Below are 72,089 nucleotides of genomic sequence, written 5' to 3' on the forward strand. Positions count from 1 at the left end.
CCTTTCATACTTCTCTTCTTCTAATTGATGCTGGCGTGCTTGATCTTTTAACCAACACTGATAATCCTTTTCCTTCTGCTGCTGCCATTTATTCAATAGAATCTGAGATGTGACCCGCGGCTTTAATGTCTTTGCTTTCGACATCTTCCCCTGCTCGTATCGGCTCTTTTGTTCGACACGGCGTCTTCTAATCTCTCTGTACTCATCAGCCGATATTTGTATTTTGGGATCGACTGTTCTAGCTTCTCTCGATTTGGTCGATGTTAGGACCTTGGTTTTTCCTTTGAACAGCCCAGCATCAACCATGTTCTGATCTCTTGGGAAAGGATTATCATCGACTTTTATCTTCCAAGGTGTATCGAATTTGAGCCTCCCTTGCCGAATAGCTCTCTGTATATGCTGCCTGAAGATTTTGCATTCATTCGTGGAATGAGAAGTAGCGTTATGGAATTTGTAGAACTTCTTGTTCTTCAACTGATCAGGGGCAACATGACATGACCATCAGGCAACTTGATTTGCCCCTTCTCAAGCAAGAAATCGAAGAGCTTGTCTAATTTGGTAACATCAAAGTCATAACTCTCCTCAACTGCTCTTCCCTAAGGATTTAGCACCATCACTGTCTTCTTACCCCAATTCCATTCAGCTACAGCAACCTCTTCTTCTTCATCTTCATAGCCGTCATCGACTGAATATGGATCGTAAGCTTCGACCACTGAAGTACTCTTCTAGAATCGGGTATCTCTGCATATGCTCTGGAATTGGCTATTAAGTGCTGCCACTCATTGAGCCAATTGACCCAAGTTGTCAAATTCCTATCCCAGCAGTTTCTCTTTCCACATCGGCAGCATTCCTTGGATGGCTAAAGTAGCTAACTGATCATCGGCCAAGCTCAACGAGAAACATAGATTCTTAGTCTCTCGGAATCTCTGAAGAAACTCAGTGCCTGATTCATTAGTCCTCTGTCTTATGGTTGTCAAATCGGTTATTTTCTTCTCTCCAGTCCTAGTGTAAAAATATGTATGAAACTTCTTCTCCAGGTCAGCCCAATTGGCAATGGAGTTGACTGGTAGTGACAAGAACCAAGTGAAGGCTGGCCCTAACAGGGACAAGGAGAAGAAACAAACTTGATGGGCATCCTCAACTGATGCTTTGCCCAATTGTGTAAGATACCTACTGACATGTTCTATTGTGCTTGTACCGTCTTGACTAGTGAACTTGGCGAATTCTGGGAGCCTGTAATTCGTAGGGAGGGCGACCAAATCATACCATTCTGGATATGGGCGTTTGTACGAAAAAGTCATTCCTTTTGGCTTTAGACCGAATTGATTCTTCATCATCTCGGTTATCTTGAGCAGCAACTCGTCAGCTTGCGAATTCTGATTTCTCGGTACTTGCTGACCCATCTGTGGATTGAAATCCCGTGTGCCTTGATATCCTAGATTTGGTATCATGTGGAGGGTGTTATAATCTATGCCATAATGATAGCCTTGTGGAATCTCAATCTGTTGGGTCCTTTGCTGGCTTGCTACTTGAAGTCTTTGATTATAGACATAAGGATCTATATCTCTATGGATCCTCTAAACGGATGGTGCTATCTTCTGAGTCGACAATGGTATGTGGCCTGATGTGCCAAAATTGATCATCTGGTTTTGACTTTGCCCTGCTGGCTGCTGCACACGCTGTACTGATGGTCTAGGATTATACTGTATCTAATTTGTAGCAGTACCTGGAGTTTGTTCAGATGAACCTTGAAGTGACTGGACTTCACCATTACTAGCTGGTGCTGCTTCTTGATGGCTAGTGCTGACTTAATTAGTCCCTTGGGTCAATGAATCTAGAATATTGTAACAAGTCGATCCAATCTGACTAACTGGAATTCCATGAATCACCTATTTCATGGCGTTGTGAAATGCGTAAATGAAAGCTTCATTGCGGCTTGATAGGGCATCACGAACAGATTTGTCTATGGCTTCTGCAAAGAAACGCCTGTCTTCAGCTTCAACTGTATCTGTCTGTCCGTGTAGTAGAACTCTTGGTAGTGGAAATTTCTGAATAACTATGCTATCATGTGTTTTGGTGTAGGACAACAAACACTTCTTCTGAAATTCTTCCATAGGTTTGTTGATGGTATACCTATCTTCGTCAGGTAGGTCTTCATAATGTACCATAAGGATGTCATCATTGTTGTAAACTGCCATGACGATTGTGGTGTCCCATTGGGCATGCTAGAAGACGTGTGTCGACACAGAATTTCATTCCATGCTGAGGACACACGCAGCAAGCTGAAAGGGTCTACTCGAGGGAGTAGATCCACCTAGCTTCAGCACAAGGGTGGTCGATCCTATGTGTGGGGGTATTAACCCCTATACCCTTGCGGCTAGGATTGGGCCGACTCAGACTAGGGGGTCTGGCCCACTAGAAGACGACGCACGACCCAGCCGATCTGCTCAGAGTCTCACGCAAGGAATCAAGGCAGACTTGGAGATCAAGCAAGATCCTAGTCGGTTAGAATAGGAATCCTTATTCGGCCGCCTATGACAATTATAACTGGTTAGGATTAGTTTCCAGATTTGTAACCCTACCCCCCAGACTATATAAGGTGGGCAGGGGACCCCTCTCAAAAATCATCTCATATACATACAACAATATAATCAGACGTAGGACATAGGTATTATGCCTTCACGGCGGCTGAACCTGGATAAAACCTCGTGTCTATCTTGTGTCACCATCTCGTTCGTAGCTTGCGCACCTATCTACCGATAATCTACTACCTTGGGCATAACCTAGGTAGACTGCCGACCATATTTCATCGACAATGGCACGCCAGGTGGGGGGTGTGCGTACTGCTCCCCAGACGAACAAGATGGTCATCATCTCTAGATCCATGGCTATGCCGAACGGCCTCACGTTCACCATCGGCCAGATCACCTAGACCACTGGCTCCGACAACTTCATCGCCATGACCACGGAGGAGGTGCAGATTCAATCTATGTTGACCACCGCTTCACCAGCATTAGCTATGGCTCCGACCACGTTGGATCTGGCTCCGGCCACACCAGCATCGTCTTCAGCCATGCCGACAACCCGTCATTCGCTTCCTCGCTACAAAGGGAGGCGGATCGACAACACCGACCTGCTTGACTCCATCGATCAGGTCAGCACCAAGCTTGCTGAAACCCTAGCTCTGGTAGATTCGATTCAAAATCAACCTACCGAGCAGGTAACCACTACCCACAATAGATCTACCCGACCAGCTCAGGCCAGTCATCCTGCATGACTTGATACTGATCTCGTGGTCACGTCTACTTCTGAAGGGCGCTCCGTTCATCGCCGATCGGCCCCCGCAACGGGTCTCCGGCTCTCCGAGTGCGAAGCCTTGATGGAGAATTGCCAGGCTCAGTCCCATGGCCTATGAAACACTGCTTCTAACTACCCGTACAATATACAACGCTACTCGGATCTGTGTTTTATACATCGACCTTAGCCAAAGCCATGCAACTTCATCAACATGGTTCGGATTGAGGAGTATCAAGAAGGATCGGTTCACATAGTTCAAGAGGGTGGCTCAAGCTCCCTGTCCAGCATCGCATCTAATGGCTCCGTCCACACTGAGCTCTAGCATTGTGGCAATGAAGAAGTTGAATACGATATGGATATCCCGGACCACTCCTCAAGGTTCCCATGATTCCCATCCTTCCCACCAAGGCGAGGAGACTTGATCAATGTCGTCAGTAATGATGAACCACCGGCAGTTGGTGAAATAGAACAAGAAAGGCTAGCACGCAAAGCACGCAATATTGACCAGTTTAATCATAGACAAGCCGGAGCCGAGGCAGAAGAGGAGGCACGACGCATAAGGTTCTAGCCATGCGATCTCAACAATGCCTTTGACAGGGTAGGGGAAAAGTAGGTCTTTAGGACTCCAAGCGCCAACGTAGCTGTTGCTATGGCAACAATGCAACGACTACCCAATACCCCGGAAATCCAGGCAATTCGTGATGATGTACAAGCCTACCTGACGGCTGCTATAGCCCAGACCGCAGAGATTGCAAACCAAGCCCGGGCTCCGTCCATCTTAGTCGAATCAAGTCGTAGTCGCCAGTACTCAAGTCGCCCACAGTCACCCAACCAACATGGCTCGCACAACAATGACCCACCAGACAACCGTCAAGGCGGAAATGGTGGTCATGATGGTGGTCGGGATGACAACCACCGCAACAACTGGGACGATAATCGATGAGACAACCGCGATAATCGTCGTGATAACCACGGTCGCAGGGTCAACCAGGGTGGCAATTAGGATCGCCATGATGGCAATAACGATCTCCGCCATTCCCTCGGAGAACGCGATCTGCGCGATCGCATTAACCAAAGAGCCAATGATCGTGCATCCCACGAAAGCTATCGCCGTATGGAATATGATACTACCCACGGCCCTCTAGGTTTGAAGCAGTTTACTCCTCACCTTCGCCAAGTCATATGGCCCAAAAACTTCAATCTCGAAAAACTCTAGAAGTACGATGGCAAGGAGAACCCCGAGTTATGGGTCATGCTCTATGAAACTGCATGCAGATCAGCCATGGCTGACGAGCACGTCATGTCTAATTACTTCCCAGTCCCCATCAGCCATGTAGGCCACCAATGGCTGGTCAGCTTGTCAGCGAACTACTTTGATTCTTGGCAAGAGATCAAGTAAGCATTCATCGACAACTTCATTGCTACTTGCGAACAACCCGGCAACAAATATGATCTATAGTGGATTCGAGATCACAAAGATGAGCCACTGTGTGAGTATATCTGACGCTTCTTAGAGATGCGCATCAAGGTCCTATCAATCTCCAATAATGAGGCAATCGAAGCTTTCATCACTGGTCTCTGCTTCCACGATGCCCTAAGGGACAAGCTCCTCCGCAAAAGACCTGAATCGGTCATAGCGCTCCTAGCCACTGCTAAAAATATGCGGATGCCAATGATGCTAAAAAGATAATCATCGATGAAGCGGCAAGGGTTTCACGCTCCGACCACCCCCACACCACGACGACTACCGCGGCAACCATGGTCAAAACGACAATTTTGATCACCGCAACCAGCGCAACAATTCCCGCGACCACCACGACCAGCATAATCAGCGACATAATCACCATGACGATTATAGGGGCAAGCGTGCTTAGGAAGATGACAGCGAAGTCAACACTGTTAAAAAAGGTGGCGGACATCGCAACTACGAAGAAGACTATGCCAAAGCATTGAAAGGACCCTGCCAGCTCCATTCCAAGTTAAACCATACCATGGAGAATTATCATGTTCTCAAATCCATCTACATGCGCCAATAGGCTCTGTATAAATCCAACAAGCCTAATGACGTAGGGGAGCAGTGTAACGAGGACAACGATGATGAAGACACAGATCCCCGTCACAAGTACGTCAAGCCAACCGACCACGTCCACACCATCGTTGGGGGTAGAGTGTCCATTGAGACCAAATAAGAATGCAAGCTGCTCGCCCGCGCTTGCTTGAACGTGGCCAATGCTGACAACCTCATCGCCGATCCATGGCTCCCTCCTTGGTCTCACCACGAGATCTCCTTCAGCAGAAAGGACCAATGGGCTGCAATACCTGAGCCAGGGTGTTTTCCTCTATTTCTCGATCCTTGTATCAACAAGGTTCAGTTCGATAGAGTGCTGATTGACGACGGCAGTTCCATCGATATACTGTTCAAGAATAGTTTGCCAGCCCTAAAGATAACCTAGGCTAATCTCAAGCCATATGAGGCACAGTTTTGGGGTATTCTCCCTGGATAGAGCTCCACACCTCTCGGGCAGATCACGCTACCTGTGCAATTTGGTACCCTAGACCACTTCCGCACCGACTACATCAACTTCGTGGTCGCTGACTTCGAAGGCACCTACCATGCTATCCTTGGCCGACCAGCGCTCACCAAGTTCATGGCCATACCTCACTACAGGTATTTGGTGCTCAAGATGCCTACCAAGAAGGGGTTTCTAACTCTCAGGGGCAACGTATATGCAGCTTACACCTATGAGGATGATAGCTTCAAAATAGCAGAGGCTCATGACCTCTCTATTCGCATGGCCGAGACCATGCTTGATGCCAAGCAGACCCTAGCCAACCACCTAGAGATCCTAGAGCTCAAGGTCCCACGCAAGAACATCAAGTCCAAAGAGCACAAAGCGATCCAGTTGGTCGACGATGATCCTAGCAAAATGGCCCTTATCAGGGCCAACCTGGATCCTAAATAGGAAGACGCGCTCATCAGGTTATTGAGGAGCAACGTGAGTGTGTTCGCATGGAAACTCGCTGACATGCTCGGTGTACCTTAGAACTTGATTGAGCACTCCTTAAATGTCGATGGCAAGGCCAAACCCATCAAGCAGAAGCTATGACGGTTCGCTCGCGACAAAAATGAGGCTATTAGGGTCGAAGTTACATGGCTTTTAGCAACCAGATTTATCAAAGAAGTGTATCATCTGAAGTAGTTAGCCAACCCAGTTCTGGCAAAAAGAATAATGAATGGAGAATGTGTGTTGATTACACTGATCTCAACAAACACTGCCCTAAAGACCCCTTTGGCTTACCTCGCATAGACGAGGTCATAGATTCAACTGCCGGTTGCGAGCTGCTTTCCTTTCTCGATTGCTACTCTGGTTATCACCAGATTGCTCTAAAAAGGACGACCAGATCAAGACATCCTTCATCATGCCCTTCGGCGCCTACTGCTACATGACCATGTCATTTGGGCTCAAGAACACTGGGGCTACCTACCAACGCACCATATAGGCCTGCCTCAAAGACGAGATAAAAGATGACCTCGTCGAGGCTTATGTTGATGATGTAGTTGTTAAAACCAAGGAAGCATACACCCTTGTTGACAACCTAGAACATACCTTTGCAGCCCTTAACACATTCCAATGGAAATTAAACCCAAAGAAGTGTATCTTTGGTGTTCCATCTGGTATACTGCTCGGCAACGTCGTCAGTCACGACGACATACGCCCTAACCTAGAGAAAGTAAAAGCTGTCCTAGACATGAAGCCGCCCAAAAAGGTGAGGATGTTCAGAAGCTTACCGGATGCATGGCTGCCCTTAGTCGTTTCATATCAAGATTAGACGAAAAAGGACTACCGTTTTTCTAGCTACTCAAAGCATCCGAGAAGTTTGAGTGGTCGGAGGAAGCAGACGTTGCCTTTACACAGCTGAAACAATTCCTTATATCACCTCCGGTCCTCACTGCTCCCAGAGAAGACAAAACCCTCCTGATTTACATCGCGGCAACTAATCGAGTGGTCTCCACTGCCATGGTGGTCAAGCGTGACGAGCCTGACCACGTCTACAAGGTACAGCGACCAATTTATTTCATCAGTGAGGTGCTTAATGAATCCAAGACCAGGTACCCACAGATTCAAAAACTGATCTACGCCATACTAATCACATCCCGAAAGTTGAAACACTACTTCGACGGATATCATGTAGTGGTCATGACTGAGTACCCTTTGGGAGACATCATTCGCAACAAGGATGCAAACAGGCGCATCGTCAAATGGGCAATGGAGCTATGCTCTTTCTCCTTGGAATTTGTAAGCCGTACTACAATCAAGTCTCAGGCACTTGTCGATTTCATCATCGAGTGGACAAACTTAAGCACACCTGCCTCTCAGGGGCTTGTCGAGTATTGGAAGATGTACTTCGATGGCTCTCTCAACATCAATGGCGTAGGAGCAGGAGTCCTTTTCGTATCACCATCCAAGGAGCAGCTCCGATATGTCCTCAGGATTTATTTCCCAGCGTCTAATAGCACCGCCGAGTACGAAGCATGCCTACATGGTCTGTGCATTGTGGTCGAGCTCGGTGTCAAACGTCTCTATGTCTATGGAGACTTGGCTCTGGTCATCAACCAACTCAACAAAGACTGGGATACGACCAGCGAAAAGATGGACGCATACTGAAAGCGATCAGAAAGCTAGAAGGCAAGTTTTATGGCATCGAGTACACAATGTGGTCTGGGATAAAAATCAAGCAGCAGATGCGCTATCAAAGTTAGGATCATCCTGAGCCAAAGTCCCACATGGCATATTCGTTCAAGACCTGCTCACGCCCTCAATCAAAGAAGATCCTGCGGTCGACAAGCCTCCAGACTAGCTATTGGTGGCTACGGTTCTAGCATCAAACACCACCAAACCACCTCCGACCACTAAGGAGCCCAACTAGAGAGTACCTTTCATCAAATACCTGCCAGATGGTAGCAGTTACATCGATCGGACAGAAAATGAACGCATGATGCGTCGCAGTAAGTAGTATCTGCTTGTCGATGGCAAATTGTGGTGCAAGAACACGAAGGAGGAAATCTTGATGAAGTGTATAACCCAGGAGGATGGTGAACATCTCCTAGACAAAATCCACTCTGGCTCCTGTGGCAACCACGTGGCCTCGAGAACACTGGTCGGTAAGGCTTTTTGAGCAGGGTTCTATTGGCCGTCAGCCATAGCCGATGCAGAGAAGCTAGTCCGCCATTGTGAAGGTTGTCAGTTTTTTGCCAAGAGAATCCATGTACCAGCACATGAGATTCAGACTATACCAACCTCTTGGCCCTTCACATGCTGGGGACTGGATATGATCGGGCCTTTCAAACCAGCTCCTGGAAAATTTACATGCGTCTTTGTGCTAATCAACAAATTCTCCAAGTGGATAGAGTACATGCCCCTGGTCAAGGCATCTTTAGAAAAGGCTGTCGCATTCCTCGACCAGGTCATCCACCATTTCGGCATACCCAATAGCATCATCACTGATCTGGGTACTCAGTTCACTAGGAACATTTTTTGGGACTTTTGCGATGAAAGGAGCATAGTAGTAAAATACATCTCGGTGGCACACCCTAGAGCTAATGGACAGGTCGAGCGGGCAAATGGTATGATCCTGGATGCACTTAAGAAGAGGATGTACATAGAGAATGACAAAGCTCCTAGAAGATGGCTACAAGAGTTACCAGCCGTGGTCTGGGGTCTCATAACGTAGCCCAGTCGCAATACCGGCGTATCATCATACTTTATGGTTTATGGCGCTGAGGCAGTGCTCCTAGCAGATATAGCCTTCAGATCAGCACGGGTAGAGAACTTCGATGAAGACAAGGCCAATGAAGTACAGGAGCTAGAAGTGAATAGTGTAGAAGAGAAGTGGCTCAATTCTTGCATACGTACAGCCAAATACCTTGCTGTTTTGTGTAGGTACTACAACAAGAACGTCAATGAGCAGTTCTTCGTGGTTGGGGACCTGGTCCTGAAGTGGAAGATGAATCAGGCTAGTGTCCACAAACTCGCAACCCCATGGGAAGGGCCCTTCATGATCAAGGAGGTTACATGCCCTACATCTTACAGGTTAGCTCGCCTAGATGGAACGGACGTACCCAATTCCTGGCACATCGACAAGCTTAGGCGTTTCTATGCTTAGCTATTAAGATATGTACCCCTCTTGTACTTTTGATTTATTTCAATAAAGCTATTATGATTTCTCTGACCACTCTAATGTGTCACTTCGAAGTCTATTGTTATTCTAACTCTACCAGTTAAAACCGACCACCATTCCTTCTCGGGTTCTCAGAGCAGGCCCTGTCTCCAGTTCCTCCCAACGCGTGCATGGGATCCGCTCTCTACGCTACGGGTGATCGGTAGGTGCTCTCTGGTTTGACTTGTGTGTTTCTACGTGTGCACAAGCTACGCACCTCACACTCCAACCGCAAGGCAAACCAGGGCCATACAAACCTTTCAGGATGACACGTCAACTAAACTAATACAACTAAATAGAACGCCAACACATTCTAACTTAGTTACATCAACACGATATCTGAGCTTAAACATGTTTTCTACAAAACAAATAAGCTTATGTTGAAATACAGTTACGTTATTACAAGCTTGCCTGAAAAGGTCCAAGTTTATAATAACCCAACTACATCTTCTTCTATAGCTATAGCCTACACTATTGGCTGGTCGGGGCACGCGGCGCTTGCTGCTCGCTGGGCCTGACATTATGCTCGGGTCTCGGGGACTCTGGCATTGATCGAGCTGAAGAAGATGGCCCTACCGATGCCTGGCTGGTCGAGACCACAGGCTTCGCCGGTTGGCTTAAAGATGATGGCGCTCCCAGCTGACTTGTTGATGGCGCTCCTTGTATGGGTGGTGTCGCACCTCCACACAGGTTAATATCGCCAATTATTTTCACCGACAAGTCCAGCTGGGTCATCCATAGCTCCTCGGCCTTGTCTAGATCTACCTCCTTCAGGTATCCAGCCTCCAGGCGCTTGAGATCGATCAGGGGGTAGTGAGCACATACCATGCTTAGCACATGTGCGCCTGCATACTCTCCCACCTCCTTCATGAACCCCTAGAACCATCCCCATGCCCTTTGGCATCTCTCGATCAATCCTAGCTGTGGCATCCTTGGCAAATCTTCTGCTAGCGTCGGATCAATGAGGTTAAGGACCAGCAAAATGCCCTTTGCCACCTCCTGGCACCGGCTTTTCTAGGTGTCACAGTCCTTGGTGATCTCTTGGTATTGCGCCTTCCAGCCGTCTCGGTCTTTCATAAGGGCCTCTAGATGCTTTTTTGCATTAATTTTTATAACTGCAAACCGCACACGCTGTTAAGACGTTATCCACGACAAACTATGGTAGGCAACAAAAATGAGCAAAGGTGGTTGGACAACTTACCTTTCAGCTCCTCTGTCATCTTGGTCGTGTGGTCCTAGAGCTGCGACTGGTCTTGCGCTAGTTTTCTGTTGTTCTCGTTTAGGCGATCACACTCCCCGACCACACGACTGTTCTCCTCTCGAAGATGGATCACTTCAGCTTCTAAGCCTGCACTACAGCTGTTACTACCAACAACGCAACAGCACTTATCAGTAGTCGGTATGATAAAATGGCTACTTACTTGTTCTTTCCCGCTCTTTCTTACTGAGCTGGATGACCAGGTTCTGCTTCTAGGAATCTTGCACCGTCTTTTCATGATCGGTGGCTTCAAGTCGCTGGCGCAAGCGGTCCACCTCCACCGTCAGCTCCTTGTTGTTTGCAACGATCCCCTCGATCTGGTCGAAGCATTTCTTGTGGTACCTTGCAGTCTTCATTAAGTCCTGTGTGCAGATAGCTAAGTAAGACAACTATGACTAGACGCAAGACCAGGGGGTGAAGTGAAGCTTACCTACACTTCCGTAACAAGCTGCTTCACCGCCCATTCAACTTTCTTGGTTTCTTCGACCTCTGGGATTTCCTCATAGATAACCCATTGGTCATTCCACCAATGTGACACATAAACATGTTGTCGTTTGTCTTGTGGATGGCCCAGGATCTCCTCCACCTCATCCTCTTTGGGCTCTTCTTTGGGTCCTGGTGCTGGCGTAGCGTTAGCAGCATCTGTGATCACCACAGCCTTCCCACGAGCTGCAGCGTCGGTAAATGTGGTCTGTGCTCTCACCTTCGGCCGCTGCTCCTCGGTCTACTCTGTTACCCTCAATGCTAAGGTGTTGCCCTCGGTAGGTTTAGCGCTCGGAGCACTCATGCCCGGCTCGGCTGGTCCCTCGACCACCTGCTCGGGGACTATTGTCTGACTGCTCGCTTGCTGGGGCCTCGACGGATCTTCTACTATGGCTTCCTTGGTGGTCGGTTGCTAGGTAGTCTGCTCTGTACTTATTGGCGGCGCCACGCCACTTCTGGCTAGCTGGTCTAGACTTTCTATGGACGCCGAGCTAGTATATCTGAGATAAGTTCAGAAAGCAATCATATTAAATGCAAATTGCTAACTTATATCAAGGTTACAAATACTTACATGTTGGAAGCATGGAATGATGTGGAGAAGGCGTGACTCTTCGGCCGTACTTGCTCCACGTGCTGTGCGGATGACCCCTGGTCTCCCTCTACATCCAGCACTGTCGCTGGGCCTTGGTGCTCGACCCCTCCGCCGCTTGTCCTTCGCACTGTAGTGGTCAGTGGTGTGCTCGATTGAGTTGTCGCTCTCGTCGCCGGTCGCGTTCCTTGCCCAGGTACTCCCGAGGTCGACCCGACTGCATCCTTCCCCACCGTCGGCGATGTGGGTCCCATAGGCATGGAGGACCCACCTTGCTCCATCGACTCTAGTTGCTTTCTCCTTTTTTGAGGGGCAAGTTGAAAGGTGTCTGCATCTTCTCCCTCCTCTACGTCATCGTCCGACCAGGCAAAAACCGCCTTCCGACGCTTGCTGGCCGGGTTCTCCTCTGGGTCCTCCTCGGGCTCATTGATATTTAGCGCTCCCCCGGTGAGCAGGGTGGTTACTGATCTCTTCTTTGACTGTTTGGGGGTAGCCGGCCGCTTACCAGTAGCTTTGGCCACTGCCTCCTCTCTAGCTCTGAGTTCCACCCAGTCAACGTCCTCGTCCTTGATCTCGATGTTGGTCTGGGTGGCGGGATCAGCTCCTTGTGGCCACTCTACTCTAGGGGGCGGCGACACAAACACTGTCGCTCTATCCCAACCATTAACCTTGGTAACAAAAGGGAGGGAACATAGTAAGTTTCCACTTACCCTACCACAATATAAGACTGATTATGTGGCAAGATGAGTTACCTTTGGGGGAGGTCGGGCAAGCTTGAAAGCATGCTCAATGTCACTCAATCTGGCATAATTTGGATTGGCTAAGTTAAATAGCTCGCCAATTCTAGCTTTGACTTCAATTTTGTCAAGCGCCCTCTGCCTCGTCCTCGTCAGGTCTACGCTCCCTTGATACTCATAGCCAGGATGTACCCTCCTCTAGCAGGGCTGGATCCGCCGACTGATGAAACTCCCGACTATGCTCGGACCATCCAGTTTTTTCCACAGGATCATTCCAAATATTTCTAGGATTTGTCCCAGATGCTCAGGCTTCTCTGACCAGCTCATCTTCTTCTCTGGAATGTAGCCTGTGTCGCACAGCGTGATCGTGTTTGGCTCTTCGTGGATGTAGAACCATTTTTTGTACCAGTCGTCGAGCGACGTGTTCCATGGGTAGTGCAGGTACTGGGCTTTCATGCTGTCATGGAGGTTGAGGTATACACCCCCGGCTATCTTCGAACCACCACTTCCTTTCTTCCACAGATAGAAAAGATGGCGGAAAAAATCGAAATGGGGCTAGAAGCCGTCATATGCTTCGCACAGATGAATAAAAGTGGCGACAAGGAGGATCGAGTTGGGATGCAGATTGCAAATCCCAATCTCGTAGTAAAGACAGAGCCCCTGAAGAAACGGATGTATCAGAACTCCAAATCCCCATTTAAAGAAATCCTCAAACACCACGATCTCACCTGGTTGTGGATCGGGGTACCTCTCGCCCTCCGGCGCACGCCATCCTGCGAGCTCCTTGTTGTGGAGTACCCCCATGGTGACGAGGTCTTCAATGGTCTGCTCGTTGCTTCTCGACTTCCACCATTCCTTCACCATGACTCTTGTTTTCTTTTGCGCATCACTTTTCACCATTTCCTTTTGTTTTCTGCTTCTGACTCTGGCCTTGCTGGTGAACAGGGAGTGTTCTGATCTTCAACAGTAGTGGAGGATTAGCAGAGGCAGCAGTCGAGGCGGCGGCGGATTGATTGGTGGTGATTTCGGACGTGTTAGGGTTGGTTGGAGAGAGGAAGATGAAAGCTGCGGTTGCGAATGGCAATGGGGTTTGGTAAATAGTAACTGACCTATCATATACCATATTTAACCCAAGAGTTATGCCATTTCGTCTGCCCAGGATTCTTGGGGGATGTGCGCACGCGCTGTAGATGGTTGTTTTCATAGCCTCGAGATCTATGCCAATATATGTGCCTCTTCGTTGCTAGTGTGGGAGGGCCCACGCTGGCACACCTACTGACAGGTGCCACGCAACTTTTTGCTTGATAAGACAAAAAGGCAGTATGACATGCTATAGCCGTCTACTTTTTTGACCAGACGTGTTAGACCAGACTTGTTAGAACAAATAAATAAATAAATACATAAAATAATAGTAAAAGTGGCATATGGTTTTTTGCCACACTTTTTGTGCTTGGGGATTGTCCCGACCACCCTCGTGCTCGGGGACTGTCGTGACTATCCTTATGCTCGGGGACTATCCCGACCACCATTGTGCTCGAGGACTGTTTCGACCACCATCGTGCTTGGGGACTTTTCCGACCACTCTCATGCTCGGAACTGTCTCGACCGCCCTCGTGCTCGGGGACTAAACCGACTATAGTTATTCTTGGGGATTCGTCGTTTTCCCCATGCTGCGCTCGGGGACTGCCCTGACCACTCTGACCATTGCTTGGAGACCGCTCTCCTCGGCTACATGTGATTTGCACTCACATACAGTTGAGAGGCATTTCTTTTTTCTCACTTAGACCTTGCTACAAGGCTGATACCTCGCCTTTCAGCAAGCTCAGGGACTACATCGGTACGATGCACCTGCCGGTGTAGCTCGTATTGCTTGTACGATGATTGGATTCTCAACTTAACTGGGAATTCTTTTTAAACCCTAGCACCACGTGCCTATGTCACCTACTACCAGGCTCGGGGACTAAGTGGGCACACTTCACCTTGCGGTGAACGTGCTTATTTTATCGACCCCTATGCTCTGACTGTTGGCCATAACTACTACTGTACAAGGGTCACTTACATTTCTTTTCAGAAATACAAGTGGGCACACTTGATCAAGAAAGAAATCTTTTTCTTTTTTCTTTAGAGCACCATGAATTTTTCGGACAACCGAAATCTTCAAATATAATCGTGGTCTACTGCTCTCTGTGCTGGCTAGAAAATTGGCACATTTGCTTGGTCAATGTTTCAACCAATTAGAGATGACATGAAGACAGACCACATTAGTCGAAGAAGATCAAACGGTGTGTCGCAACATAATATACATGGTGCTCAGGGACTAGCTGTGGCGGTATTAACCCCTATACCCTTACGGCTAGGATTGGGCCGGCTCGGACCAGGGGGTCCGGCCCACTAGAAGACGATGCGCGGCCCAGCCGATCTGCTCGGAGTCCCACGCAAGGAATCAAGGCAGACTTGGAGATCAAGCAAGATCCTGGTCGGTTAGAATAGGAATCTTTATCCGGCCGCCTATGACAATTGTAACTAGTTAGGATTAGTTTCCAGATCTATAACCCTGCCCCCAGACTATATAAGGCGGGCAGGGGACCCCTCTCAAAAATCATCTCATATACATACAACAATACAATCAGACGTAGGACGTAGGTATTACGCCTTCATGATAGCCAAACCTAGATAAAATCTCGTGTCTGTCTTGCGTCACCATCTCGTTCGTAGCTTGCGCACCTGTCTGCCAATAATCTACTACCTTGGGCATACCCCTAGGTAGACTGCCGACCATATTTCGTCGACACTACGCAATCCTCTCGAGACGTGCCAGTCAATTTGACCCTGCAATTGACAAGGAGAGAAAGTTTATCAGTAATTAAGGGCGGAACATGCCGGTGTTGCCAGACAGTCCCGAATGTGCGGCTCTAAGAGCCGATATGAGAGGAGATTGACTAAATAGTCGATTCCAGCATATTCGTAAGAATAAATCAGTTAAAGCTTATGGGGTTGTGTAAAAAGAATCGGTTATCATTCAGAATAAATATCATTTAAGCAAACATTAATCAATGGCAATAAGATATCGATGATGGTCGGTTTATACTGAGCCAATGATTACAAGTAACTGAACTCCTGTTTATGTAAAGAAACAATTCAACACCACTCAACCATCTAATAAAGATAAATCTAATGAACATGTTAGATCTCATCTATCGCTATGACCAGTGGGGCATGAGGCAAAATCATGCAGGCCGTAGAAACAACAATAGACTCGATGACCCTAACTCATTACTAATATCAGTGGAGAATGAGGCAGAATCATAAAGGTTGTAATACAATAACAAGATCATGGGGCTAACATATCTTTCAACTTATCTCTACTTCAACTATCTCGTAATGTGATATGTTCGTGAGAGCGCTCGATATCAGCTAAACAACCAATTCAGGCATAGCGCACAGTTAAGGTCATGCTTTCTTAGAAACGGATCTATCAACTAACGATTCCCACTCCACGGTGCTAACAGTGGGGGTGAGAGGCAGAATCCCACAGGCCGTGATAACAGGCCATGGAGCGATTCTCGCTAACCAATAGATCTACTCAAGATCAAACATGCCTTAACCGCACACTATGCACGATTAAGATTGATATAAAACAGCCGATAAAAACATAGCTCATCGTTTAAGATGTAGATTAGATCAATTTTAGATTAACAAATGATGGGTTAAATAAGATATAAGGCCGATCCAGATCAATCTCAATCGGGCAGAGTGATATTGCTGTAATTAGATAAACAATGAAAGCAATAAGCAATATCGGTAACTTAATGAATCTACCAAAGACTGTCATTCAAAGGTAGAGTCAATAACTTACCTCGATCTAGTTCAAGCAGTGAGGTGTGAGGCTGAATCACATAAGCCATACTTGAACTAGGCAAGAGTCAATAACTAACCTATACTAGAGTCACAGTGGGGGTCGACCGGATCGATGCAGCCATACAAACAGAGGTATAAACCATGACGGTACTTACAGACAAGCAGTGGAGGTCGACCGGATCAATGCAGCCGTACTCGCTGAAGAACTCACCGAGATCTACTCTACTCCTACTCCTAAGGGGTAGCCGGAGCCGAAAAAAGTAAATTGACTTGTATTTGATTGATTGATTGTTCTTCCTTACAATAGCCGGAGTTTGATATTTATACCCGGAGTCTAGACATGAATCCTGCTCGAGCACGATTTGTTACAATCTTTGGCATAAAAATGAAAACATTCCTAATTTAAGATAACTTGGACTCTAATCTTTCTCTTTTTTAGAGTCCAGCATGCCTCGTCCCAGCGTCGATCATAGCTTCTATTGTTATCCGCCGGCGCTATCTAAAGAAAGCCGATTCTAGTGCTGTATCAGAATCATCTATTTTCAATCTACATGCAATTGATTCCTTGCTGACATGGTTTTAGGAGCTTTCGAGCCTCTGAAATCCCTCTTCTAAATTCTGGTGTAAACAAGAACTAACTATAAGTTCGTTTATTTGATGTCTTCATGCACCATCGGCACAAGCATTCACCCATAAACCTTCCACTAATTCTTCTAGCTATTCATCACCAACATTCAGCAGTAAAGCTCTCTAAACATTCTGGTTGTCCACGCTTTACTGCAAATCATGAACATGCATAGAATTTATTAATTTAATATAGTAACCTTGGTGATTAAATGCATGGAATAACTGGGCACGTGCAAATTTAATGATCATAGTGACATAGCAAAGATATAGAGTAAGGAACACCCTGCAAGAATATCATATACCATTTGGGATGATAAGATCCCACTAGTTTGATGGACTTCACTAACAGATGCATACATAGCTTATTACCCACCATTTCAGCGTAGGCAAGAGATTTCAGTTTAATTTTGAACCAATTAGATATGGCATTCCACAAGTATACATTAGAACATTAATGAGGTAAGCACTAACTCTGAAAAAACTAACTTCAGTTTAATTATCACGCTCCAGGTAATTGATGTACAATTGAATATGTACTAGAAGTCTGGAACAAGTTAAAGCTGCAGATCTCAATGCTGGTATCAGGACTATTTTGTTCAGTTGTTTATAGAAGCTCAAATATGCATATCTGAGGACAAGGCTACAGATCATGAATTAATTCAGGATAGACCATAAGTAGCAATCTGTTCAACTAATACTATTTTAAAAAATGAAAATACAGGATAGAAGCCTCACCTCCCTGTCCTTTCCAAACTTGCAAGTTTAGAAATTCGAGTTCCAATGGACTACAAATCTTTTATATACAACCCTGTACACAGAATTTTGAGCGGATTGAGCAATGGGCTATGAAATAGATTGAGCAATTAAATACTTTTTGCAAGGTTCCCATATCCTAGGCCATGAGATCATTGCAATCAGCAAGACAATCACAAGGGTAGCATATTGCACCTGGCTTCTTAGAGGAAAATAATCAAGCACATAGTCTGCAGGCCCTGTGAATGAGAAATAGAGATGGTGAGCAGCATGTTGGGATTTAAAACAAGAGCAAGCTGGTATTTCTGCAACTCATGACAACAGCTTGAAACAAAGAATGTTACAAATCCTATTATTGCTCTTTTTTAATCTGAATTTCCTTTCCACTTAAAAATTACTCTTTGCAACTATGACTGAGGTGTGGTTCAATACCCCAATTGTTTCAGATTTGATGCATCATCAGATCACTCATTTTAACAATAGCAGGACAAGCGTAGCACCAAAAAAAAACGGGGGAAAGAGGAATTAACATCAGTTAGAAGAGACCCTGTATATAATAATTTTATAGTAATTTATTAGTGTATAGGGATCATAGGAAATTTTGATAAGAAGCACTTATTAACTTAGAATTCAACTTTATTATCACAAGAAGTAAATTGTACAGATCAAGGAATCCATGATAGATCATAAGTAGCAATATATGTTAAACTATTACAATTACAAAAAAATAATACAGTATCAATCTGGATCAGCTCATGCTGCAGAAATATAGGACATCCGTGCAAAAGGTTACCCAATGGGAAAGATTTTCCAATCAACTAAGTTCAGAGTGAGGGTGAAAAATATTAAATAAAATGATCAAATTATAGAATCACCCAAACAAAAGTTCAGAGAGATTTTCCAATCAATTAAGCTCAAGTACCAGGCCACAAACAGAAGAATGTACTATCTAGCTATATTCCGGCTGAATTTTAGCAGACCTACAACACTTGTTTTACTAAAAACAGATTCCTAGCTAGCAACCAACGCCTAAGACTTATCTACTCTTTAGCCTGACTTGAATAGAATGTACAAGCAAGCTTCGAGAGCTAGGTGCCACCGTCTCTCGATCTATATGTGCCAGATCACGACGGTGGCAGTAAAGCCCACCATAAATTACACACGGAAGACCTGCAGAACAGCAATGAGCGGAACCAACCTTGTCGACTGCGTGCAGGGCGGCGCCTGTGGCCGATGATCACGAGGTCGTAGTCGAACCCGCCGCTCCCGGCTGCGCCCTTGCCAGCCGTTGAAAGGAGAAGGGACCCGAACCTCTTGCCTATGGTGGCACGGGCGTCGTGGTCGACGAGGACGGGCATCTCATCGACACTAGCGTCCATGGAGGTGGAGGCGGCGGCGTTGGACGAGCAGGGCGTCGGTGCCTTGTCAGAGAAGAACAAGATGCACTTGATAGATATGACTGGCGCCGGAAGCACATCTTTGCCATGCCACCGACACAGCACGCCGCACCTAGGAACTCCATCGTCCGCGCAAATCGAGGCAAGCTGGAAGAGGGACCAACCGGTCGTCAGCCGCCGAGTCTCGGTGCCCTTACTCCTCATGCCACGGCCACCGGTGGCCTGAGATGACGAATCTACGCCCAAGCTTCAGAGACAACATGGGTTGGCCTCGGATCTGCGCCGCATCAGGCGGCGGCAGGAAGGGGATGAGGCGGAAAGGGCGGCAGGAAGGGGAGGAGGCGGAGAGGGCGGCTGGGAAGGGAAGGGGAGGTGATGGGAGAAAAGCTTTCCGGATCCGCAGACTGGTGGGAGGAGAAGGCGGCATTTGAGGAGAGATAGATGGCGGTGGGAGAGATAAGTTTGGATTATAGGGCGGCATTTTGACCGCCAAAATTTTCACTGATTTGGGCTCTATTAATATTTATTATTTTAATATAATTTTTAATTCCCCACAAAATTATTATAATTATTGTCAAACGTTATTTTATTATAATATAAAGAGTGAAACGTTTTAGAGGGAATCACCTAGAGCCGATTCTTGTTTTTATATTAGCTGAAAGAAACATTCGAAACCTAATTCTGTACTCATATGTGTATATACATATAATTTATTGATTTTTAGGCATATGTTGTTCAAATTACTCATACGTGTATATACATATAATTTATTTGATGTTTAGGTATATGTTGTTCAAACTTTAAATAATTCTAATAAATCGGTAGAAACACATTAAATTGAAGAAAAAAACATATTCTTGTCCAAAAAATTATAATTAAATATTTTACATAAAAATATATGCAATCATGGGAGTTAGATAAAAAAATTATAATTAAATATTTTAAATAAAGGTTTATCCTATTTTTTGTCCACCTTCCCCCAACTGTCAGTCAGTGGAGAGTTTCTTCCATCTAAACTTATATGATCGATGCTCATATGAGTTAGAATAGCTTGCATACGATGGATATGGAATCAGATTTGAAGACATATTAGGTTGTGCCCTCCATATCTCTACCTTGTTCATTTTGACTTGTTTGGCTTGCTTCTAGTCAACGAACAATATTTTTCTCTCACACCAAATCAGCCAATAGTACTTTTAGCTATGGCTTATAAGCCAAACACGACCGAGCGAATATGTTGCTCATATGTGACCTGGACCGAGGAGTTGTACTCATGAGTTAGAGAACAACTCACGGCTAACAATTATACAGAGTCAAACTCTAATATGTATTGGATTCTGTTGCAACATTTTGGTGACTAGTTGATTAAAGTCCATTTAGTTCCATTTATTCATAGTGTTTAGTTGAAAAGTAACTAAATAGGACTAGATCTAGCTGACTAAAGTTTAGGAGGGGCCAGACCCTAAGTCGATATTCCAGATTCAAAGTTGTTTTTTGGCCCTTTACTATTCAATATTTTAACATTTGTTCTCAATCTAAATTAAGAAATGTTCAATAAATTATAAAACAAAACCAAAACAGCTACACTTCTTTTTATATAATATGTTAATAGAATATTTTAGATAGACAAAAAATGTACAATACCCAGATTTATTATAAGTTGAATAGAATTACATGTGTTGCAAAAATATTCTTTATTAAAAAAACTGTATATGTGAGTAAATTCATAAACCTTAACACCAAACACAAATTAGGAAGTAAAAAAAAATCTAAATGTATGTATGCATCGGATCCCTTCCAAAAAAAAGCTTAATTTATATAAACGTTCTATAAATAAAATTCACAAAAAATCTTATTTTCATATCCTATAGAATATAAATAAATCTAAATAGAATTATGCATCCGATCTCTTCCCTCCGTTAATTTGCGAAATATCAAATTTCCCGCCGGACGGTCCAAACTCCAAACTCCAAACAGGTTGCACGCGGACCTTTTTACCCAGGCGATGCGACCAGTTCATCCCCATCTCGTATCTCGTCTCTCTTGGCCATCTCTTCCTGAGCCGAGAGTTCAAACTCCCAAATCTTGGGCACGCCGGCGGCCGCACCCCTGCCCGCGCCTCGAGAAAATCGACATCTGTTTCCCCTGCTGCCTGGACGCCGCCGGCCACACCTCCGCGCGCGCCGGTGACTGAGGGCCTTTGCCACGCCCAATCCTGCAGCCGGGCTCCTGCGCACGCATCTCTGCACCGTGCTCCTCGGTTCTCTCGCTGCGGCGGCTGAGATCCGCTTGCGCGAGTGGTTGTGCCAAGATTCGGCGGAAGTAGCCGATGTCCTTCCAGCTGCCGGCTGCTGGCGCCAATGGCTGTGTCCTGCTTGGCTGCCAGTGGTATATTGTTGTACTTTGATGGAATTACTAACTACTAGCTTTGACTGCGATGCGATGCAGCTTGGTGAGCAGATGTTCCCGGATTGAAAATGCTACATTCATATTCTTCAGAAGATGCTAGAGGAGTTGAGGAAAGCACATGTTCCTGGATTGGAAATTCAAGTATTAATTTGATTAATCATATCCATCTGTACGAGTTGGAGAACTGCTGAAAACAAACTATTTGCTAGATTTCACTTTCCTAATATCCTCATTCAAAGAAGTAATTCACAAACTAAAATATAAGGGACAAATGTAACAAATGTTTGAGACTGTAGTACCATTTAGTATTGGGATTTTATTCACAGTTTTTCTTTTTGAATGTGCATATATTTAACAACTGTTTGCTAGATTTAATTTCACTGCCATAATATCATAGTTTTTTCAATAACATTTTCTTGCTGTTTTTGCATTTGCATAGAACTTCAATTTCCTGGCTCAATGCAGTGTTGCATATGAGACATGTTTAATTATTTGTTTGCTTCACGAAGCTGCTTCAGTTTTATTTGAGTTAATGCTACTTGTGTGTTACTGTGCTAGCTTTTCAGTGGTAAAACTTTTCAGCCATACAGGTAACTAAAAGAGAACATTATGTGATAATAGGTAGTTCAGAAATTTTGATTGTATATTCACTGTTAAATCTAGGCAAGATGTGGTATATGTTTGATTAGATTTTTTCTTGACTAATATATTCTCAACTGTGAGCTTAGAATTTGGCTGAACAAATATTACATCTCTTTCTTAACTAGCTTCTGATGGATGAACAATATTAGTTTAATAGAGGGCATGGGATGTACAATATTGATTACATGGATGAACCTCCTGATGTCTTCATGCCTTGTTTTAAATCAAAGATCTGCCATGAAGCAGTCAATTTATTTTCATGCCTTCGGGCTGACAGCTGACTATATGTGTGGTTAGCAGTTCTCTGCTCTTTGTTAACTAAGATGCTCTAACAACAAACTGTTATGTGAAACAAACCTTTTGTTGGTATGTGATGGTTTTATTGCTCTCCTGCATATCTAAACTAGTATTGTGTTGGCTGCAAGGAAGAGAGGCAAGTTAGCAAGAAACTGAACTTGCCTTCGATATTGGTGGTCCGCTTGAAAAGGTTCTCATACAACCAATATATGAAGAATAAGCTTGATACTTTTATGATTCTTTTGGTCCATAACCTCTAGATAAGAAAGTAGGTGAAGAAGACTTCAAGTGGTAACTAGCAATCCATGTTTGAACTCTGTGCAGTGATCAATCGTTATAGTGGTCTGGGTGGTCGATGTGAACTCAATAGCAATAGCAACTAAAGAAAATGCAGCTAGAAAATTCAACACAGATTTGTCCATGCTAGAATTTTTTTTGTTAGATGTGTATACCTATCTGTATTGATGGAGCAAGAAAGTGTAACAAATTCATTTTGTATTTGTTAAAAATACTATAAGAGATTTTAAGTGAAAAAAATATGCATCTTAGTTTTTAAATGAAAAGTTGTATATGGCCAATTAGTGTCAGGAGAAAACATTGGCTAGGTTGATTAAATTTTGGACCTTGAAAAGTTGCCCTTTTATAGAAATACTTGGGGGCATTAATTGGGTTGGACCTCATGAAAATTATGACAACAAAATGCAAAACATGACTGATAGGAATAGACATGCATGAGGGGTGAAGAATGAATTTTGGTCATTTGAGCGTCAACAATCAATAGGTTGTTATTGTTGAGGGCAAATTTCTTAGTGTTATGGCCCAGCATAAGATAGGGCTGTGCGAATTTAATTACCTAGCGAGTAGGGAGCAAAGGTCGACTTGATCCGAAGGAGCCACGAGCTGGATAGATGCTAGCAAGGTCAGAGCCATGCGCATGGGTGGTCTGGTGGCGGAGTTAGTGATCCTCTGTCGATGGAGGGTAGTGATATGCGTGCACTCTGTCTTTTTTTGGACAAGGTGCATGTGGTCTCTGTCTGTGTCGCACGAGAGGGAGGGGGTTGGGGCAGTGTGCGTAGTTGTAGAAGAGGAAAATGATCCACTCGCCCTAGTGGGCTGGCCGGCCTGACCCCTTTTGCATTAGGCCTATGTATACTCTACACAATGCCCACTGAACAAATTTTAGTGGCAATACAAATATTGTGGCAATCAAATACACTCAAATGTAGCCACATATGATGTTGGTGACAACTGACAACAGAACCTCAACGGATGCAATGAATAACTTTTTGGATGCAATATACTAAGATCTTTTGCAACGCACGGCTAGATTAAGGCAACATAGTTTCATTGTGGCTATATTAACAACTACTTGCAACTAATGCTTTTTTTGGATGCAATATAGCAAGAGCTATAGCAATGCATGCCAAGATTAAGACAACTGTAATTATATCGTGGCCATATGTGCAACTACTTGCAACCAACTTTACAATGGTAGCAACAACACCTAGCTATCGCAACAGCAAAATCAATATTATCACAACTCAACACTAGTTGTGGCAATAGGAATCCATACTCGCAACCACCTTTTCCACCATGGCATTAGCGCCTACCTCTTGCAACACAGCTTATAATTTACGCAATACACAATTTTGGTGGCCATAAGGCCCACATATTGCTACCAATTATGACAGTGGTTGCCATAGAACCCAATATTGCAACCAAATGTGTGGTGTTGCGAAAACAAGTGGTGCTAAAAGGGTCAAATCCTTGTAGTGAAGGATGTGCGGGGAGCCAGACATGAGCCCAAGGGCAGGGTAGTCCTGATCGTCCTAGCAGCTGGTCGTCCCTGATTGTGCGGCGCTGGTTGAACCCGCAAAATGTGGACCTGAGTTATACTAAAGGTGACCTAAGGTTACAGTGGCTGGTAGACCTGGGTTTATGTTAGGAATAAATTCCTAGCTGGTTGAAATTGATTCGAATCACCGTCTCTCACAGATAGTAAGAAACTCGACTTGCCACAGCATCGTAGTAACTAGATTATGGAATATGATGGTTATGATGAACATGGAATTATTACAGCAGCTATGGTTACTATTGTTATGCTACTAAATGATATACCACATGTTTGGCGCAGGTTAGTTGCTAATCTAGAGATGAATAGCTATAATTAACCTTGGTGATCGAATTATAAAATGTATAGTTGAATTAGTGTCTTTTTATGCAAAATGTTGTCAAGCTAGCTCCACTTATAAAGCCTTGCATGATCCTTGGAGTCATTTTATTTCTGGTTTATGACGGATAAGTCTAGCTGAGGTACATTCGAGTAGCTCAGGGTTTATCCCACCATGTTGTAGGTGAAATTTTCGGCCTGAGGAAGATGGTGGCTAATCGCCGGTGGGCGCTGGTGACTCTATATTTACTTCTCATCTATATGCTTTTATCAGAGGATGTCACTTATGCCAGCAATGTATTTGAAACTTATATTAATGTAATCATTTGAAAGCTATGTTGTTTTCCCCTTAACCAGTTTTGAAAACCCAAACTTGTACTATTATTTGTGAACCCATTTGTAATATTATTTCCGTGCAACTCTATGTATGTGATGTGTATTTGCTTAATCATGCGATCTTGGTTGTGATGTTGATGTACCGAGGTCCTTCGTGACACTCGTTGGACTACTGGGTTTATATAAGTGAAAGTATGCGTGCATCAACGTGTTAAACGAGGATAGCCGTACTTGATCTTGTATAAATTGGGAAGTTCTATCACACACTATTCCGCAATAGCGAAGCAATTGGAAGAATCGGGAAATGGGCCACAGAGCTAAACAAATTTGTGGCCAATTTCGAACACAGATCAGCAATCAAGTCGCAGGCACTCGTAGACTTCATCGCGGATTCAACCCCTAGCAGCTCTCGACACCACATTACAATTCGAAGAGCCAACTTGGATTGTGCATTACGACAAAGCCTAGGGAATGGCTGGCGTAGGTATAGCAGCAATATTAACATCACCCATATTCGCATACCTCAATGGGACCTACGAGCCGCAAAGCAAACATGCAATAGATAGAATGAACTCTAGGACAAAACAATACTCCATCATAGTAGGAGAGTTATACAAAAGCAGAATCATCACGCCGATGTTGAAATGTATAAGCAGAGAGCAAGGAATCCAACTACTAGAGTGAAATGCACGCAGGAATGTGCGCGGCTCATAGAGGACCACATGAGATCGCCCATAGAGTGATGAGACAAGGGTTCTATTGGCCAACAACAGCAGAAGACGTGAAGGAGCTTGTCTATAGTTGCGAAGGTTGTTAGATGTTCGCCAAAAGGCAGAAAGCCCTAGCTAACCCGACTAAGTCAATCTTTCCAACATGGCCATTGCAGAGATGGGGGGTCGACATAGTAGGGCCATTGCCAATAGCGCCTTGGAAATTTGCGTTTCGCCATAGTAGCCCTAGAATATTTCACAAAATGGATCGAAGCCAAGGCACTGGCGAAGATCACATCAGTCGCCTTAACCAGTTTCGTGTGGCAAAGGATAATCTATCATTTCGGAGTACCATCCTACATAACAGTTCGACAATGGGGAAGCAATTTGATTGCACGGAGTTCAGAAATTGTTGCAGTGAGTTAGGAATCAAATTAGCATTCGCCTCTATTAATCACCCAGAAAGCAATGGAGCAGTCAAAAGGGCAAACGACCTAATTTCAATGCAGTATCAAAAGCACTGTTTGATTTGCCAAAAGGGAAATGGATGCAGGAATTGATCACATCTGTCTAGGGGGTCATAACATCTCGTGTACTCAAGCGATTGGGTTCACCCCTTTTCACCTCCTGTATGGAGAAGAAGCAATCACGCTAGAAGAGTTCAAGCTAGGCTCTTTCTGCACTAAAATCACAGCAACCACTCCAATACAGCGATATGTGGAACTCAAAGCAGTAGAAAACGCCAGGTTGCATGCCACATCAAACCTCGACAAATACCATGAAGAAACAAAGACCTAGAGAGACAAGAAAGTTCTGTGAAAGAACATAAATCCAGGCGACATAGTTCTCATTCATCATCTCAACAAGCAGGGCAAGCTATAGTTCTAGTGGTATGGGCCGTTCGTGGTGGCGAATATGGTCAAGCCAGGAGTTTACAGGCTGCTCAACGAAGAAGGGGTTGAAACAAGCCACACATGGAACACAGGCAACCTACGCCATTTCTACCCATAACATCTTCGCCCCCAGAGGGTTGTAATTTTTCTTTTTGCCATTTTTTTGTAAACACCAAAAAAAGGATCTGCACTCTTTTTCCTCACAGGGGAAGCCTTTACGAAAAGGCATGAGGTTTTTTTAATGAGGCGATCCTCTGTACCCCATTAAAACAATTCAAACTTTTCCCCACGTAAGGTCTAAAAAGTTGGATGTCGAAACAAAACCTGACCTTGGTAGGTTCCGAATATCGACGATGATAGCACCAAGATAGGTTGCGCCATTTTGCACTCATGCAGAATGTCATGATCAAAACTCAGCAACCAAGAAACTAGCCTAAGGGAGGCATAAACCATTCGCATCACCAAAAAGGAGTGAGAGCAAAGGGAAAGGCCAATAAGCCATGATAACATTTCGTCATACCAAAAAGGAGTGTAGACGAACGAAAAAAGCCAGATAGGCTCAAAAGCTATTCACACCACCAAAAAGGAGTGGCAATGAACACAAAAGGCTCAAGAGCCATAAAGCAGTTTGGTACAAACCAGAGGGCACAAAGGCCTATTCGCATCGTCGTAAAGAATGGAAGCAATGCTGAGAAGTACAGGCGTGCGTATATGCATGTAGTACAAAGGACAACCAAAGTTAATAAAGACACCAAACAATTAGCAGTATATGCCTGCCACCAACTACAACAACCAAAATTAGTAACCCCAAGCCCATAAAACCCTATAAATAAGACACCCTGGGCTCCTAGACACCATATCAAGTCTCAGTCTAGGGCAAAAGCATTAGAATAGCCACTGCACGTCGCTTAGATCAGTTGTGCAATAGCATGCAAGGAGTGTTCACGCATGGGTACAAAGAGTGGGCTTGAAAGAGTGTCAGGGGTCTCAGGCATTTGTCAAAAGAGCGAAGTCTCTAGTGTGGGACAAAAGGCTATACAAACATAAAGCAGCCAATGGCAAAGTTTATCTAGTTGCGAGAAAACACGTAAAGACCAGGGCACATATTGTCCAAAAGGAGCATGCACCCAGTATCCTCCAGGCACGGAGCTGAAAGATGAGGCAACAGGATGTGGCCGCATCACTGTGACAAGCAAGCATAGAAGGATGTTGCAAGAAAAAACATAACATCCCTCCATCTACCGAAACCACACCTCAAAGCCCTGCACCTCCAAGAGACTACCTCCTTGTAGCAGCTCTATGCTAGGAAGCACGACACCATAGTGCCGCACAACAATTTAGCTAATTCGCCCCACAATAGTGCTGATTCACTGTAGGTGAATCAACAAAGCAAGCGAGATGTTGCGAGCCAAGAAGCAGAAGGAAAGATACCGATTGTGCATATCTGCCAATACACCTAGCGCCAAAACAAGTGTAAAAACACAAATTCAAAAGCAATAAAACATACGACAAAGCGATGAAAATCATTGGCATCGTTTACCATAAGCGATATGCCGAGGGGCTAGCAAAGGAGCCACTCGAGCGTTCATGTCTTCGCATATCCCCTTGCCCTAAAAGGTTGGGGGGGGACGACGTCTTTTCGCCTAAGCAACACACCGAGGGGCTAGCAAAGGAGCCACTCAGGGTGTTCGTGTCTTCATGCTTTCCTCTCGCCCTAAAAGGTTGCGGGGGACGGCGTCTTTTCACCTAAGCAACATGCCGAGGCGCTAGCAAAGGAGCCACTCGAGTGTTCGTGTCTTCGTGCTTTCCCCTTGCCCTAAAAGGTTGCGGGGGATGGCGTCTTTTCGCCTAAGCAACACACCGAGGGGCTAGCAGAGGAGCCACTCAGGTGTTCATGTGTTCGTGCTTTCCCCTCGCCCTAAAAGGTTGTGGGGGATGGCATCTTTTCACCTAAGCAACATGCCGAGGGGCTAGCAAAGGAGCCACTCGAGCGTTCGTATCTTTGCACATCCCCTCACCTTAAAAGGTTGGGGGGGACAGCGTCTTCTCCCTTGAGAAACATGTTGAGGGGCTAGCAAAGGAGCCACTCGAGCCTTCATGCCTTTCGCACATCCCCTCACCCAAAAAGGTTGGGGGGACAGCTGTCTTTTTGCCCAAGTGATATGCCGAGGGGCTAGCAAGGGAGCCACCTCGAGCGTTTCATGTCTTCGCATAACCCCTCATCCTAAAAGGTTGGGGGGACAGCGTCTTTTTGCCCAAACTACATGCCAAAGGGGTAGCACCTCAAAAGAATTGGGGGGACAGCGCACTCAAAACAAGAGCAAGGGGCAATGTGCATTTCCCAAAACAATCAATCAATGAAGAGTATGCGCATAACAAAACAAATATACTATATACACACACAATCTTACACAGTGACTTATCAAGCGAAATTACAAGCACTTATGCGTCGCTTTTCGCGCTAAACTACACTTCACCCCCTGTGGATCTCCAAATCCAACATCATATCTTCACCTGGCTCCTCCTTAGGATCCTTTAGGCCTAGACGTCGAGGGCTCCTCATGGTCCCGCTTCAGCTCATCCACATCGAGCGTTTCGCTCTTCCAAAATAGTCAGATCGAACTCCGAATGGAAGAACTTATTAAGAAACTCTTCTTTCCTAAGAAAGCACCGAAAACGTGACCTCAAAAAGCCAGTCATACTAGATCCTGGAAATTTCTCACGGTGGCGAGACCAGGAAGCGCCTCCAACATAAAAGCCATTGCAATTAATCATTAACAGATAGATATCCATAGGTGGCACAGGCTCCGCGTCTAGAACCTGCATGCCGAAATCACAATAGTTTAAGCCAAGTCTTACATCAAACATCCATACAAACACAACTTTCCTAAAACTACAAACATCAAATCCTAATTATCTACCCCATCTTGAGCAGCATCTCCACCAGAAACGCCAGTGCCCTCTTCGGTTGGGATCTCGGTAGCAGGGGTCGACAGCGCATCCACATTGCCCGAACTGCTCTTGGCTACACCCTCGTGAGCATTGCGCTTAGCAATGTACTTTTTCACCTTTTCTTTGATAGTAGCGCACTCTTCGACGGTCTACAGAATAGGTTTCAAAAACATAAGAACATCTTTCTGCGAGTCATTACGGAAAGACTAGCAAGGTGAAAAGAAATAGCTTTTGAGAAAGAGTCATACCTTGCCATAGCTCATGGCAGCCCTAAGGAGAGCGAGATCCTTGCCTCCTAGGTGCTAGAACCTTTCAAAGAACCACTTCCCCGCATCATGAGCATGGGTCGGGGCATTCTAGTACGACTGTGGGTCCTTGATCTTGAATTTCTAAAGATGGTCGCACCCGCACTCTTCCAGAGCCTAAGCAAAGGCATGGAGCGAGATGAAAGAAGCGTACTCCCGCTTGATGGTCATGTAGTTGCTCATGGTGGCCATCTCATTTGCCAGCCACTCCATGAAGTTGACAACAAGTGCATCGCTGGACACCTCCGTCTCTTCACCGACACTCTCAATGAGCTCCTTGTATACATTCGCTGCTCTTTGGGTGCCTACAACAACCCTGTTACGCTCGTCGTGTTTCTACTTCCAGTAGCCCTCAAACTCATGACGCATCTTCTCGATCTGCTCCTCGGCAGTCTTGAGGGTGGCATCATTCTCTTTGGCCAACTTTTTAGCCACCTCTAGCTCCTATTCGAGGGCCCGGATCCTTTCATCCTTAGTCACTAGATCTCTCTCCAGGTCCTGACCAAAAGCTTGCCCTTGATGTTGAAGCCCCTGAGCTAGGAGCATAACCTACGAAAGTCAAATACGCCACATGAAGCTACTGCTAGCAGAAAGAGAGCAACAAAACGAATGCAAGTAAATAACCTTCCACTTATACTAGCTGCTTGAAAGTTTATCGCGTCTATAAGAGATGAATTAGGGACCCTCAAAAGGTCCCTCTCCACTTTAGGAGCCGAGAATGAGCCAGCACATGCGTCGGTGAAACTGGACGCAATCTGGTTTGGCAGTAGAGCAACCATGGTATCCGCAAGGCCAAAGGCATCGTTGACATCGGCAACCTTAGTTTTGCCAGCCATCTTGTTGAAACTCAAGGTGGCCTACAACACAATAATGACATCACGTTAGCAAGGGTGTAAAGCATGAATATGCCAAGAGGCAAAAAGCCGAACCAAAATAAACAACATGAAAAATTCACAAGGGACAACATAATGCCACCATATGGGTCCAGACTTGCCCAAATCAACGCGTCTATCCGATCACAACCTTTTTGCTTTTGCCCACCTTGCCAGCAATCTCCCTTCCAATCCGAATATCGGCAGGCTCCGTGAGACCATGACCCTAGGCCGCTAAGCTTTCGCTTGTAGGGACTCCATTGCAAGCTATGTTCGTCCCACATCCGGCCATCGCCTTCCTGTGCTCTGCCTCTTCACCCTCGGGCCCCACTGACCACATGGGGGCAGCATCATCAGCTGGAAGGCTAGTCGAAGGGCCCGATCGATCAGCGTAGCAAAGACCCATGGTGCATCAAAAACATAGTCCAGTCACCTCTTCCCAGCCAAGGATTGGCACCAGCCCTTGTGCTCCCTATCACCGTAAAATCCAATAATTTTCTTCGGCTTCGTGCTCTATCAAATTCACAAAGCTAAAGTTAGGTCGGAAAAGCATCAGAGGGTGTAGCGCTGAGATGTGAAAAAACATATCCATCTCTTTGCTCGATATCCAAAAACTGAGTCTCACAACTCAGCGGAGGACTATCATAAGCTATCCACTCTTCCACCAAATCTTGGCTAATCTGCCAGCGAGAGGTCAAAGCAAAGGTGTCTATAGCCTCAGTATCACATGGCCCATCAGCTAGAACCTCGGCCGGTCATTCATCAATGCCTCAGTCACATCCTCATTAGAGCACATGTGATGATAGAACCAGTAGTCAGTCCAACACAGCCATTTATTCCAATAAGCTAGCACTATTTGCACAGTGCCCTTCGTCTTTTTTAGAATGAAGTTATAGGACCCATAATGGGCCACCATCTCGACCTTGGTCTACTTATCCTTGACCACCTTCTTGTACTGATGGGTCTTGTAGAACCGAGCGAAAGTATTCACGCTCAGGGTGCACCTAGACATTTTGAGCACCATAGCGAGTATGCCTAGCCGTGCGAAGGCGTTGGGAGTCAGGTGATGGATCTGTAGATTGAAGCGTTGCAGAACTTTGCCTACAAAGTCTTCACAAGGAAACCGTAATCCAGCTTTAAAGAAATCGTAGAAAATGACTGCCTCGTAAGGCTCCGAGCAGGGTACCTCTTCTTGGCCTAGAGCGTGGCATAAGCCGCAAAGCAAAGCCTTTAGAAGCCCTTGCTCAACATACTTATTGATATCGGCTTCCGTGACACGCGAACGGCCTATCCAATAGGTAATCAGAGTCAAATCCAGTTGGCCCCTGACGGTAGCTGGCACCGGTCCTGCAGTTTTGCCTTCCTCACCCTCCTCCATGATCTCCACATCAGTATCAGTTTCTCCACCAGCATCATCACGTGAAGGGCCCGGGCCACCTCCGGCAGGGTGTTTTGGTGCTAAGTTATTGTCATGCGCATTCGGTGACTGAGCCATCGCTTGCTCAGACATGCTTTGTGACTGCGTGCAAGATCCTAAGCTAGAGCCATCAGATGAGCTCTCACTAGATGAATTGCCGCCAGATGATGACTCACTTGACATCTATCCAAGCGAGTTACATACAAAAACCCAAAAACAAAAAATAGTAAAAAAGAGCTAAAACGCTAAAATAATACAAGTGTGCAATAAGGAAACAAAAAGCGAATAGAACAAAGCAAAAACCAACCTGTGGGGAACTTGGCAAAGATTGGAGTCCTAGCGAGGATGAGCGAGCTGTCAACCAACTCGAGTGAAAAGCCGAGAAGCGAAAGCTTCTTTCTTGAGCGAGGACTGGAGGAAAGATGAGAGCACACGGCTCTCCTAGAATAGGTGGGGCTTATATAGGCATCTGCCATGCGCGGCATGAGCCTCAAGGAACCGACATGATGCTTCGCACAACTACCATGATGGTTCAAATTCCAAGAAATGGTAACAACAGCTTGAAAACCAAAAAATGGAAAACGGTCGCCGCTAAAAAAATGGTTGCCACATGAAGTACAACTATGATTGCAGATCTCCACCCTTTGCTAGGGATGGCATGCGAGCCCCTTGGCGCATAGCTCCTGTGAATGCGTAATGCACCCGTGCAGAGATCGATAGCCTCTTCATGCGATGCTGAGGGGCTAATGTTGGGGGCAGGCCCTACCTTTGGGAACCCCAAAGGGCTCGGGCGCTACCCCGCTCACACCCTGGTAACACTGATGAAGTCTTGCACTGGTGAAATGATGAACGTCAAGGGCATGGATGATCTTGGCCCATGGGCGCACCAAGCATTTCACCCCAAAGGGCTCGCCTGCTACCCCGGTCACACCCTGCTAACGCTGATGAAGTCTCACGCCGGCAAAATGATGAACGTTAAGGGCATGGACGATCTTGTCCCATCGACGCACCAAGCATTTTGAGTTAGCAAAAAGACAAGTGCGATACCGCGGAAGAAAGAGAGCCTGTGTCATGGAGTTCTCATCTCATTAAAGCGAAATGAGGGTGGCACCGGCCGCCCTATTTCATGATGATCACTGCCCTGACTCCCTTTTTGTCAAGACGGAATGGCAGATCTGGCGGTAAGGGCTCACCCGAACCCTGCACCCGGCTCAACTCTTTTTGCCTTGGCAAAAAGAGCGACCCCACTTAAGTCTGCGCGACCGAGGCATGGAGCTAACTTGAGCTATTCGCTTGGGTGAATAGTAGTTAATGGTTCGTTTAGTCAATTTTGTAGGCTTCGCCAATGGAGGGGACGATCGCCTTTGCATGGCCGACATCTTCTGTCCACTAAGGGCCCATTCGGTCGATTGCGAAAGCGACATGAGGCTAGGCTGGTCGGCTCTCCTCTAGCCGACGCTACCCAAGCCAGGCGGGGACTCCGAATGGCAAGCAAGCCCATAGCGGGAAGGAATATTCCCCGAATGTGTAGTTGTTGTAAGGGCATTTTTGTCCCATGAAAAGCCTATGGGCATGTATAAATAGCCCCCATCGGGGGAATGTAAAAAAGGAGGCACAAGATCAATAAAATCATGCATCTTGTTTTGCTTGTGTTTTTCCTTTTGACTCGTTCTATGTCAAAGTTCGCTCGTGTGGCAACCAAGTGTTCAAAGGCTTCGGCCTTGAACAACATTTTGCTTGTGTTTTCCCTTTCAACTCATTCTACTTCAAAGTTCACTCGCGTGGCAACCTGGTGTTCGAAGGCTTTGGCCTTGAACAACACCATGAAAACCTCTCCTATCCAATACTGTCTGCATCAAAGGGCGAGTTCTCTGAGCCACCACCAAAACCAAACTTTTCATTCGGCTATGAACTTCGCCCTAGCTTAATAGCCTTAGTTCGAGCACAACCCTTCTTAAGGCACTATAATGAAAACCCCTGCCATCACCTACATGAGTTCAAGGAGTTGTTCGTGCTTGAGCATCTCAGGCATGACATAGGAAACTTTAAAAGTGGAAATTGTTTCCCTTCTCTCTCATGGGGAAGGCAAAGCAATGGTAGACACTTGCCATAGAAAGTACAAATGGGGACTAGGTTGAACTTAAGGACAAGTTTCACCTTGCATTCTTCCCTATGTCCCGTGTGGACTCTCTACCAAGGGCAATCCTCGACTTTGAGCAGTGCGAGAAGGAGTCTATAGGTGCAGCCTGGGCTAGGTTTTCAGTGTTAATACACACTAGCCCAGACTTGTCTTTACCCAATAGCATATTGCTATGACTCTTTTGTTTGGGTATTGTCACAGGGTCAAAACCGCGGCAAGCATGTTGTTCGAGTTGGTGTCAGAGTATGGGGTCTTCGGTGACTCGAGTGTACTCAGGAACATAAGAATCATGTAGAGAAGATGCAACGGATTATCTTGGTCATCTGGATGCTCTGTTCTAAAACTCTACGTGTTAGGGGGTGTCACCTTGGACCGGACGCCCCTAGGTGAGACCTTCTAGAGTCTTCTTGGTGGCGAAGGAGGTCAGCTCTAGGGGTTGACGTGTGGGCCCAAAAGCCCCGAGCCCCTAGAGGCCACGAGATGCTTTGTCTTCTTATGTCACGCCTCAGACATGACCCTGTCGGAGGAGCAGTTGGTAGGGGCATGTCTAGGGAGCGGTGCTAGGGAGCCCTCGGGCATTGGTAGCCTGAGGCTTATCTCCTTATGCCTGATCCTTGGCTGGCATCATTAGTTGGGTAGGAGCTAAGGGCTGGGGAAGCCCACGAGCCCTAGGCGGAATCTACGGTTGAGTCAGGCTTGACCGGGACTCCTTGCTAGAGGGTGTGCAGGAGCGTGCCCGATGGGCATAGCCCCGAGCCCCTGGGCAATCCTAAAGGGGTCGGTTGAGGGGTCTTCTTCATTCGAGAACCATTGGACCCGAGGCTTAACATACCTGTATGTTAGGATCTCGTCAGGAGCCCTTGATCCCTTTGAGGCCTCACCTGGTGTGATGGCGACGAAGGGCTAAATTCGATCGTCTAGTGACCGAATGCTCCTTGGCGGGGATGACTTCTGCTGGTGAGAGCGCTATGTCCTGCTTGGGGCCTTCTTCTTTGGTGTGATGGATGGTGCTCAGCTGTCGAGGCTGAGCGAAGATGATGCTAATCCCTTCATGAGTCCTTGTCGCATGGGTCTTTGACTTGAGCAAGAGCTTGGTGGACTCATCTAGGAGTCGCTGACTATAGGCCCAAGGGCGCCCTCCTTTCTAACCGGAGCCGGCCGTGGGTCGGGTGATCAAGAGCGCTAGTCTCTAGCTCGGGCCATCTGATCATCCAGAGCTCCATGCCCTTCTAAGGGTTGCGATAACAGGCCCCGATCATCTCAAGCTGGCCTTCTAGGGCTTCCCTCTACAGCCATAGATTGGGGAAGTGGGAGCATGCCAGGGCTTGGATGGAGGCCCTCATTGGGCCCACTACTCAATGGCTCCTGACCCAACTTTGGGGAGTTGGTGTAACACCTCTGGTGTTTTGACCTAGCACTAAAATTTGACATGTCATCATATGCATTGCAAAGCATTCCTAAAGTAGAAAATTTTGAATCAATTCACTAAATAAGTTTTATTTCATAATGTTGTTATTTTATGTGATGTGATTCAAAACCCTAAATAAAGATCATGACCACAAGGGTCAAATTTCATGTGATCATGTGAGGCCATGTGTCATTTGACTCAAATAACCCTAATGGGCCATGTTACGGGTCAAAAATCAAAGTTAAAGCAAAAGGTAAACAAATCAAATTTGAATTCAAATTCAAATCATAAAAGTCCTTTTTGCCCCTTTTGACTAATTCAAAATCCATGTGGAATTTGGGGTTGGGGCAAAAAGCAAAGTTGAAGATTATTTTATAAGGATCAACTTTGGTATTCAAAGTTTTTCAAGTTTACATATAAAGTTTGGAGTAATTTTGAAATGATTCAAATGCTCAAATGCACCCCAAATTCAAATTTCAAAATGGAGGCAGAATTTGAAAATGTTCCTAGAGAAAAGTTGTAGAGTTTGAAAAATTGAGCAACTTTCATTTTTGGAGATTTTCAACTTCTTTAGAAAATTTTGGAGTAATTTGAAAAATAGACGCAGTGGCAAATCTGTAAATCCTTCAAAAATCCAGATAACTACAGGTCGTCACCGCCTCACCGCCGGCGTCCTTCTTCGGTCTTCCAGGCGCACCTGTGACCGCCCTTTGCTTCACGCTGGCGTAGGGAGCACTCTACGTGTCGAGTCTGCGCGCTCCTGGCCAAGCTATAAGACCCAGACGACGTCGTCGGATTTTCTTCCTCCCCTCTGTTTTCCCGACGCCACCGTCTCAACTCCGGTGAGCCTCTCTCGTCTCCTCAGCACAAGCAAGCCCTGTCAAAGCTGTGTTCTAGTTCTGCCTGCTCCTTGCGCATTCGACCGAGCTATTGCTACCACCTAATTTTGCCAAGAGCTCGCGGTACACGTTCATCTTCCTTGCAGCCGACGACATCAACGGAAGCTTCGATTCACCGTGGCCAGCCTCGTCCGGTGAGCCGGTACCCTTGCTGGTTGGCTCTATGGATTCGTCTTGATGCTGTAGTGCTCATTCCACTCTTGCCTGCTTGTTTTGCCCACTGCAGTCACCGGAACGCTGTCGTCGACGAGGTCCTCTCCGCCGTGATCCCGGTCACCGTCGAAACTCTTCACTTTGGCTTCTCCGGTCTCGCTTGTTGCTGCAACACGATCGGGGTGAGCCACTGATGCTTCCTGTACTCTCTATTTCACCGTTACTAGCCTTGTTTCGCTAGCGTAACACTACCGTGCCACCGCGTCCGCCATGGTCGGCATTAGCTTTCTTCCATGTCGTAATCGACCTCCAAAGTGCCACTAATCGATGCGCCTAGCTCTTGTGAGCATGTTAGTGCTTTGGCCGTCGCTGTTAGACTCACCGATGGCGAATTAGCATCGGTCAGCGCCGTCACAGCCACAGTCAATGCCCGAGGTTGGGGATGACAGGTGGGGGCCGGCTGTCAGTGAGAGCAAGAGAGAGAATAGTGACTTTTATTATTTTCTGATTTTGAATAGTGCTGAATCTTTGGAAATTTGTAGGAAAATAATCATAGCTCCAAAAATTCTAAAATTTTGTATGTAGGCTCTGTACATGCTATAGTATGGTTTAAAAATTTGAAACTTGAAATTTGAATAAATTTTTAATGTTCAAATATTCAGTCCATTAATTAATAAATGCAATTTCCATGATTTTTGTAGGCCACTGTATAACTCCAAAAATTATAAAATTTGTTTTGGTACACTAATTTGTCATGAGGAAGCTTATATAAAATTTTGAGGTCATTTGGAACAAGTTCATTTTTGGGCTTATTTCCAAATTAATTCAAAAATAAATAAAAGCAAACCCTAAGTACTTGAATAGTGTTGGATCTTGTTTTGGTCATGTTTTGTGACTAGTAGGGTTTCAAGATCCATTTGGTCAATTCACGTGTGTGGTTCTTGATGGTAGGATTGCAAGTTGGTTTTGTTGGCTTGCAACTGTACCGTGAAATAAAATCATTTGCGGGTGTTTTTACATTTCATGTACCGTGAAAGCATCATGTTTACATTATCATCATGTTAAAGCATATGTTATCATTTCATGTAGAACCCAAGAATGAAACGATTCTAGTTGAACAAGTTCTGGAAGAATCACCGGTTGTCACGGGATTTGATATTTGTGGTACTGATCCGGAACCTGAGATCGTCAACGAAGGTAAGCCCCGGTTTATGCATTAATCCATTACCTTGTTACTTTGAAAAGTTTATCACCTATGTTACTTACTGCATTAAGTTGATTAATTCAAATGTTACCTACTTGACGCATTACCTACCTTGTTACTTGTTTACCATCCATGAAGATGTTTTCATTTACAAAGGCGTAGATTGCTTAGTATGCATTATGGTAGGCTTTCAAAGTAAAAGTTTTGATACAATCAAAGATGGCATACTGGCCAAAGAAAGAAAGAAGGTTGAATGAACTAGAGACTAGTCGGGTGACTTATCTTGAATTTTGGGTAATGTTGCCGACTATGTCGCTTAAAGGCCACTCATTGTGGATCTTCTGAACAAGACACTTTGTAGTACTAGTCACATACTCCAGTAAGCCTACTTCGGCTAATCCGATACTAAGACGAATGCCCACGCATTGGGAGTAGAGAGATGGCGGGAGTAGCGTGTACCCTCGTGGCTGGAATGTGGCCGGATTTGAGGTGTGCTATGCTCTCAGGTGGCGTGGAGACGGCTTAGTATAGGAGGATCCGGTAGCGAGGTTGATATATGCAAGATTAAGTTCTACATATGTCGTGTGATAAGGAATCCCCAGCTGGGACTTGAATCAATTCGAATTGCCGGTGCTCCACGGATATGGAGACTCGATTCATTACAGAAGCAATGCAGGACTGGTGAATTACTAAAACATGAGAAAAGAATGAAATGAGAAGGAATGGAATATGGGAAATGTACATTTAGTTTGAGATAATGAACTGAAAGGACTTAGGGGTAAAACTAAAAAATAGGATAAGAATAGTAAGCTTTTGGCAAAGTACTTTGAATTTGGCTGCATACTTACCTTGTCCTAAACCCCTGCATCTCCAAAGTCTTACACCCCATTATGTCGGGTTAGTCTTGTTGAGTATCTTTGTACTCAGGGTTTGTTAACCCTTGTTGCAGGTGAGTCACATGCGCAGGCTTGTTTTGGTCCCTGCTGCATGTCTGTGTTTGAAGTCAATGACGATGAGGAGTGATGAATGGCCTTTGGACAAGGCACTAGTTTGTATGATAAATAAAGTTAATGTAATATTATCCCGCTACTATGGTTGTATAACACTTATGATATTGTAAGTTTGAAAACAACTGGTTTGTAATTATGTTATCTTATGACTTCTGCTATCTTTTACTCTGTTATATATATTTGAATAAACTATTGTAATCAGCAATGTCTGTGATTGGGATCCTATTTGAAAAGAGAATCGTGGATGATTCAGGTTTCCCGAGGACACCTGATAGACCTATTGAGTTGTTGGGAACTTGTGTACGCTATCCGAGGTCTGTTAAGATAATGATAGGTGCATGTGGGCCCGATTCCTTAGGAGGTTCTGCCACAGCTGGTATCAGAGCCAGGTTCCCATCTAAGATCATTGTAGGTTACTTTGGAAAACCTTCAAAATGATTTGGATCAAAGAAAGTAAACTTGATATTTTAAAGTTTAAATTTCTTTCTTCTTACCTTTGATCTAGACTCAATCCTGACTTATTTGAAAAGTTTGTGGCGGATAATATGATTAGGTTTGTCCTATGTATTAAAAATCTAGTACTTATGATTATATAAATATTTTGTACTTAGATTCGTAAGATCGATTCATGCATCATGCTTAAGCACCTTGCATAATAATTCCCCTTAATAGTGGTTGGGTAAGTAATGTCAATCCCATTTTTGCTAACCTCCATTATCCTCAAGCTATTCTTATAGTCCTACCCTAAATTCTACAGGCTATGGCAAAGACCAAGAAAACTACACGCAAGTCCACCAGACCTCATGGAGTCCCTCGTCACCAATTGGCACCAAGAAATCATGAGCTTGGTGAAGGAAGTTCCAAGAACCTAGGAGAGGAAGGATCTTCAAGCATCACCACCAACGTCGAGAACCTTAACAAGGAGCTCAACACTCTTCGTCGAGCTCATGCCAAAGATCAAGAGGAGTTGGCAGAAATGCAAAGGGGTATCACCATGACCATGGAGCTGCAGAATGAAGCGTGGACACAAGAAGATGCGGCCAATGAACGTGTCAATGAGTTGGAGTTCTATGTAGAGGACCTGGAGATGGACAATGCCATTCTGCATGAGAATGTCCATATGCTGTATGCTCAACTTCATCCTCCTCATGGGGATGGTGAAGTTACCGATGAAGAAATGATTGTAGATCCAGGAGAAGTTGAGAATGAGGAAGAGGAGGAGGATCCTGAGGAGTTGGTGTACTTCTCAGATGAAGATGAGGTTTCGTCCGATACGGGCACGGATGATGAAGACTGAGAGCTTGGAGTAGTAGTAGTTCCTTTACTGCTTTCCTAAGAAAACCAGGGTTGTCTTGTGGGATACAAGACATGTAATATAAATAAGGACCCTTTGTAACATGAAACCTTTTAAATGCTTTCAATAAAGAATAATATAAGTAAATGTGTTTCTCTAACAGATGCCTCGTCCTATCACCCGAACTAGTGCTAGTGGCTTGCATGACAATGATGAGTGCCCAAATCCTCCGCCAATGCCCTCGACTATGGCAGATGCCATAGCCACACTCGTCAACACAACGGCAGAGAATGCCAAGCTATTAAGGGAGTTGGCGCAGAACCAGCAAGCACCATACCCTAATCGTGGCCGTCGTAATGGAAATGACGAGTCAACTTATGTGGATTTTACTGACACACGTCCGCTTGTATTCTCTAAGGTAGATGAACCTTTAGAAGCTGATGATTGGCTTAGGACAATAGAGCAAAAGTTCGAGCTGATCCACTGTACTGAGGTTCAGAAACCAAGGTTTGCGGCACAGCAACTCCGAGGAGCTGCTGGTGCCTGGTGGACAAATTTGGTAGCAGTACAGCCCGCTGGTCACCAAATCAACTAGAGGGAGTTCAAGGATGCCTTTAGGGCACATTATATTCCGGACGGTGTGATGACCATGAAGTTAGAAGAGTTTTTGGCTCTTAAGCAAGGGGAGCACCTAGTGATGTAGTATGTTGGGCGTTTCAACCACCTGTCGCAGTATGCTATTGAGTATGTGAATACTGATAGGAAGAAAAAGAATCATTTTCTTAGAGACCTGAACACTAAACTTCAGACCATGATGGCAACTTGTGGTAACGCAACTTACCACAAGACAATCAACATTGCTATCGCTTCAGAGGAGAATTACCACCGACACAAGGAGGCAAAGAAGAAGAAAATATTTGCTTCCGGGTCATCGAGTGGAAAGTGTCAGAAGATAGTATACCATCCTCAGAATCATGGCCGTGCACCATTCCGCCCACAACAAGGCCAAAGCAGGCAGTAGATCTTTATTCGCCCTGCAACTAATACACCTTATACTCATCAAGCACCGTAGCAGCAGAACAATACAAATAATGCAAACCGCAATGCTACTCCCTAGAATCACAATTTTCCATGCTATAATTGTGGTAAACCCGGACATTTTTCCCAAGAATGTCCGTATCCTAGGAAGAACAATCCTGATGCACCCAAAGCCCCTGTTAATCAAGCTCAGAATCAGTACAAGGGTAATGCTCAGAATAATCAGAAGGGTCAGGCTAAGAAGAAAACTGGAAGGGTATTCTATACTCAAGTGGAATCTATTCCAGAAGGAGAACCAGTTATGATGGGTATGTTTCCCATTGCTAAGCATCCTGCAATTACCTTATTTGATTCTGGTGCATCCCATACATTCATCAATCATACTTTTGTTGTGAAGCATGGGATAGCTATTGGGGAAACAAAAGAACCCTATCATATACAGTCGCCTGGGGGACGAATCTGTACAAGGGAGGTAGTTCAGCATGTACCTATTGATTTGGGAGGTTATGAGTTCCCTACCAATATGCTGATATTAAAGGATCAGGATATTGATGTGATCCTTGGTATGAACTGGTTAACTCAGCACGGGGCTATCATAGATGTCCTGCATAGAACCATAAGGGTAAATGCACCTGATAGTAAAACCCAACTTCTCATCCAACTTCCCTTTCCTAAGAGTACAGTGGAAATAGTCAGTGCAACTATTGTTGAAGGAGCCGAGGAAATTTCAGTGGTATGTGAGTTTACGGATGTCTTTCCTGATGACTTGCCTGGTCTGCCACTAGACCGAGACATAGAGTTCAGAATTGATCTGAAACCAGGGACAGCACCAGTGTCCAGAAGAGCATATAGGATGCCACCGAAAGAATTAGCAGAATTAAAAATGCAACTACAAGAGTTGTTAGACAAGGGTTTCATTCAACCCAGTTCATCACCTTGGGGATGCCCTGCTATCTTCGTGAAGAAGAAGGACCAAACCTTGAGGTTATGTGTTGACTATCGGCCATTAAATAAAGTCACCATCAAGAACAAATACTCCTTACCCCGAATTGATTTGCTTTTTGATCAACTTGCGGGAGCTAAGGTATTTTCAAAGATAGACCTAAGATCAGGCTACCACCAGATTAAGATCAAACGTGAAGATGTGCCGAAGACAGCATTTACTACCCGATATGGTCTATATGAGTATTTAGTCATATCTTTTGGGCTGACTAATGCCTCGGTTCATTTCATGTACCTGATGAACTCAGTTTTCATGCCTGAGTTGGATAAGTTTGTCATGGTGTTCATTGATGACATTCTTATCTACTCTAAAAGCAAAGAGGAACATGTGGAACATCTCCGTATTGTTCTACAAAGATTGATAGATCACCAACTATATGCCAAATTCAGCAAATGTGCATTTTGGTTAGAGGAAGTACAATTTCTGGGTCGTGTACTATCTGCTGAAGGTATAGCTGTTGATCCAAGTAAGGTAGAAGAAGTCCTTAATTGGAAAGCACCTACAACTGTTCATCAAGTTCGTAGTTTCCTAGGGTTGGCAGGGTATTACCGTCGGTTTATCCCTGACTTCTCCAGAATTGCAAAGCCAATTACTAGACTGTTGAAAAATCAAACTAAGTTTGTATGGTCGATAGAATGTGAAGAAGCCTTTCAGACATTGAAGAAGTTGCTGACAACTGCACCAGTATTAGCACAACCTGATATCAAGAGGCCATTTGATATCTATTGTGATGCATCTGGGATTGGTATTGGCTGTGTTCTGATGCAAGAAGGCAAAGTCATAGCATATGCTTCCAGACAACTTAAGAAGCATGAAGAACATTATCCCACCCATGATCTTGAATTAGCTGTTGTTGTCCATTCATTGAAAATTTGGCGACATTATTTATTGGGCAATATATGTCATATCTATACGGACCACAAGAGTTTGAAATACATCTTCACCCAGTCTGAGTTGAATATGAGGCAAAGAAGATGGTTGGAACTTATTAAAGATTATGATTTAGAAGTGCACTATCATCCGGGCAAGGCTAATGTGGTTGCCGATGCCCTGAGTCGCAAGAGTCATTGTCATTGCCTGATTGTAGAACTGATGCAGCGAACATTGTGTCAAGAGATGGAGCATCTGAATTTACAAATCATACAACAAGGTTCCCTGTCCAACATTGTAGTTGAGTCCACTATCAAAGATCAGATCATTGCTGCTCAATAGAAAAGTAAGGGCATAGCCCATATTAAGGATAAAGTTAGATCTGGGAGACCAACATGTTTTAAGATTGATGAATCAGATGTCGTATGGTTCAAGGATAGGTTGGTAGTACCCAAAAATCCGGAGCTACGAAAGCAGATTCTTGATGAAGCTCATTCTACAAGATACTCCATTCATCCGGGTAGCAACAAAATGTATCATGATCTGAGAAAGAGATATTGGTGGACCAAAATGAAAATAGAAATAGCTCAATATGTGGCCAAGTGTGATATTTGCTAGAGAGTCAAAGCAGTTCATATGAAGACTGTAGGTCCATTGCATTCGTTGCCAGTTCCATCTTGGAAGTGGGAAGATATCTGTATGGACTTCATCGTGGGATTACCCAGGACATCTGTAGGCTACAATTCAATATGGGTTATTGTTGATCGTCTAACCAAGATAGCTCATTTCTTACCAGTCAGAGATAAATATCGAGTGGAACAATATGCCAAGCTTTATCTTGATAGAATTTTCAGTCTGCATGGGGCACCCAAGACCATTGTCTCTGATAGAGGGTCATTGGTCATATCCAAGTTTTGGAAAAGTCTACATGAGTCTTTAGGAACTAAACTTATCCGTAGTTCTGCTTATCATCCGCAAACAGATGGATAGACTGAAAGGGTAAATCAAATTCTTGAAGATATGTTAAGAGCATGTGTCCTTTCCTTTGGTGCTAAATGGGATGAATGCCTTCCCTTAGCTGAATTCTCGTATAACAATAGCCATCAAGAGAGCATTAAAATGGCACCATTCGAAGCACTGTATGGCCGTAGGTGCCAAACACCTTTAAATTGGTTAGAAGCTGGAGAACGTTGGTTCTTTGGACCAGATGTGGTCAAGGAAGCTGAAGAGAAAGTTAAACTCATACAAGCCAATATGAAGATAGCTCAATCCCGACAAAAAAGCTATGCTGATAAGAGGAGACGACCGCTAGAATTCAAAGTGGGAGATTATGTCTACCTCAAGGTATCACCGATGAAAGGAGTTCATCGTTTTGGGATTCGGGGAAAGTTGGCACCCCGTTATGTCGGTCCTTTTTAGATCCAACAACGATGTGGACCAGTCGCCTATCGTGTTAAGCTACTAGATCACATGTCAGCGGTGCATGATATCTTTCATGTATCTCAGTTAAAGAAGTGCCTTCAAGTACCTGACCAAGAGATCGACTTTGGTGATGTAGAACTAGAACCTGATTTGACTTATGCCGAGTACCCCATTAGAGTTTTAGATCAGAAAGATCGAGTCACTCGCAGACGTACAATCAAGTTCTACAAAGTACAATGGAATCAACACATGGAAGATGAAGCTACTTGGGAGTCCGAGGATTACTTAGAAGAGAACTTTCCTAACTTCTTCACTTCTATCTAGCTACAATACCTTGTCTATATTGTAACATGTCTTGTTGATAAGCGAATGGAAAACCCCCTCACTAGCCTTTTGAATAAAGTTATGATGTGTTAGCTTGACACATTTCCTTTTCCATTACTTAGCCTTTTGAATAAAGTTAATTTTTAATGTTCAAATATTCAGTCCATTAATTAATAAATGCAATTTCCATGATTTTTGTAGGCCACTGTATAACTCCAAAAATTATGAAATTTGTTTTGGTACACTAATTTGTCATGAGGAAGCTTACATAAAATTTTGAGGTCATTTGGAACAAGTTCATTTTTGGGCTTATTTCCAAATTAATTCAAAAATAAATAAAAGCAAACCCTAAGTACTTGAATAGTGTTGGATCTTGTTTTGGTCATGTTTTGTGACTAGTAGGGTTTCAAGATCCATTTTGTCAATTCACATGTGTGGTTCTTGATGGTAGGATTGCAAGTTGGTTTTGTTGGCTTGCAACTGTACCGTGAAATAAAATCATTTGCGGGTGTTTTTACATTTCATGTACCGTGAAAGCATCATGTTTACATTATCATCATGTTAAAGCATATGTTATCATTTCGTGTAGAACTCGAGAACGAAACGATTCTAGTTGAACAAGTTCTGGAAGAATCCCCGGTTGTCACGGGATTTGATATTTGTGGTACTGATCCGGAACCTGAGATCGTCAACGAAGGCAAGCCCCGGTTTATGCATTAAGCCATTACCTTGTTACTTTGAAAAGTTTATGATCTATGTTACTTACTGCATTAAGTTGATTACTTCAAATGTTACCTACTTGATGCATTACCTACCTTGTTACTTGTTTACCATCCTTGAAGATGTTTTCATTTACAAAGGCATAAATTGCTTAGTATGCTTTATGGTAGGCTTTCAAAGTAAAAGTTTCGATACAATCAAAGATGGCATACTGGCCAAAGAAAGAAAGAAGGTTGAATGAACTAGAGACTAGTCAGGTGGCTTATCTTGAATTTTGGGTAATGTTGCCGACTATGTCGCTTAAAGGCCACTCATTGTGGATCTTCTGAATGAGACACTTTGTAGTACTAGTCACATACTCCGGTAAGCCTACTTCAGCTAATTCGATACTAAGACGAATGCCCATGCACTGGGAGTGGAGAGATGGCGGGAGTAGCGTGTACCCTCATGGTTGGAATGTGGCCGGATTTGAGGTGTGCTGTGCTCTCGGGTGGCGTGGAGACGGCTTAGTATAGGAGGATCCGGTAGCAAGGTTGATATATGCAAGATTAAGTTCTACATATGTCATGTGATAAGGAATCCCTAGCTGGGACTTGAATCAATTCGAATTGCCGGTGCTCCACAGATATGGAGACTCGATTCATTACAGAAGCAATGCAGGACTGGTGAATTACTAAAACATGAGAAAAGAATGAAATGAGAAGGAATGGAATATGGGAAATGTACATTTAGTTTGAGATAATGAACTAAAAGGACTTAGGGGTAAAACTAAAAAATAGGATAAGAATAGTAAGCTTTTGGCAAAGTACTTTGAATTTTGCTACATACTTACCTTGTCCTAAACCCCTGCATCTCCAAAGTCTTACACCCCGTTACATCGGGTTAGTCTTGTTGAGTACCTTTGTACTCAGGGTTTGTTAACCCTTGTTGCAGGTGAGTCACATGTGCAGGCTTGTTTTGGTCCCTGCTGCATGTCTGTGTTTGAAGTCAATGACGATGAGGAGTGATGAATGGTCTTTGGACAAGGCACTAGTTTGTATGATAAATAAAGTTAATGTAATATTATCCCGCTACTATGGTTGTATAACACTTATGATATTGTAAGTTTGAAAACAACTGGTTTGTAATTATGTTATCTTAAGACTTCCGCTATCTTTTACTTTGGTATATATATTTGAATAAACTGTTGTAATCTACAATGTCTGTGATTGGGATCCTGTTTGAAAAGAGAATCATGGATGATTCGGGTTTCCCGAGGACACCCGACAGACCTATTGAGTTGTTGGGAACTCGTGTACGCTATCCGAGGTCTGTTAAGACAATGATAGGTGCATGTGGGCCCGATTCCTTAGGAGGTTCTACCACAGCTGGTTGGTTTTTGGGGGATGCACCACCCGAGCGCCCATTGATCGAGGGGTTGGGCTGTTCCATCTAGGGAGCCGGTGTAGCCCCCAAAGGACATTATGGGGCCTCCTTGCCAGTAAATGGGCAGCTCCTAGGCACACCCCATCCGCTGACGCCTTGCGCAGGCAGTTGATGGCGTCTATGCCATCATGCCTGGTGGAGGAGTTATGACGCATGCAACCCCCTATGTCATCTCGTCTCATCTGGGAGATGGGATGTTATTGCCACATGGAGCAGAGGAGCCATGGCACTAGGTGCGTGTGGATCCATGCCGTCGTTGATAGCTGGTGGGCCTGGGGGGAGGTGGATCCCCCAAGTCCCTTAAGGAGGTGTGCGTGGAGTGGGTGGCACGCATGGTGGAAAGTGGAGTGGGGACTTGACTCATCGCTAGCAGTTCCTTGACTCCTTTACTACACAGCCATCATCATGCAACCGCCTAGAGGCATGCTGTGGGAATTGAAGGGACGCCTAGAAGGTTCCCTAGGGTCCTTTGTAGCTGCCAATGGCGGATCGGAGGGCTTGAAGCTACTCACAGCACATCACCTTTGGCTATTAAGGGAGACCCCTAGGTGATGCGGCATATTCAATCCCTTCCTCTGGCCCCCTCTCTTCTTCTTCCTCAGATCCATCTTCTTCAGCGGCGATGGCGGCGGCGATGAAGTGCAATGCTTCCCTTCGAGTGAGCTTGGTGTTGTCCACCAGGCGGCTGTGTCTTCATGGGTGGAAGGACTTCAACGAAGGAGGGGTGATGACGCAACGCTAGAGGCATCTATCGTGTCCACCCTACCTAGAGGGCATAAGGACTCTAGCGATGTCGCTAGAGTTCTTGTACCCTCTAACGGGGAACGGGGTTGTGATGCACCAGTCATTGCGCCTCCATCCCAGTGACAGTGAAGGAGGGCCCAGGTTTGTTGGCGGTGTGATGGCCATCGTCGTTCGCCCCCAAGCCCCAGGGAGGAAGCCCAAGGATGGCCCGCCTAGCCTAAGCCATGCACGGCACCGGGCCTCAACCTAGAGGTCAGGCGTGCCCCATGGTTTCTGCCACCGTATAGGTGGTAGTAGATTGCGGTTTCTGTCAGCGTATATTGTAATCAGGTTGTTCCCAATCAATGAAATGAAATTACTTTCATGTGTAATCTCATTTTGCTCTTGAGTCATGCTCAGAGACTTGATCCCTCATTGGGCTGGGCTATTACGATGATGGCCTCATTGGACAAGATCGCCGTGCCCATGCTGCTAGTGGGTAACTCCATGAGAACCCTGGGTTTACGATCATTCCGTGCCCTGGTCATGTCCCTAGAGGGGAGATCCTTGGCTTCCTGACCGAGCCACTCATATAGTTCCTGAGCCCATCAGTCGGTACTCAGGATCTCACAACCTCCCTCGTTGGGTCACCACAAGCTACTAGGCACCCCTAGGTGCCCCAGCTATAGCCATGTGGGCTTGCCTCCCAAACGTCCCTCACACTTTTAGTTGCTTCGGGTGACCTTGAAGCCCAATGGGATGGCCTTGAACCCTCAGTGATGCCCCTTCTGGAGGGTCCCCGGACCAACATGCGGTTGGGTGGAACGATCTGATGAAGGATCAAGAGATAGGTAGATAGATGCAAAGAAAATAGAATGGCCACAAGAGAGGGGAAAGAAGACATAGCTGGTAACGCGATGGTCGGGGCCGCTCTATTAGAGCCTTGCTGATCTTTCACCTGCTCCTCCTGCTCCATCCGTCCCATCGTCCCCTCACTCGAGGCCTTCTGTAGTGGTCCTCCTTCAGAAGAGGTCAACAAGTGGTTAGCTTAGTCGATCATCTAGAGTGGCCAAGTCATTGTGGGGATGGCTCAGGTCAAGGAAGATAGTGAATAGAGTAAACAAAGGTAAGCGAAGTAGGAGGGTCGAGAGGACATGACTTATCTTGGTTTCTATTATTGGAGAGGTAGGCCGGCGAGGGAGGTCGGTAGACGGGCCTTGGCTTGGGAGGCATCACTTATGGGTGGATGGCTTGGCGATGGCCTTCCCTCATGGGGAAAGGTTAGAACTCACCTTGATCGGGTTAGCCCCTTCTAGGGGGCCGAGTGCCTAGATGGAGGGGCCAGTCAAGCCACTGCTGCCGCTAGAGGTCTTGATCGCCTTGCCGATGCTTGGTTGGTCGAGCACCACCACTGTCTTGGATGCTTCCTCCGCTGGTGCCCTTCCTACATCAGGGCTAGGGCCATCGGGAGCACAGGGGCGATGAGTGCGGTCACCTAGGCAATGTAGTCTTGGTCATAGTAGTAGGCTTGCTCAAAGCTACCTGCAACGGTGATGACCCCTTCGGGCCAGGCATCTTGATCTTGAGGTAAGTGTAGTTGGGGATGGGCATGAACTTGGCGAAGCATGGTTGGTCGAGGAGGGTGTGGTAGACACCAGGGAAGTCGATGACCTAGAAGGTGAGCGGCTCCTTGCAAAAGTTGTCTGACTGGCCAAAGGTGACGTTGAGCTAGATGCACCCGAGGGGTACGGCCTCCTTCCCTAGCACTATCTTGTAGAACGGTGCCTTGCTAGGGCATAGGTTTCTCCAAGGGATGCCCATCTTGTTGAGGGTGCTTGCATAGAGTATGTTGAGGCCACTGCCCCCGTCAATCAACACCTTGGTGAGGCGCGTGGTGCCCACGATTAGGCTGACCACGAGCAGGTAGCGCCCTGGATGGGGGATGCGATCGAGATGGTCTTCTTGGTCAAAGGTGATGGCCATCTAGGACCACCGAAGCCACGTCGAGGTGGTGAGGGTGTGGACGGCGTTCACTTCCTGCTCAGTGATGCAGCGCTACTGGTAGGACTCATGTGCCTAGGAGCCCCCAAAGATCATGACACAGTGCTTGGCCTCGGGGAACTTGTTGTCTTCCTCCTGGGCATCATCCACTGGGTCACCAGCCTTAGGGGTAGGCTTCTAGGCCTTGCCCTATTGGCTGAGGGTGCTATAGATGTAGCCCTTCATGGTGGCATAGTCCTTGAGAAGATGCTTTGCCTACCCCCCATGGAACGGGCAGGGGGACTCGAGTGCCTTCTCAAAGTTTTTTGGTTGCGCAGCGCACCCGCGGGGCTAAGGTCTAGCGGTGTGGTTGGCCGTAGTGTCCATCTCCTCCCCACGGTGCTTCCGATCCTTATTCTGCCTGTTGTGGTGTCACTAGGATGAGACGGGATCATCGGCACCATCGCCACCACTGAGGTGGCCAGCAGCCTTGGCTTTCTTGCTAATGTTGGCCTAGATGGCCTCCTTGCTGGTGGCATACTAGGTGGTGATGTCTAGGAGCTCTAGCACCATGCACAGGGTCTCACGACCGAGCACATGGACGAGTGCCTCATAGGTCATGCTGTAGATGAAGGCGTTGATCACGTCAGTGTCGGTGATGTTTGGGAGCTCATAACGCTTCTTGGAGAAGCGCTGAATGTACTCCCAGAGGGTCTCATTGGCCCTCTACTTACAGTGGCAGGGATCCCGAGAGTTCCCCGAGTGAGTGTAGGTACCATGGAAGTGGCTGATGAAGACCGCACAGAGATCGCCCTAGCAGCGGATGCTGCTAGGCTTGAGCTGCTCAAGCCAAGCTCTAGTTGAGCTTGACAGAAGTAGAGGAAGGTACTAGATGACAAAGTCATCATCTGACCCCTCGGCCTTCATGGCGAGGCGATAGTCCTCCAACCATTGGTTTGGGTTGGTCTCTCCATTGTACTTATAGATGTACGTCAGCAGCTAGAAACGTCTGGGGTAGGGGGCCACCTAGATCGCTGACCCAAATGCTAGGGGGCTGAAGTGATCTGGGTTGGGGGCCCTGCCCTGTCGCTCAGGGGCATAGGACTACGCCTGAGCATGGCGCCTGGCCTCGATGGTGTCATAGATGTCATGGTCGTCACTAATCTAGTTCCACGAGGGGGACACTGAGGAGAAAGGTCACACATATGCTCTTGCCGAGGCTTGGCGCCATGGGTCCATGGTCAGTCGGAGCTATTGCTGGTGGTGTCATCGTTGCTCCCCATCACCTATGGGGTGTAAGCATTGGAGCGGCCCTTGTTGGCAGTGGCCATCATCTAGGATAGCCGGGGGAGCACGGCATGGCGCTGAGAGGCTAAACTCTTGGCTTGCTACTCAAGGGCGATGCAGAGGTGCCTGATGAGGACATCACTCCTTCGGATGTACCAGCTGATCCTCCAACCGTCATGCAAGGTCCAATGACCTGGGCTCAAATGCGTCAACTCAATTTACAGGTGAGCTCGTTCTTAAGCGATCCTTTTCACACTTTTGAGAATAGACTACTACCTAATGATGTTATCTTGCTTAGGAACATGGAAGAGGGTCAAGAGGGACTAATAGGATGAAGAGGAGGTGATGATGACCAGCAAGGACGTCCAACACAAGCCGGAGGCCCAGTCCAACAAGAATTCGAGTCTGCCTCGGCCTCTAGGACCAGTCTGCCTTAAACTGGTCACCCAGGATGCATCTGGACTCCGTTTTCGATGATCCACATATGGATGGAAAGCTAATTTGATAAGGAAGCCAATTCAAGCAGTTTCACGTCAAAATCTGTTCGGAATCAACAGGAATCGTCGAAACAAGTCAATATCCAGAATCTGCCAGGGTGCTGCGACACCATCTTTTGGTCCGTTGGACCATGTATCGAGTTTGGGCCCATTAGGGGCACATCTAGGGGTCTTGCATGACCCTAGAGTCTTCATAAACAGCCGCCGCCCCTCCATTAGAGTTCGGGTTTTGCTTAGATTAATCTGTCAAGAACAATTTCGCCGTTCATCGATTTGTGAGACCCCAACTTCGTGAGTTTAATCATTCATCTGCAATTTAGTTGCGTTCTTTCTTATTCTTGCTTGTGTTCTTCGTTGCGCAGACAGGGATTAGCCTTCTTGGTGAGGTCCGTGACTTAGTTGATAACCAGAGGAGCTATGGTGCTAAGATTGCAGGGTTCGATCTTTCGATCTGAAGCCGGATCGGTGTGTCTCTCTCCACCACAACGATAGTTACCATCACCTGATGAAAGATCGGGATCCCTATCTCCATTAGTGCCATTTTGCATTGTTTAGCCGCTCATTGGTCTTTGGGTCTAGCATGTCGAAGATGTCTTCCAGGGCGGCAAACGGTGGCCGCCATGTTGTACGCCACGCGGGGCAAACATAGGCCACTAGAAGCCCCCATGCAGGCATCATCATCATCATCATCGAGAGGGTGCACAGCTTGCTATCATGCAAAGTCCTATCTTTGGAGCTCGAGCTTTGCCTTGGTGGCCTCTAAGTCCACCTATCGAGCACGCAAATGGTCTGCCTTCTCCTGAAGGTAGGCCGCATGGCTACGGGGACTCTGGTCCAGCGGTGTGAGCCCAGGCACCTCCTTAGCAAGATAGTCATCGTCGACATGGTAGCACATGCATTTTGGGGCATCGTAGTCGACGTCATCGGAGTCGTACTCCTATCCGTTCTCTGAGAGGACCTCAAGGAAGGCATGGAGAGAGGGGACATTAGTCCCTGCTACATAGGAGAGGACAATGCTCCACGGTGCCTCACAACTATTGAGATGCTCTAGCTCCAGGTGGAAGGCCGCCACCACATTCTGTATCCTAAAAGGCTGGTCTGGGAGGTAGTACCAAAAGCGATCAGGCGATGGGAGCACCTCACCAGTGGCGATCTGGTGGTGGACGTTGGCTAGCGTGTAGAACATCTGGTGATAGGCTAACATGGTGGGGTTTAGGCCCAGACCACACTGGATCTGGGGGCTAGAACCTCGAGATCTGCTCCCAAGAGTCTTGGTAGATGAAGCAGCACCATGGGCTCGTTGCCTGCTAGTTAGCCCTATGAAGTGGATGAAGCTCATCGTAGCAGTCGATGATGTAGGCTAGGCTCCCAAAGTTGAGGACCTGTCCCAGAGCAAAAGCACTAGCCATGATGGAGAACTCACCGAGGAAGCAGACACCATCATCTGGGGCGACGCCACTTACTCCAGCGACAAGGCGGGTGGATCTAGCCACCGAAGAGCCAGAATCGCACTTGACACTGCCCCCTACCTAGCGCGCTAGCTGTCGTAGGGTCAAAACCACGGCAAGCATGTTGTTCGAGTTAGTGTCAGAGTATGGGGTATCCGGTGGCTCGGGTGGACTTAGAAACACAAGAATCACATAGAGAAGACGCAATGGTTTATCCTGGTTCGGGCAAATTCAGTCCCTACGTCTAGCAGTTGATGATCCTTATACTCAAGAGCACCCAAAATCTAGGGGGTTACAACAGAGTGTAAAGGAAGAAGATTTGATAGGGGGGTTAGCTCAATGCTAATCCTAAGGTTGCCTTGCCACCGGTGGAGTCTACCCCTTGTCAAAGAGGAAGGAGATGGCGGGATGCGATGGAGGATGGGCTCTAAGTGCCCCTCTTTGGGTTGCCTTGCTCTCGATGCAGAGCAGAGGTGGATGGAATGGAATGAGTGTCTAGTGATCGACTTCGGATCGTCTCCCCTCTAGGTCTGACCTTATCCCTTATATAACGAGATAGGTCGAGTACAAGGTAGTTTGGGGGTTCTAGTCTATGGTCTATGTGCGCTAGAGTCTAGGAGGGGCTTGCAGCGGTATGCCATGGACTGTTGAGGTGTCTTGGAGCCAAAGAAGCCTGGGCATTGTTTGGCAGCTCTATTCTAACACTCTGCATGTCAGGGGGTGTTAGCTTGGACTGGCCTTCCCTGGGCGAAACCTTCTAGAGTCTTCTTGGTGGTGAAGGAGGTTGGCTCCGAGGGCTGACACATAGGCCTGTAAGCCCCCAAACCCCTGAAGGCCATGAGAAGCTTTGTCTTCTTGTGTCATGCCTCGGACATGACCCTATCGGAGGAGCAGTTGGTAGGGTGCACGCCTAGGAAGCGGTGCTAGGGGAGCCCCTGGCTTTGGTAGCCTAGGGCTTGTCTCCTTGTGCCTGGTGCTTGGCTGGCATCGGTAGCCGGTCAGGAGCTAGGGACTAGGCCTAGAGGTGCCATAGATTGGTGAGCCCAAGGCTTAGGGAAGCCCCCGAGCCCTAGGCGGAAGCTATGGTTGAGTTAGGCTTGGCCAGGTCTCTTGGCCAGAGGGTGCGAGCGAGTGTGCCCGATGGGCATAGCCCCCGAGCCCCTGGGTGATCCTGAAGGGGTCGGTTGGGGGGTCTTCTTCATTTGGGAACCATTGGACCCGAGGCTTAACATACCTGTATGTTAGGATCTCGTCAGGTATCAACACACATGCTGACCTATGCCTAGACATGACTGCCAGAGGTCATTTTAGACACAAACCCAAGATGGAACTAGTAAAATTCCTTGAAAACTTCATAAACAGACACACTTCTTCTGTCATAAGAACCAAACCCCTATAGGAAAAAGTTATGTTGAGTGTTGAGGAGTCCTCATTTGTCGAATCCAAACATGAAGCATCTTTAGATTTGACTCATGAGCCCTCACCTGAACCATGAACACCGAAGGAAACATTAATCCATCCTTCATAGTTCCCTATTGAATTCGAGGATTATGGCAATACCTCGAAACACTTTGGGCACAAAAAAGCTTACACGTCCTTCTGAGGAAGTTTCCCCTAAAATAAAACCATCAAAGGAATGGTTGTTGGAAGTGAAACATTCTTCCAAAGCAATTCAGATTCTTTCACCTTCCACAACCATGCCTTGTTCATTAAGGGGAACAAACATAGAAGCCTTGCATAACCCCATAGTTGGGACTAGTATCATGTTAGAATTCCTAGCGAAAAACCTCTTGGGTAACATGCCACTAGTCCTGATAAATAAACTCTTCAAAAGTTCATCAGGACTCATCTTTGTGTGTTGTGGGATCACAAGGGGGCTGTGCCGATTGAAATTGATGAAATCGAGGTTCATCTAGATTTCTACATCTTTGCCATCCTTGAGTTTGATCTTCTCATGGGCATCCCTTTAGACAAACTATTTACACCAAAATTTGGGAAGAAGAACGTGGGAACTTGAAGCTTCTAGGATTGTGTCATCAAGGATCGAATAGATGTGAATCGGTATTAGCTGATTTAGATGCGATGTTAGAATCAGCTATTTTATAGATGACATCAGCAGACGGCGTCAATAGACTATGCTTGAATGGTGCTAGGAAGATGTTTCAGACTCTACAAATAAGGAAAATTAGGGTCCAAGTTATTATTAAGTTAGGAAGTTTTCTTTTATTATAAGAATTATAATGAGTCGTATTTGAGTAGGATTCATATTTAGATTTCGGGTATAAATATGAGACCCTGGTTATTGTACAAGAAGATGAACACTCAATCAATACAATCTTTCCGGCTTTCACCATCACATTAGGAGTAGGAGTACTGTAGATCTCGGTGAGTTCTTCAGCAAATAGGGCTACATCGACTGATCGACCTCCAGCTTGCTTGTGAGTACCGTCACGACTTGTATTGTGCTTGTAAAGCTGCATCAGCTGATTGATCTTTTATGAGCCATAATATAAGTTAGTTATCGATCTATATCGTAGTTTGTAAGGCTGCATAAGTTGATTGATCTCTTATGAATCATAATATAGATCAAAGTTATCGATCTTGTGTTAAATAACTTCTTGTTTAACACAATATCACCAGTTATCGAATCTGCTAAGATTAGTAAGATTTTCCTTGATGTTTTTTGGTTGATTCACCAGTTATCGATCTTGTTATAATTAATGTTGTTGACACCGTTTTTTGCACGTGTCAAAATAATCGGAGTGGACTAATCGGCAAGGGGAAAGTTATTGAATACTTTGATAGCCGATGAAAGCCAGTTTGTAAAGATGGTTGCCGATAGCTGGTGATGGTCGATGGAAAGGTTGATTTGGACTCGGGCGTTGCCGATGAGGTTGGAGGTGTTATTGTCGATGCCGATGAAGGGAGGCTTGAGGACTACTGCCGATGAAACATGGAGTATGCCGATGAAGGGAGGCTTGAAGACTACTGCCGATGAAACAGGGAGTATGCCGATGAAGGAAGACTTGAAGACTACTGCCGATGAAATAGGGAGTATGCCGATGGGAAGGAGGACGGTGAGATTTCCATCGTAATTGAGGCGGACAGGGAAATAGATAGGAGTTGATTTCCTTTTCTATATTTGTTAGGGTATGATTCATGTAAGAGTCACGTGTTTCCTTAGATATGGGATTGGTGTCCTAGTTGTGTTTGGTTGTGTCTCTTTAGATCAGGGTATAAATATGGAGTAAGGGGCAATGTAATATATATATCAATCAATATCAAAACCAATTTTTACTCCTATTTGCATCTACTTACTTTTCGGCGACTTCGTCAATTTGCATATTTTTCCTTTTTTACGAGTTCTCATTGATTCGGCGAGCTGCATCGTTTCAGTGCGATCTTCGGCGATTCTCGAGTTCCGCGTGAGCACCTCTTGGCCATGACTTCCGGGCGTATCGCTGTTGTCAGGACCAAAGTGTTCGTATCTTCATCCTTGTCGATTAGCAGGTCAAATCGACTGGCACGCTTTGGATATCGATTCGGGTATTAGCCCTTTGTGTTTGCAGATCCACTTTTGCATCAACACATCTTTTGGCACGCCCGGTGGGACCAATCAATCAATATGTTCAATCCCGAGATCGATTCAGGGAACATTATCGCAGTATCAGAAGAAGATCTCAAGGAAGAACAGAGGCAGGCTATGGAAAAGGCTGTAGAAGAATACAAGCAGCTTTGTCTGAGATCGTTTAGCTTGAACAAGAGTGGACAAGTCATCCAGAAGCAAGATTTGCCGTTGCCTCGGCAGGTTACCTTTGACTCCAATCCTGGTAAACTTCAAGAGATGGTTAATTCTGCAGTAAATCATGCTTTGATTAATCATTCCAATGTGCTGTCCAATACTGTTCATAATGCTGTGGTTCGAACTCTCAAAGAAGGACAAGCGGCACCACATTACGTTGGGCCTGCCTATCATCAATCAGAGCCGGCATCTGTCAAAACTCCATCGGCTCCTTTGGCCGTTGTGGGTACAGAAGTTACTTCCCCTCCAGTATTGGCAGGCTCACCTAATATTCAATCTACACCGATACAATCAGATCAGGTACTACCAGGAGGGCGAGTTCAGCTTAATACAGATCTATCGGCATCAGCTATGTTAGGCCCTGTGTCTCAGAATAGCCAGATTCCTACTAATTGGTGGGGATATGGCATGCCTCCAGAGTCATCTGCTTTCAATCCTAGATTACCTCAAGTGTTTGATGCAGTAGGAAGAGCGCCTATACCATCGGCTGTTTCGCCGATGGCTCAAGTGCCTTAATATGCCGCAACTACTTCTGTGCAACCAACTCCAGGAGGTTTCCAGATGCCTATGGTTCAAACATTCAATTCAAGTCCATCGGTGAGCTTACTGCCGATGCAGCAGAAAGCCCCTGCTATGAGTCAAACTGGGGTTCAGTTCATGCCTCAAACCAGTTATAATTATCCAACAATATCAGCAAATTACCAGCCATTGGTAAGTTTTGTACCGATGAGTTCTAATAATGATTGGTCAGGACAGTTACCTGTTCAACATACAGTTCAGCGAAATCAGCAGGTTGTAGGGATTCAACAAGGTCATATGCAAGCTGGTTTCCAGAATCAAGCATCGGCAGCCCAGCCGATGAATCCTTTCCAACAGGCTAATGGGCCACAAGTAACGGCAAATATGCCGATTGCTGGAGATCGTGGGCTACAAAGATATGTGGAGGGATGTCAGCAGGCACCTCCTGTAGAAATTCAACCAGTTCGTCAGCAGGAGGCTGATGCTTTTTGGGCCGATAAGATAGCAGAAATTGTGAAGGATCAGTTTGGGATAAAGCCCAAGGTCAATACTTATTCTTATCGGACTCCATACCCTCCTGCATACGATTTAATTCCTCTCCCAAATCGGTACAAGGTACCGGATTTCACTAAATTCTCTGGGCAAGATGATACATCAATAATGGAACATGTCAATCGCTTCATTATTCAATGTGGAGAGGCAGCTAACAGAGATGAATTAAGAGTTTGATTATTTTCATCATCTTTGTCTGGATCAGCATTTACATGGTTCATTTCATTACCACCAAATTCTATTATTACTTGGGTTGATCTAGAAAAACAATTCCATAAGTATTTCTTTGCTGGAATCCATGAAAAGAAGCTTACCGATTTAGTAAAATTGAGACAGCGTAATGATGAATCGGTAGAGAGCTTTGTACAAAGGCTACGAGATGTAAAAAATAAGTGCTACAGCCTGGTGCTGGATGATCGGCAGCTTGCCAATCTGGCTTTCCAAGGGTTATTGCCACATCTTAAAGACAGATATGCTTCTCAGGAGTTTGAAAGCCTCAGTCATCTTGTGCAAAGGATCTCTGATCAAGATACTAGGGTTTTTGAACCTAAAAAGAACTGGAGTAAAAAGGTATCATTTGTTGAAGAAGTAGGAGATTCTGACTCTGATGAAGAACCAGTTATCGGCTTAGCTGAGTGGGTTAAGAATAAAAAGCCGATATCATGTCCCTTTGGTCAAAAAGAGCCAGAAAAGTTTACCTTTGATATCACCAAGGCCGATAAAATATTTGATCTTCTGCTTCAAGAGGGCCAAATTAAGCTGTCACCTAATCATGTGATCCCATCGGCAGAAGAGTTGAAGAAGATTTTGTACTGCAAATGGCACAATGCAACTTCACACAGTACAAATGAGTGCAAGGTATTCAGGCAACAGTTACAATCGGCTATTGAATCTGGGAGAATTAAGTTTGGTACTTCCAAGGCCCAGAAGCCGATGAAAATTGATCAACACCCTTTTCCAGCAAATATGTTGGATGCCAAAGGAAAGACCAAGGTATTGACGTCAGAGGCTGCTGAGAAAAACACGTCAGTGGACCCCCAACATCGGATAACTACCGATGATGCAAAGAGTAAGGGTTTGCTAGGAGAAAGCAGTAGTTCCAAAAATCCTCCTCGACCTGGCATTGTGATTACTCATCGAAGGCAGCAGGAGGGTTGGCGTCAACATAATGACCGATATCGACAACAGCAAGAAATGAGACGTCAGGAAGAATGGAATCGACATAAAGATCATTGGAGATGTCCGTTTTTCATCCATTGCTGGGAAGAAGGTATTAAATTGCCAACTGTTGAAAATTGCCCTGAGTGTAATGATTATTACGGAGTCAATCGCTCAGAGAGGAGGTTTCAACTTGGTAATCAGGGTTTGTCTATCAATGAGCCGATCAGAGGCAGAGCATCAGTGCATGATCGGCTGGGGGGCAGACTTAGTGTACATGAGAGGCTTGGTAAACGCACTGGATATTTTCCAAGGAATCAAGAGGAGCTTGAGGAGATGGCAAACGCAAGAGTTCCCGATGAGGAAATATTCTACAGGGACCCTAATATACGTCGTGTAGAACCAACTAGGACTTGTTATCAGCCGGTTTGGAAAACCAAGTTTCCTCGATGGTGCCCAGAGGGTCTGACAAAGACGCAGAGAAGGAGGATGTAACGTGAGCGTCAGGAGGATTTATACCAAGAGGAAAATTCCTCCAATGAAAGGCCTGGTCATCAGTAGTGGCAGGTAAAACACAAAAATAAGGGTCCATCGGCAGATGTTAATATGGTATTCATGTTGCCGATGGAGTTTTTGGCACTATCTGATAATGAGGAAGAAGTTGTTCTCTCTGATCAAGTAGCTCAGTTAACACTAGATCCAATGATGGCTGTTTTTGAGAAACCTACCGATGACGAGAGACAGCATCTTAAGGCTTTATTTGTGAAGGGCAGAGTTGATGGGCAGCCTGTGTCTAAGGTACTTATTGATGGAGGGGCTGCGATTAATATTATGCCTTACATGATGAATCGAAAAGCTTGATGGGTGAAATTCATGAAGGAGTATGTGGGGCACATCAATCGGCTTTCAAGATGAAATGGATGATCAGAAGGAATGGGTACTATTGGCCGACTATTCTTGAAGATTGTTTTAAATATTTTAAGGGATGCCAGGGGTGTCAAAAGTTTGGTAATATTCAAAGAGCGCCTGCATCGGCTATGAATCCTATAATCAAACCATGGCCGTTCCGGGGATGGGCTATTGATCTCATTGGTCAGATTTATCCGCCATCGAGTAAAGGACATAAATTTATTCTGGTTGCTACCGATTATTTCACAAAGTGGGTTGAGGCAATTCCTTTAAAAAAGGTGACATCGGTCAATATGATTGATTTTGTGAAAGAGCATATTGTTTACCGATTTGGTATTCCTCAGACTATCACTACCGATCAGGGCACTATGTTTACATCAGGAGAATTTGATGAGTTTGCTGTAGGTATGGGAATTAAAATTTTAAATTCTTCACCATATTATGCTCAAGCTAATGGTCAAGCTGAGGCTTCTAACAAAGGGATCATCAAACTCATTAAGCGCAAAATTGAAGAAAATCCTAGGAGGTGGCATACAGTATTAAATGAAGCCTTGTGGTCATATCGGATGTCATGTCATGGTGCAACCAAAGTAACGCCTTATCAGTTAGTATATGGACACGATGCAGTATTGCCTTGGGAAATTAAGGTTGGCTCTAGACGAATACGTTCTCAAAATCAGCTGACAGCCGATGATTATAATACTCTTATGAAGGATGAGTTGGAAGATGTGGCGGGTCATCGGTTAAGGGCTTTAGTTAGTATCGAAGAAAATAAGAAAAGAGTAGCTAGATGGTATGACAAGAAGGTGAAAGTAAAAGAGTTTGCCGATGGAGATCTGGTCTGGAAATTGATTTTACCGATTGGGACTAAAAGTTCAAAGTTTGGAAAGTGGTCTCCTAATTGGGAAGGTCCATATCGGATAAATCAGTCTGTTCCTGGTAATGCATATATTTTAGAAACCCTCGAAGGGGTTGTGTTTCCCAGAGCGTTAAATGGAAAATATTTAAAGAAATATTACCCTAGTATCTGGATAGATGCATAAAAGTATAAGTGCCGATAACAGTACTATCGGCTAGAATTATGCAAAGATGTCAATGTCTCATAAAGTGCCGATACAATAAATAAGATTACACGTTCAACAAGGATTGGATAGCTAATATCGCACGCAGGCGAATCTGGTCGGCTTCCTCCATTTCTTTGATATCGTCATCGGCAGCACCCTCCACAGGCTTGAGTTTTTTCTTCATGGCTAAAGCTTTGCGAGCTTGGATATCTCTTTCTTGCTGAAGGGCTTTGACGGCATTGGGTAGCTGGCTTTCTTCTTGTTGAGCATGAGTTAAAGCTTCATCGATTTCTTTCAATTCAGCCAATAGAGCTATCTTCCTTGCTGATAGATCCAAGATTTTCTGCTTAAGTGCAGCACCCGAAGTCTGCAAGTTGACGATGCCCTTGTGCTTCTCATCAGCGATTTGTTTCAGTTGTAGCATCTCTTCTTTGAGTTGAGCTTGAGCTGCTCTATCGGCAATGCGCTGAGCAGCCCGTTGATATTGCAGTTGGCGGCTTTCTAAGTGAGCTGCTGGGAAGAGTACTTCTTCAACATCGGCAGGGACCTGGCCACGAATTGTTTTGAAAATTGCCTTTGCGGGGTCCGAGTCATCTACCAGTTGGGCGGTACCTTGCTGTAGCAAGTTCAGGAGGGTTTCCAACTTGGATTTAGTCTCTGCCGATATTGTTCCTAGTGCAAGGGAAGAACTTGTCTCCTCTCTATCGTCGTCAGAAATGTCAATGACAAAGGAAAATAGGCTGTTCGGGGAATCTTGTTCCTGAGAGAGAGAAAAGGAGATCAGTTAGGGGTAAGTATGAGTATTGTAAAATCAGCTAGGTTGATCGGTTTACCTGTTTCAAGGCAATTTCCTGTGCTTGACTGGAGGAAGCAACCTAGAGTATGTAGTGTGGGGGATCGGCTGAGCTTGCCGATGGGATATCCTCTGTGACTTCATCGGTGGTGGGCTCTTGAGGTATGATGACCGATGACATTGGGGCAGATGTAGGGATCGGCATAGACCTTTGTCGTTTTGGCTGTGCTTCAGTATCTGTTAAAGCTTTGCGCTTTGCTTGGGCATCGGCAACGATTGGCTGGGGGGCATCGACACTTGTTGGTTGTGAAGCTTGGACATTTGGTACGTTTGCCGATGTACCCAATTGTTGCTGCAAAACAAGTGTAAGATATGATATTTAACAGATAAAATGTAAAGTCAGGAAGCTACCTCTGAAGGTTCATCGAAAGAAGTGGTGCTTGATATCGGCGGAATTACCGATGACGATCCAGTAGCAGCTCTTACCCCCTGATGATTAAGGTTAATACAGTTTGTGATCGGCATAAGTGAAAATAAACAAGGTTGTTACCTTAAATGCTTTGACCAAGGTTGTAGCAGCGGCCGATGGAGTAGCCCTGGATGTAGCCAATTTGGACTTAGAAGTGATGGTCTTGGTACGAATCTTCTGGTGGGTCAAAGCGGCTAAGGTGGGAGCGTTGTAGCCGATCGGCGATGTTGGGGAAACAGGCCGGAGATTGAAGGGTTTCCCACTTTTGCTCACCGATGGTGCTGGGTTGTTAACCTGTTACAAGAGAATCAGTTACTGATATATGAAGGGAAAAGCAGAAGGGAGTTAAAGGAAACTTACCGCGTCGTCAGGGATGGCATATTCAGGATCGATCATGTGCCGATATGTGTGAGCAGAAGTTGCGAACAGTTGTTCTTTCCACTCTCGCCACCATTGCTTATATGACTCGGTGATGAAAGATATTGGTGTCCAGGTGGATATATCAACATCTGTAGTATCGGCATCGGGGGAGAGTTGTACTACCTTGTTCCAATCTGTTCCGCAGGTGATTGTTTCCCTGGGTTTGATCACATCGGCAAAGCAGAGTTTGATTGGCAGTTGCCCAAAAGCCAATTGGCGGGATACTGCCGATGGGTTGTAAAATTCATATGTAATGTTGGTGTTTTTCCCGCTGCCGAATGTGTTTACTGGAATTGCCCTGGGAGTGATGATAGCCATCATGAGCTCGTTATCTTGATTCAGAGTGTCATCGGCAAAGTTGAAAAGAAGGGGGAATCTGTTTTCTTCGTCAATATAAGGCACCCAGGCCCTATGATCACGAGAAAGACCATTGTAGAAGCTTTGAAAGAATCTGCCGATTTGGTCTTCGTTGGCTTCTGTTCCAGGAAGGACAATTATGGCTTCACCAAAATTGAGGGGTGAGCGTGTTGCCGATTCATCATCCCCAAGCACATAGTCTTCAGCAATTTCTCGTGGGAATTGTTGAGCAAAAAAGTCCCATTGCAAACGTTTGTGCATATGGGCATTCAGCCACATGTTGATAAACCACCACGGGCCTCCCAGGTTGCCGATGGGTTCGCCAAGCAAAAGTTTCTGAGACACTTGATGAAGAAGATGATAAGTGGAGCTCAGAAGGTATCGGCCAAGAGGAAACCTTACGCCATTAGCCAAAAGTTCAGCTGCAGGGAGGAAGGCGTTGGTTGGTCCTACTGATCGACCATAGAAGATAAATTTTTCTAACCACATATTCAGGAATGTGGCATGTTCCCTCTGGCTAAGTGTCCCGGTTTTCTGGTATTCTTGAATATATCCTGTCCAACCGCCGATGTTGCGGGTATTCACCCTATATTCAGACTTTCTACCATAGATGGAGCCTTCATCGGCAGTTGAGATGTCCAAGCCAGTAAGCATGTGGATATCGGCAAGGGTAGGAGTAGCTGGGCCATGTCCAAACATAAAAGTATTGGTCGTGTCTGACCAGAAATAAGCAGCTGCAATTATCATTGATTCATTTTTCTGCATATCGGCAATAGAGAGCCTAATGCATTGGTCTAACCTTCGTTCTGCCCAGTATACTTGCATCGATCTATTAACCCTCAAGTACCAATCTTTCCACCCTTTGGTGGTTTTGGGCCAAGATCGGAATGTGTCTTTCCACAAATTCAGAGAGAAATTTTGGGCTCTAAAGGGGATTCTGTTAACCTCTGCATTGATCAGATCGGTTGGATCTGGGTTGCCCATTGGTCCAAGGCATTGGACGTGCGGCTGATCGGTTGGGATAACTAATTTGTTGCGCAGTTCCTAAGGTTATGGAATCCAGAAGACAGAAGAAAGGAAAAATCACCAACTGAATGAATTTGCAAAAAGATCAAAGTAAAAGGTAATGGAAGTGGAGCGAACCGCGGGGACATCGAAGTTGATGGCCATTGTCTTGAGGAAGGTGGAGGTACGAGCCGGAAACTTGAAGTTAGCGCCGGAGAAGGGTTCTTGTTGGTTGAGGTCGCGCGGTTGTTCGTCGGAGTCGCCGCCGGAGAGAGAGAATGCCAAGGATTGGAGGCTGAAGGTCAAGGCGGTTCAGAGGGATATGGTAACTGTTCGCGCGATAATCAGGGGATTGTACAGATGAGTTGATGACAAGTAATCATGACTTGGAGGGGATATCGATACATGATATTTTAATTCTGAAAATGACAGCATTATCATGTTAAGATCTTGCCGATGGGTTATTATTTCGGTATCTTAACCATAATCAAGGCAAGAGTGGTTGGCGATTGTGCGATATTTACTGAAGTGCGTGAATCAAGATTAGATTTGATTGGATTTGATAACAAATCAAGTTTTGGCTTGGAGAATGAGTTACGGTAATCGGGCAAAGGCAAGCGTTATCTGGAGTAAATTTCGGAGCATTAATGGTTTTATACTCCGAAATTGGGGGGCATGTGTTGACACCGTTTTTTGCACGTGTCAAAATAATCGGAGTGGACTAATCGGCAAGGGGAAAGTTATTGAATACTTTGATAGCCGATGAAAGCCAGTTTGTAAAGATGGTTGCCGATAGCTGGTGATGGTCGATGGAAAGGTTGATTTGGACTCGGGCGTTGCCGATGAGGTTGGAGGTGTTATTGTCGATGCCGATGAAGGGAGGCTTGAGGACTACTGCCGATGAAACATGGAGTATGCCGATGAAGGGAGGCTTGAAGACTACTGCCGATGAAACAGGGAGTATGCCGATGAAGGAAGACTTGAAGACTACTGCCGATGAAATAGGGAGTATGCCGATGGGAAGGAGGACGGTGAGATTTCCATCGTAATTGAGGCGGACAGGGAAATAGATAGGAGTTGATTTCCTTTTCTATATTTGTTAGGGTATGATTCATGTAAGAGTCACGTGTTTCCTTAGATATGGGATTGGTGTCCTAGTTGTGTTTGGTTGTGTCTCTTTAGATCAGGGTATAAATATGGAGTAAGGGGCAATGTAATATATATATCAATCAATATCAAAACCAATTTTTACTCCTATTTGCATCTACTTACTTTTCGGCGACTTCGTCAATTTGCATATTTTTCCTTTTTTACGAGTTCTCATTGATTCGGCGAGCTGCATCGTTTCAGTGCGATCTTCGGTGATTCTCGAGTTCCGCGTGAGCACCTCTTGGCCGTGACTTCCGGGCGTATCGCTGTTGTCAGGACCAAAGTGTTCGTATCTTCATCCTTGTCGATTAGCAGGTCAAATCGACTGGCACGCTTTGGATATCGATTCGGGTATTAGCCCTTTGTGTTTGCAGATCCACTTTTGCATCAACAAATGTTTTATTAATTATAACAAAATCACTCGATTGAGATAGAGATAGATCGACATCATATCATCTTAATTTGTTGTCCTTTGATCTGGTCATGCTTTAAATCTTATAATGGATGGCTTAATTCTGCTAGATCAGCTAATTTATCTCTATTCCAATCAAACATAGTATGCATACAAAGACATTTCAATTTGGAATAAACTCACTAGTTAATGAGATCTAATCTAATGGCACTACCATAGCTACATCGATCTGGTCGAACCTCACTGGTAAGACTTTAGATTAGAAATTATCGATTAGTGGTCTTGTTCATGATCAAGATATGTACTCTGTTTGTTTGCTATGACTGCATCGACTATTTTAGCTGATTTGCCTATACTCTCATGCATATAGCATGTTTTCATGAATCTATCAACATATAGATGGTTTTATAGATTCTTTGGCTTTAGTTTGTTATCATTATCATAGCCGCATTGATCTGATCAAACCTCACTGTTGATGATAATAAATTAGATTCAAACTATTTGTAGATTTATTTATATTAGATAATCGATTTGTTCGCATGTTATACTCTTTTCATCAAACTTATCGGCTCAACGCTTTTATATCGATCATGTTCCATTTAGCCGATGATGCTTTCTGATGTTCCATGAGCATCAGTTATTTTGATTCATATCATTATTATTTAATATTAGCTAATAATCCTTGATTTAAAGATCTTCATTTCATAGATACGCTAGATATCGACTATTTAGTGGATAGCCTTATTGAATCGGCTATCTAGCCGTATATTTGGAACTATCTGGTGCAACACCAACATGTTCTACTTTAAATTATTGATAAGATTTTCTCTCCTTATCAATTGTATGTCAAATTGATTGGCACATCATTGGGTTTTCAGAATCAGCTGGTTCTGTGTTGAAGCCAAGTAGATCTCTGATCTTGTTTCACTTAGATCATCTGGCTTGCTGTGTATTGATCACATCGCCATATTTTTGTGTCAACACAAACTTTTCAAAGAAAAACCTTCCCATGGGAGCCTTGATGAGAAGTTTGGGAAAACTACTTTTGCCACCCACTCAAAAATCCCAGTGGCGAAGCATTACCCCAACCATGACCCATTCGAGGAGGTGAAGTTTGTAACCCCGTTCATTTCACCATCAACCTCACTCAAACCAAAACCATGTCCCTCTGGCCAAAACCTCTGTGCCATGGACTATCTTAGAGCACCAACTCTAGAGCTCAATAAGAATGATTCCACTAACTAGCATGAAGGTTCCTCTTTTGAGACCATCGCATTTGATGCTCACTTCTAGAGTCTCTAGAGTTGATCACACTTAGTGCCACACGCTTCTACGAGGACCACAATCATCTCTTAGTCCTTGTTTACAAACTTTTTAGAAGAATGGTTGTGGATGCATATGTTTATCACAAATATTGTAAATCCCATGGATGCGTTGTGGTACTAACCTTGCAGCTTGAACGATAATGCTAAATGCCTGGTGGTGAAGCTAGGAACTAAACCACTATTGTTAGCTACAAGATGTAGTTCCCAAGGTCAAGCTTATGACCATAAACAAAGCGATGCTAGGAGATACCCCAGATTATCATAAAAAGGGGATTATTAAAAAAATAATAACTTTCTTATTAATAAAAAGCAAAGAATATGTTATCAAGTTAGTATGCACCTTTAGGTATTCTTGTGTGATAACCCTTTCAAGTTGAGACTAAGAAGAACAAGGGGCATACAATGCTAGAAAACATAAGAGCCACAACAACTAAATGTTGTGACGCCCTTTGGTGATGGAACACACTCAAGAGGAGACCCCGACACTGTACACTTGACTTTTACACAAAAGTCCAAGTGTGGGGGAGGATGGTGAGGACCTTGTCACATGTTCCATTCACACCAAAGACCATCTTGGTTAAAAGGAAAAGAAAAATGATATAGAAAGAAAAAAACTAAATGTCCACCAACACCATTACTCATGTTTGTCTCCATGAAAAATATAAACTTGCTCATACTAGTTCATGCTTCCTTTGTTCATGACATATGCATTGGTTTGGATGTATTCACTCGAGGAACATCCATAGTCTTTTTAAATTAAGCATGGTGCTTAGGTTAAAATAGCCTTCTTTATTCAAAATTTGACATGGTGTTGAAATTTGATTGATGAACTTTGAGTATTACCTTCATAAACAATAGAAGTAATCTACTATGAAGATAAATCAAGGCTATGTTTATTTTTACAAACTTTACATTAGCCTTGTTTATGCTAAATGATAAAAAGTTGGGTGAACACATAAAATAAAAAAATAAAAAAATAATAATAGTAATAATAAATAACAAAATAAAAGTAAAATGTTTTATTAATTATAACAAAATCACCCGACTGAGATAGAGATAGATCGGCATCATATCATCTTAATTGGTTGTCCTTTGATCTGGTCACACTTTAAATCTTATAATGGATGGCTTAATTCTGCTAGATCAGCTATTTTATCTCTATTCCAATCAAACATAGTATGCATACAAAGATATATTCAATTTGGAATAAACTCACTAGTTAATGAGATCTAATCTAATGACACTACCATAGTTGCATCGATCTGGTCAAACCTCACTGGTAAGACTTTAGATTAGAAATTATCGATTAGTGGTCTTGTTCATGATCAAGATATGTACTCTGTTTGTTTGCTATGACTGCATCGACTATTTTATCTGATTTGCCTATACTCTCACGCATATAGCATGTTTTTATGAATCTATCAACATATAGATGGTTTTATAGATTCTTTGGCTTTAGTTTATTATCATTATCATAGCCGCATTGATCTAATCAAACGTCACTTTTGATGATAATAAATTATATTCAAACTATTTGTAGATTCATTTATATTAGACAATCGATTTGTTCGCATGTTATTTTGATGAAAAGAGTATAATGATATGAATCAAAATAACTGATGCTCAAGGATTATTGGCTCGACGCTTTATATCGATCATGTTCCATTTAGCCGATGATGCTTTCTGATGTTCCATGAGCATCAGTTATTTTGACTCATATCATTATTATTTAATATTAGCTGATAATCCTTGATTTAAAGATCTTTATTTCATGGATACGCCGGATATCGACTATTTAGTCGATAGCCTTCGGCTATCTAGCCGTACATTTGGAACTGTCTGGTGCAACACCAATATGTTCTACTTTAAATTACTGATAAGATTTTCTCTCCTTGTCAATTACAGGTGAAATTGACTGGCACATCATTGGGTTTTTAGAATCGGTTGGTTCTGTGTTGAAGCCAAGTAGATCTCTGGTCTTGTTTCACTCAGATCATCTAGCTTGCTGTGTATTGATCACATCGCCACATTTTTGTGTCAACACAAACTTTTCAAAGAAAAACCTTCCCATGGGAGCCTTGATGAGAAGTTTGGGAAAACTACTTTCGTCACCCACTCAAAAATCCTAGTGGCAAAGCATTACCCCAACCATGACCCATTCAAGGAGGTGAAGTTTGTAACCCCATTCATTTCACCATCAACCTCACTCAAACTAAAACCATGTCCCTCTGGCCAAAACCTCTGTGCCATGGACTATCTCAGAGCACCAACTCTAGAGCTCAAAAAGAATGATTCCACTAACTAGCATGAATGTTCCTCTTTTGAGACCCATCACATTTCATGCTCACTTCTAGAGTCTCTAGAGTTGATCACACTTAGTGCCACATGCTTCTACGAGGACCACAACCATCTCTTAGTCCTCGTTTACAAACTTTTTAGAAGAATGGTTGTGGATGCATATGTTTATCACAAATATTGTAAATCTCATGGATGCATTGTGGTACTAACCTTGCAGCTTGAACGATAATGCTCAATGCCTGGTGGTGAAACTAGGAACTAAACCACTATTGTTAGCTGCAAGATGTAGTTCCCAAGGTCAAGCTTATGACCATAAACAAAGCAATGCCAGGAGATACCCTGGATTATCATAAAAAAGGGGATTATTAAAAAAATAATAGCTTTCTTATTAATAAAAAGCAAAGAATATGTTATCAAGTTAGTATGCACCTTCAGGTATTCTTGTGTGATAACCCTTTCAAGTTGAGACTAAGAAGAACAAGGGGCATACGATGCTAGAAAACATGAGAGCTGCAACAACTAAATGTTGTGATGCCCTTTGGTGATGGAACACACTCAAGAGGAGACCCCGACACTGCACACTTGACTTTTACACAAAAGTCCAAGTGTGGGGGAGGATGGTGAGGACCTTGTCACATGTTCCATTCACACCAAAGACCATCTTGGTTAAAAGGAAAAGAAAAATGATATAGAAAGAAAAAAACTAAATGTCCACCAACACCATTACTCATGTTTGTCTCCATTAAAAATATAAACTTGCTCATACTATTTCATGCTTCCTTTGTTCATGACATTTGCATTGGTTTGGATGTATTCACTCGAGGAACATCCATAGTCTTTTTAAATTAAGCATGATGCTTAGGTTAAAATAGCCTTCTTTATTCAAAATTTGACATGGTGTTGAAATTTGATTAATGAACTTTGAGTATTACCTTCATAAACAATAGAAGTAATCTACTATGGAGATAAATCAAGGCTATGTTTATTTTTACAAACTTTACCTTAGCCTTGTTTATGCTAAATGATAAAAAGTTGGGTGAACACATAAAATAAAAAAAATAAAAAAATAATAATAGTAATAATAAATAAGAAAATAAAAGTAATAATAATAAAAAAATTAAGGCTCCCTAGTATTTCAACTGGTAGAATCCTTGTCTGTTTCCTTTTGCTTTTCTTTGTTAAATAAAAAACAGGTACAACAATAAGTGTGCGGGAGATCTCTCAAGCATGACGAACACACATTCGAGATCTCCCACCAACACATTGCACAAACATCGTCTGATCCAACATGCAGAAGGACAGTACAAATGGCAAGAGAGGATTGGCTGAACTTTTGGTTTAGCCAAACCACCTCTGACTCAGCTCCTTCTCTTCAAATGGTGGTTTGTGCAACACTACCCTCAAACTCTCCAAAAAAATTGAAATTTAAAATTGAACAAATTAAAAATGCAAAACAAATGTCGCTCCATCTCCATGCAATTTTATAAACCACACTTCATTCGGAAATTCCAAAAGTGACATGCTCATAACATCTCTAAGATAGAAGCCTGCATAAAGTTTCTTCCATATACATACACTTATGCTTGTGCGAAAATATTCTAATAGGACAATCATGTTGACTAAGTTGTTGTGAGGTGTGATATAGTTCTGACTTAGAAATCCTACCATTTCTATTCAAAGTACTTGGAGAATTTGTTTTGATAAAAATATAAAAACCATAGTATCACATACTCCTCAATTGGTGAGCAATTCCTACCAAAGCCAAATTTGACATCTTGCATAGTTTCAAGCCTTCCACATTTGTTGCTTGTTATTGTGTTGAGTTTGGTCAAGTCTTGTTGACCCATGCTGAGAGATTTATCATACTCCCAAGATCAAGATCACATACACCCACATATACATGCTGCTCCTACATTGGGAGTACACAAAAACATACCTCCATCCACCAAAGGTTCTGCTCCAACACTGGGAGTAGACAAAAAATTGTTTGTTTGGCAAATACTCCATTCTCTAAAAAGATAAAGATCTCTCTCCAAATATATGGTTTAGAAGAAGAAACATGGGCTATGCAAAAAGCTTAAAAAAACATGGACACATGAAGGTCCAAGTAAAAAAAATGATGAGCACATGAAGGCTCGTGTATTGAAATAAAAGAAGAAGGAAGAAAGATAGCCATGTTTCCAAATAATGAGTTATAGAGAGAGATCACATCTACAAAAGGAGTATAGTTTTAGTTTACCTTTTTCCACACAAATGCACATCTTGATCTAAGAGTATGGCATTTCTCTCCTTGGATCCTCGATTTGACTTTACAACATATGCAATACAAGTATGTTATTTTGTTTATCCCTACCCAAAGCTCCACATAAACCTTTTTAGAAGTAGGAGAAAACAAAAGAAGGCAAAACTCTACTATGCCTTGGTGAGGAGTTATACACCATTGAGCGATTTGAGAGTGCCATTTGAGGAGTATAAAGTGAACTATGCTTTTTCTTGAGAAAACTTTGAAAACTCCAAGTTGCTAAGATGTGAAATTGGGAAGATGACTTTGTTTCAAGAACTATTCCGCTTTTCAACAACCCCAGGAAACATGTTAGCTAAAGCCACATGTCCCACTTGTGTAAGGAATGTGTTGGAATAACTTTTATGTAAGCCATATATCTTAGGATGTTATGCTCATGATTACTTTTATCTCTAAGCTTTTCTCGAGGACGAGCAAAGAGGTAAGTGTAGGGGAGCTTGTTGGCAGTGCTTAACTCATATTTCTAACCGCCAACTTTCATATAAAAAC

The 72,089-nt window shown here is 44.6% G+C and overlaps 1 protein-coding gene across 2 annotated transcripts; it reads right to left on the bottom strand.

Annotated features, from left to right (window-relative positions):
- Positions 1–16,698: 16,698 nt before the first annotated feature.
- On the bottom strand, positions 16,699–19,635 carry LOC136517726 (uncharacterized). 2 transcript variants are annotated; one of them, XR_010774332.1, is made up of 3 exons: positions 19,020–19,635; positions 17,804–18,060; positions 16,699–17,218 (listed from the first exon to the last, which is right to left on the bottom strand). XR_010774332.1 is itself a non-coding variant. In XM_066511370.1 (3 exons), the coding sequence occupies exons 1-3, from the start codon at positions 19,420–19,422 to the stop codon at positions 17,216–17,218; spliced, it is 450 nt and encodes a 149-aa protein (XP_066367467.1). In that variant the 5' UTR covers positions 19,423–19,635; the 3' UTR covers positions 16,699–17,215. The 2 variants fall into 2 exon arrangements, 1 of the variants encoding a protein (XP_066367467.1); XM_066511370.1 differs by having other exon boundaries at positions 18,017–18,060.
- Positions 19,636–72,089: the final 52,454 nt, after the last annotated feature.

This window comes from Miscanthus floridulus, chromosome 17 (genome assembly GCF_019320115.1).
Source record: "Miscanthus floridulus cultivar M001 chromosome 17, ASM1932011v1, whole genome shotgun sequence".
Lineage (NCBI taxonomy): Eukaryota > Viridiplantae > Streptophyta > Magnoliopsida > Poales > Poaceae > Miscanthus > Miscanthus floridulus.

Bases quoted from the DNA above. Each gene is read 5' to 3' on its own strand.
- LOC136517726 (XM_066511370.1), bottom strand. From the start codon at position 19,422: ATGAGGAGTAAGGGCACCGAGACTCGGCGGCTGACGACCGGTTGGTCC. The intron at 18,061-19,019 runs GTTGGTTCCGCT...TCTCATTCACAG, and splicing joins CCCTGCACGCAGTCGACAAG to GGCCTGCAGACTATGTGCTT.